General features: G+C 42.7%; 1 protein-coding gene across 1 annotated transcript; it reads right to left on the bottom strand.

Moving 5' to 3' along the window:
* Positions 1 to 24,798: 24,798 nt before the first annotated feature.
* Positions 24,799 to 62,302, bottom strand: C11H12orf75 (chromosome 11 C12orf75 homolog). Its single transcript, XM_050748514.1, has 5 exons — positions 62,017 to 62,302; positions 43,225 to 43,249; positions 26,475 to 26,510; positions 25,627 to 25,706; positions 24,799 to 24,837 (listed from the first exon to the last, which is right to left on the bottom strand). Exons 1-5 carry the CDS (start codon positions 62,060 to 62,062, stop codon positions 24,833 to 24,835), a joined length of 192 nt encoding a protein of 63 aa, XP_050604471.1. The 5' UTR covers positions 62,063 to 62,302; the 3' UTR covers positions 24,799 to 24,832.
* Positions 62,303 to 72,089: the final 9,787 nt, after the last annotated feature.

The raw sequence follows: 72,089 nt of genomic DNA, 5'->3' as shown, positions 1-72,089 counted from the left end.
TGGCAGGTCTTTGGGTTATGGCGGCAGATACCTCGTGAATGGCTTGGTGCCATCTCCTGGCAATAGTGAGTGAGCAAGCTCTGGCGAGATCTGGTACTTTCAAAGTGTGTGGCACCTGCCTACCCTCTCTCTTGCTTCTGCTCTCATCATGTGACCTGCTCCCACCTTGTCTTCCGCCATGGTTGTAAGCTTTCTGAGGTCACGCCAGAAGCAGGTACTGGAGCCATCCTGGTAGAGCCTGCAGAACCATCGGCCTATTAAACCTCTTTTCTTTATAAATTACCTAGTCTCAGCTACTTCTTTAGAGCAACACAAAGAACAGCCTAATACGGTGCTATTGTGCTGAGTACTTGATACACTCCTGAGAAACAATTTGACTCTTCACCAAAGCCTTTGAAGCTGGAACAGGTGTATGTTGCTGTCACATAAAATTCCAGATTGTTTGTTATTGTTATTGTTTTTAGAGACAAGGTCTCACTCTGTTGGCCAGGCTGGAGTGCAATAGCTAGATCATAGCTCACTGCAGCCTGGAACTCCCAGGCTTAAGCAATCCTCCCACCTCAGCCTCCTGAATAGCTGGGACCACAGGTGCACACCACAATGCCCAGCTAAGTTTTACATTTTTGTAGAGACAGGGTCTCACTATATTGCCACAAGGCTGGTCTCGAACTCTTGGGCCCACTTGATCCTTCTGCCTCAGTCTCCCAAAGTGCTGGGATTACAGGTGTGAGCCACTGCACTTGGCCTCTACGTTGTTTTTAAAAGGGATTTGTCTGGCTGGGCACCAGGGCTTGCACCTGTAATCCCAGCACTTTGAGAGGCCAAGGCAGAAGGATGACTTGAGCCCAGGAGTTTGAGACCAGCCTGGGCAACAGGGTGAGACCCTGTCTGCACAAAAGTTTAAAAATTAGCTGGGCATGGTGGTGCATGCCTGTGGTCCCAGCAACTCGGGAGGCTGAGGTGGGAGGATTGCTTGAGACTGGAAGTTCGAGGCTCCAGTGATCATGCCACTGCACTCCAGCTGGGCAACAGAATGAGACCCTGTCTCTAAATAAATAAACAAAAGTGATTCTTCTTCACTGAGGCATGAACAAGAAAAAATGGAAATAATAGCAACCAGCACTAGGGCCTGAAGGAAGAGCAAAAAAGAATGGGCAGGAGACCCACTGGGGAGTTCCTGCAGAGGGGTAGCACGTTGCTTCTGGGGCTCCATGAGAGTCCACGTGTGTCTCTGTGATGATTCCATCTTGGCTTCTGCGGGGCCGGGGAAGGCCTCCCGGAAAAGGTGGCAGCTGAGCCTGAGGATGCCTCCACCGTAGCGGGGTCAGCTGAGCATCCCAGGCAAAGAGAGAGGATTGTTTAAAGGCTTGGTGACAAGAAATTGCATGGCCTCCAAGTCACTCACAATGACTGAAGCATTGTGGAGGGAAAGGCCAAGTGGTGAGAAGTGGGATTTGGAAAGGGCAGTGGACGTGTGTCATGTTGCGACCATCCCTCTTATACTGGAGAAAGTACCGCGTTATGAGTCCCTCCCTCCTCCCCAGGGGAGGGGGTCAGAACTCCACCTGGCAGCCACCCTTGCAGCTGGAGTCAGCCATGTGACATAGACTCCATCAATTAGATGCATGTATTCCAAGCACACAAAGTGAGGATGGGGTGCTGGAAGGAGTGGGGCATTGGTGCAGATGGCACAGCCTCGGGTGTGCAATTCCAGAATCATGAGTAGGAAAAGCAGGGTCTGTGCTGAGCGCAGCAGCAGCAGCAGCAACAACAACAGTGGGGTCTTCACTGGGGCACCCCTGTGGGATGGGTTGGGTCTTGCTTCTGGCTGCAATAGCCTCAGAGCCTGACACTCTCTGCCTTCCTTCTCCCTCACCCCCGAGATTCTTGTACTTTCTAATATCCTTTCATACATGCATTTTCTGCGAAAATTAGTTAAAGTGGATTCTGCTATTTCAACAAGAGCCCTGTTACAGTCATCAGTATCAGAAGTGGTCTGAAGCAGCCAAACACTCAAGGAAACGAAAATCAAGGATGAATTTTCTGGCATGCTTGGATCTGAAGTCAAGAGAATACAGCTAAAAATAGAGAACCAGGCTCTGACAGTGCATGTTCTTAGGTGCGTAAATCCAACCTCTGCACTATCACTGTGCTCTCTGGAAACAAAATGTCCCTGGAAGGTAAAGCTTTGGGGAACCCCATAGCCATCGTTTTCAACAGTGTGAAGAGCATGCAGAATTCAAGGAGCATGGGCAGTAGTGGTCAGAGGACGATGGTCTCCACTTCTTCATGCCTCTCCAAAAGGAGTATGCATCCTTGTCACAAAGGGATCACGCATGCCTCCTGAGCCTGCAGCTTCCCAGTGCTTCCCAGTAGGGTAAGCGACTTCATCACCTTTATCCCATTAATGGTCTGACTCAAACAAAACATTTAAAAACAGAAGGTGGGCCAGGCACAGTGGCTCACGCCTATAATCCCAGCACTTTAGGAAGCTGCAGCAGGCAGATCACGAGGTCAGGAGTTCAAGACCAGCCTGACTAACATGGTGAAACCCCGCCTCTACTAAAAATACAAAAGAATTAGCTGGGCTTGATGGTGCGCACCTGTAATCCCAGTTGCTCAGGAGGCTGAGGCAGGAGAATTGCTTGAACCCTGGAGGCAGAGGTTGCAGTGAACCAAGATGGCACCACTGCACCCCAGCCTGGGCAACAGAGAGAGACTCTGTCTCAAAAAAAGAAAAAAAAAACAAACAAAAAACAGAAGGTGTAGACAACCTTTTGAGGAGTTTTGCTGTAAAGGGAAACAGAGCACAGAGCCCTGCCTGGAGGGGTCATTCTCATGGCCTTGGTCTTGAGAATCACCAAGAAAGATGAAACTTCACCTGGAGGAAGACGGTGGTGACGCTAACTCTTCTTCTCAGCTCCTGACATTCCTTCCATATGGAAGGAGCTCCACCCTTTTTCCATCCCTCTCATTCATTTGTTTGCTGGGGAAGAAGAAAGATCTCTGGTTGGAAATTTTGGCAGCAGTTAGTGGTGTGCTGGTAAATGTTCACCAATTGGTTCTCTGGGGCCAAAGCTTTAATTTGCAGCATTTGATAACTTCTGTAGTATAAAGATACCCATTTCTGTAGTGTAAAGATACCATCCGCAGGGCTGATGCCCAGCTACCAGAAAGGACTCACCGAACCTGGAGCTGAGAAGAGATATGCACAAGCCGGTGCTAGCCAACTCTGCTGAGAGCAGGCACCGCACCAGGGTAGCCCAGCCCCTTTTCCTCCCTTTCTCCTTGGGAGCTGACTGCCTGCAGAAAATACACATTCTCCTCTCCACGCCCTATCACCACACACACACACTGAGGGTCTTCCGGGGATCGTCCTGTGTGTGCAGAGGCCCAGGGTGGCCCCACCCTGCTGGTGGCTGGGCATTTCTAACTCTGGGGCTCGGTAGTAGGAAATCTGCTTACCCACAGAAAAAAAAAAAAAGGCACAATCTCCAAAAATCAGCTTTATCAGCAACAAAGGTGATTATCTTGCTCTTCCATTTGCCTTACTCTTTTGTCCTATTTCAGAACTTGGCAAGGAAGAGTAATATTTTCTTGGGCCTCTTCACATTCCAACAGAAGGAAGAGAAAGGAAGGTATTCCTATAGGTGCAAGGGCATTAAAATCACTTTGTCTCCAAATTAAATTCTCTAGCAATAAACAGGCATACACGGAAAATCCCAAACCATTGCCTAGAAGGTTAACCTTGTTATTGTAAAATAATCTCTATAGTTTTAATTTCTCTGTGGCTTTAAAGATTAAATGAGATGCTGTATACGAAGGATCTAACACAGGCCTGGCCTAAATAGTAAGTGCTCTATAAATGTTTGCTGAATTTTCCTCTAAATCTTGCATGATGAATTTTCCTCTAAGTCAACATCTTGCACTGTTCTTTTTCAAGTTGTGGAGGAGAAATTAAGCAACTTGTTTTCTTTTTTTCAAGTTGACATTTCATGTTGTAGCCTTCACTGAATGAGTTACCATTCCTTGGGCCTTTGGGCATTGCTCTCAAAACCAACAAATAACTCAATTAGGCTACACGTGGTGACTCACGCCTATAATCCCAGCACTTTGGGAGGCTGAGACAGGAGGATCACTTGAGCCCAGGACTTTGAGACCAGCCTGGGCAACATGGTGAGAACTTGTCTCTACAAAAGAATAAAAATAGCCAGGTGTGGTTGCATGTGCCTGTAGTCCCAGCTACTTGGGAGCCTGAGACAGGAGGATTACTTGAACCCAGCAGTTGAATACTGCAGTGAGCTATGATCATGCCACTGCATTCCAGCCTGGGTGACAGAGTGAGTCCATGTCAGAAAGAAAGAAAAAGAAAAAAGGAAAGAAAAGAAAAGAAGAGAAGAGAAGAAGAAGAAGGAAGGAAGGAAGGAAGGAAGGAAGGAAGGAAGGAAGGAAGGAAGGAAGGAAGGAGGGAGGGAGGGAGGGAGGGAGGGAGGGGAGGGAAGGGGAGAAAGAAGAAGAGAGAGAAAGAGAGAAAGAGAGAAAGAAAGAAAGAAGAAAGAAAGAAAGAAAGAAAGAAAGAAAAGAGAAAGAAAGAAAAGAAAGAGAAGGAAGGAAGGAAAGAGAGAAAGAAAGAAAGAAGAGAAAGTGAGAAGGAAGGAAGGAAAGGAAAGGAAAAGAAGGAAAGGAAAACAGAAAGAAGGAAAGGAAGGACAGAGAGAGAGAAAGAAAGAGAGAGGGAGGGAGGAAGGAAAGAAGGAAGGAAGGAAGGAAAGAAGAGAAAGTGAGAAGGAAGGAAGGGGAAGGAAAGGAAAGGAAAGGCACACAAAGAGAGAAAGAAAGAAAAAAGAAGGAAGGGAGGGAAAGAGAGAGGGAGAGAGGGAGGAAGGAAGGAAGGAAGGAAGGAAAGGAAGGAAGGAAGGAAGAGAGGGAGGGAAAGAGAGAGAGGGAGGGAGGGAGGAAGGAAGGAAGGGAGGAGGAAAGAAAGGAAGGAGGAGGAAGGGAGGGAGAGAAGAGAGAGGGAGGGAGGGAGGGAGGGAGGAAGGAAGGAAGGAAGGGAAGGAAGGAAAAGGAAGGGAGGGAGGGATGGAGGAAGGAAAGAAGGAAGAGAGAGGGAGAGGAGGGGAGGGAGGGATGGAGGAAGGAAGGAAGGAAGGAAGGAAGGAAGGAAGGAAAGAAGAAGGAAGGGAGGGAGGGAGGGAGGGAGGAGAGAGGGAGGGAGGGAGGAGAGAGGGAGGAGGAAAGAGGAAGGGGGAGGAGGGAGGGAGGAAGGAAGGAAGGAAGGAAGGAAGGAAGGAAGGAAGGAAGGAAGGAAGGAAGGAAGGAAGGAAGGAAGGAAGGAATCTGGGGCTTCTAATGTCATCAGTAAGTTAAATGGGCATGGATGAGATTCCATTCTATGCTCAGCAGAAAGGTGAATGGCAATGAATTACATGACAACCTCCACTGTGCCCTGTGTGCACCTCCACAGCATCAGTGTTAGAGAGAACTGGTACTTTTAGGTGAAGGACACGTGGGGGCAGCTGCCTGTTTTCCGTGAAGCAGCCTGTGCTGTCACTGCATTACTCATCTTCAAATTAGAATCAGCGCCAAGCTCGACTTCCCATGGAGCACCCCATGACCTGGCCATTCCTTGGAAGGTTATCTCATATTTCCTCGGCTTTCTATGCACTGGTTTCTAGGGCTCTATTTGTTTAAAAAAAAAAAATCAATTCCCAAAATGTACTCCCTCTCACCCCCAGTAATTTCCATTCATATTGGACTTGATTATTCAAATTTAATTTGTTAGAAGTTCAATATTTAATTTTGCATGATTAGCCTTTTAATCAAGTTGTGAGAGTTCAAAAATATTCACACCATTGCATTTCTTTTTTTGTTGTTTTTTTTTTTTTTTGGGGGGGGTTTTTTGTTTTTTTTTTTTGCTTTTTGGGGGTTTGTTTGTTTGTTTGAGAGAGGGTCTCCCTCTGTCACCCAGGCTGCAGTGCAATGGTTCAATCTTGGCTCATTAAGCCTCGACCTCCCAGACTCAGGTGATCCTTCCACTTCAGCCTCCCTGGTAGCTGGGACTACAGGTGCATACCACCACACCTGGCTAATTTTTCGCCATGTTGCCCAGGCTGGTCTTAAATTCCCTGGGCAACCCACCTGCCTCAGTTTCCCAGAGTGTTGAGATTACAGGCGTGAGCCACCACACCCAGCCTATTGCATTTCTTAACACAATACCTGTATTTTATTTTTTTAAATGCAATGTTGTCCTACTCCTTTCAGGCTGCTGTAACACAGTATCATAGACTGGGTGGTTTATAAATAACAAAACAACTTATTTCTTACAGTCCTGGAGCCTGGTTCAAGATCAAGGCACTGGCAGATTCAATGTCTGGTGAGGGCCCCCTTCCGGGTTCACAGAGGACAATTTCTTGCTGTGTCCTCACTTGGTAGAAGGGATGATCAAGTTCCCTCAGGCCTCTTTCCTAAGGGACTGAATCCCTACGACCTAATTAATTCCCAAAGGCCCACCTCTGAATACCATCGAGTTGGTAGTTAGGATTTCAACACATGAATTGGGGTTGCAGGGAGCATACAAGCATTCAGACCATAGCAAATGTAAAGAATTTGTCTACAAGAAAATCCACACATTGGTCATGTTCTCATCTTCATCTGCGTCCCTGATTCTTTCATTTCTTTTGGCATCAGAAGCAGCATGATGGACTCTGTAAGGAAGCACTGAGCAAGAGGCCAGCACTTCAAATGGTGCAAGACACTTAGGGGCTCAGGCCACAGATGCACGAGGAAATGAGCAACTTAACAAGCTACATGGATAGCTGTGAGTGCCAGCCCAGTTCCTCCATCCCCACTGCTCATGCTCAGACCTGGGAAAATGTGGGGAAAATATATGGGGACCCCCTTTACTTCTAGACAGCTGCATCCTGATATACTTAATCTGCCCATTCACTCTTCCTTCCCTCTCCCAGAATCTCCCCAGTACACTCAAGAGTGAAATGGGCTGACCTTCTATTAGCCTCTGGAGAAATGAAGACTTATATCCTGACTTAAGAAGTGTCTAGAAAACTCTGAATATATAAGCATAGCTCATTGTTTGATATAGTGTATATTTTGTCATGTGAATGATTGATGCGTGTTGAAAATGAGAGTAGCTCAAGTGTAAACAAGGATCCACATGGCCCATGGCAATGTTGTCATCACAGAACCAATCCTATAACACTAACACTGACGATGATGTCAGGGGACACGCGCTATGTGCCAGGCCCTCTCTAACCATCCTCCCTGTATTAATTCATGTGATTCTCACACTTCTCTAAGAAGTAGGAATGATTTTTCTCCAGTTCTTGATTCCCTTATTTGTAAAATGGAAAGAACGTTTGTTTCCATTTTATTTATTCATTTATTTATTTATTTTCTGAGACAGGGTCTCACTCCGTCCAGCAGGCTGGAGTGCAGTGGCACGATCACAGCTCACCGCAGCCTCGACCTCCTTGGACGCCCATCTCAGCCTCCCAAGTAGCTGGGACTACAGGCGTGCGCCGCCATGCCCGGCTAATGTTTTTGTATTTTTGGAAATGGGGTTTCACCATGTTGCTCAGGCTATTTGTTCCCATTTTATAGGACATTTTAAATCTTATGTAATAGGATTTTTGTAGAAATTTAATGAGTTAATACATGCCATGTAGTATTCGTTTTTAATATTTTATTATTGATACTGTCTCCATTTTACAGGTTAAGAAACCAAGACGCAGAGAAGTTAAGTAAATTGCCCAAGTTACACAGCTAGTAAGTGGGAAAGCCAGAACATAAACTTCCTGCTATTATGAAGGCACTGCTGAATCCTGCAATCCATGAATATCTGTATCAAGGAAATGAGAGATGGATTACTCCTGCCAATGATAAAGGGGGGAAAACCAAGCTGCTATTAGAAGATGAGTCCACCAGGGGGAAGTAGATGCATGCATTATTTAGGCATGACGCTAGCCTGGGGAATTTATTTTTAAAATGTTAAAAGTTTAATCACCAATTTTACGCCAATGGTGAAGGAAGAAATTGATTCAAATTATTTTCCTATTACCTGAAAGTGTAGAGGATTAAAAATGACCACACACGTAAAATTGACAGGTAAACTGTCAAGTAAATGAAAGGGCTTCCCCCCAACACTCCGGAGATAAATGGTGGTTGTTCACTCCCACGAGCCTGACCCTGTGCTAGTGCTGGGGATCAGGAAGACGGGTGTGAAGTTCACTGAACAGCGAGAGGCAAAGACCCACCACACCACTCCCCCACTCTCCACTCACCCTGATTTTGTGTTAAAAGGTGAACGAGATGGTCTGGACCAAAGAGGGTGCAGCCCAGTGCTGGCAACAGACAGCAAAAGAAGTCAGTGGGCTCAGTGCACATGTGAAGCAAATGAATGAAACTGAATTTGGAAAACAGAGTGACAAGTGTTATCGTGGGGTGGATATGCCACAAAGTATAGGAGCGCAGGAGAGAGAGGGAGCGGTCCTGCCTAGAGATGACATCAGAAACCAGCTTTTACAGATGCGGAACAGCTGGCCGAGCAGATGGAGGGAAGTGGAAAATAGTCCAGAAGAAATACTCTGGACAATGGTTTCGGAACATGGAAGGTCCTCGTGCCTTTGGAGAATAATAAGAAAAAGGACTGACTGTGGAATGAGTCAGAAAGGAGAGATTAGCCCTCCCTGTTCACGCCACCCACCCTGCCCCCAAGTAAGAATACAGTCAAGACAGGCAGTAGAATAATCATTTTCTTTAGGGGAAGGGGGCTTATATACTTCTGATTACAAAAGTCTCATTTTAAACATTTTGGAAAAATACATAAGGAATTTGCATTTCATCACGAACAGAAAGCCAGTATTTCCTGTCTCTCTTATACACTATTTGTGTGTATATATGTACACGTGTATACATATATACACACATTCATATATATCTGGGATAATTCTACACAAAATTTCATATCTTTGCTTTCTGAAATAGACAATGCACATTTTCCCATTAAATGACATATCCTTCAAAAGTATAATTTTGATGACTCTCTTGTATAGCTGATTCATGATTTTAAGCAGTCCTTTATTATTGGACACTATATGGCTTCCAACTCCCCTTTACTATAAGCAACTTTGGTGAACATTCCTTTTGTAAGTCTCTACATCTCATTATTTATTTATATATACATATATATACTTTTTTAGAGACAGGGTCACCCAGGCCGGAGTGCAGTGATGCGAGCATGGATCACTGCAGCCTTGACCTCGTGGGCTCAAGCAATCCTCCCACCTCAGCCTCCTGAGTAGCTGGAACTACAGATGAGAGCCACTACACCAGGCTACTTTTTGTATTTTTTTGTAGAGACCAGGTATTCCCGTGTTGCCCAGGCTGGTCTCAAATTCCTGGGCTCAAGTGATCCACCCGCCTCGGCCTCTCAAAGTGCTGGGATTACAGGCATGAGCCAACTCACCTGGCCTTAAATGTTCTTGATCAAATTGCCAAACTGCTCTCTACAAAGGTTTTAGTAATTGAACCTTCCAAGCAAAGATGAGAGTGACCATTTGGCCACATTCATGCCAAGGCTGAGAATTATCACATTTAATATCTTGTCACTCAAAAAAATAATTAGGCATTTACTAGGTGGCAGGCTCTGGGCTGGGTGCTGAGATACAGCAGTGAGCAAGACACATAAGGAATTCCTGCTTTCTGGAGCTTCCACTCTTGTGCAGGAGGCTGTCAGTTAAAATAAGGGAAATCAGTAAAGTATGCAGCATGTTCATTGTAAGTGCTAATGAGAAAAATAAATCCATCAATGACAACTGGAAGTCCTGGGTGAAAGGGACATGAATTTTAGATAGGGTGGGCAGAGAAGGGCTTACTGGGGAGATATTTGAGTTAAGTCCTAAATAGGGAGATGGCGTGCAAATATCTGGAGGACAAGATTGCAGACATGAAGGATTGGCAAGCAAGAAGGTGTGAGATGAGAGCCTGGTTGACAAGTTCAAGGTAAAGCAAAATCAGTGTGGCTGGAGAAAGGGAGAGAGAAGAGTAATGTGCATAGGTGAGGTCAAAGGAGTAACCAAAATCAGAAGGGGAGGAGGAGATAGATGTGTTGTGGAGGACCTTGTGGACTTCAACTTTCCCTGAAGAGAAGGGGAGCACTGGAGGGTTTGACCTGGAATTAACAAGATCCCTCTGGCTGCTGTGTCCAGAACAGTCTGTGGTGGGCTGAGGAACGAAGGAGGCTAGTGCCGTCATCTAGGATGGAGATGATGGTGGCAATGGAATAGATGTGATGGGGATGGTGAGAAGAGATTGAAATCTAGAGATGTGAAGGTGGCACATGCAACTACAGGATTTGCTGATTCAGGGATGGGGGAGCGCTAAGAAAGAGTCAGGGTGAGTCCCAGCTTTTTGCCCTTAGCAGCTGGGAGAATGATGTTGCTATTTATTAAGCTGGAGAAGTCTGCAAAGGAACAAAACAGAACAGGGGTGGAGAGTGGAGATCAAGACCTCAGATATGGGCTTATTAAATATGAGATATGGTTTAAGACATCCTAGTAGAGACACCAATGTGGGCGGCAGGCCACCCAGGTGCCGAGGCAAGAGACTGAAGCCCCAAGCTGTTCCAGTATAATAAAGAAAATACTTAAAATAAGAATAGTTATATTAGACATAGAATATAGACATGATTATGTATGAATATTATCAGTCATTAGTTTGTAGCATTACTCTTTATTCCAATATTATAATAATCTCTGCTCTACAATTGTAACCTAGGAAAAATCAGGCCATACAGAGATAGGAGCTGAAGGGACACGATGAGAAGTGACCAGAAGACAAGAGTGTGGGCCCCCTGTCATGCCCGGACAGGGCCACTAGAGGCTCCTTGGTCTAGCGGTAGCGCCAGTGCCTGGGAAGGCACCCGTTACTTAGCAGACCCGGAAAGGGAGTCTGCTCCACCACCTCTTGTGGAAGGCCTGACATCAGTCAAGCCTGCACGCAGCCATCCGGAGGCCTAAACATCTCCCTGTGATGCTATGCTTCAGCAGTCACGCTCCTGGTCCACTTTCATGTTCTGCCCTGTACACCTGGCTCTGCCTTCTAGATAGCAGTAGCAGCATTAGTGAAAGTATTAGTCTTTGATCTCTCCGAGAAATGCACAGAAGAAATAACGACGTAAGCTGTCCCCTCTCTCTCTCCGCCTTGGCTACCAAATAGGGAAGGGCCCCATGTCCAGTGGTCACGTGACTCGCGTGACCTTACCTATCACTGGAGATGACTCACACTCCCTACCCTGTCCCCTTGCCTTGTATACAATAAATAACAGTGCAGACAGGCATTTGAGGCCACTACTGGCCTCCACATCCTGGTGGTAGTAGCCCCCAGGCCCAGCTGTCTTTTCTTCTCTGTCTTGTGTCTTTATTTCTACGATCTCTCATCTCCGCACACGAAGAGAAAAACCCCCAGGCCCAGTAGGGCTGGTGCCTACACACCAAGTAGACTGTGGGATAGAGGACTGAAGCTTAGGGAGAGGTCAAGGCTGAGGGCACACAGGAATTAACAGCACATAGAATGGACAGAAAAGAGAATCTGTCCGAAGATGAAGGCTGTGGGCACGCCTATGTTCAGAGGTTTGGATGCCAGAAGGAATCAGCGAAGGATACTGAGGACGAGCAGAGAGGCAAGAAAACAATCAGGAGAATGCAGTGACCCAGAAGCCAAGTGGAGAAGTCTCAGGGAGGTTGGAGGGATCAGGATTAACATGAAGACTAAGAATTGACCATTAGATTAGCAACAAGGAGGCCACTGGTTCCCATGAGAACCAGTCTTAGTGGAGTGAGAGGAGCAAAGACCTGACTGGAGTAGGTTCAAGAGAGAAAGTGGAGACAGTGGATTATAGACTAATCTTATTAGGAGCTCCGACGCCAAGGGAAGGAGAGAAAGGGGCACTTGGTCGAGAGAGGGTCATTTTTTTAGGACGGGAGAAATAAAATAATGTTTGTATGATGATGGAAATAATCCTGTAGAGGGGGAAGAACTGATTTGAGAATTGCTGGAGAATTGTTGGGGCAAAGTGCTTGGCTGAGTGCAAGAGGATGGGATGCAATACATACGTATAGGGGTGTTCACACCATGTCCCGAGTAATGACGGGAAAGGGAGAGAAGTGGTACCCATCGTGGGGGAAGCTCAATTGTTTCTACATTGTTTTGTTTTGCTGTTAGTGAGATAGGAAGCAAGGGTGAAAGCTGAGAGCGAGGATGAGAGGACGTGTTGGAGTTCTGAGGAAAAGCTAGAAGATATGAAATAGTCATCTAAGGAAAGAAAGAACGAATGGGCTCAGGAAATAGAGGGTGGTGCCCTGGCAGCCTTATGGACCCGCTGGAAGTCCCTGTCCGTGTGGTTGTCTATGCAGCCGTATCACCAGGGCACATGCATGCAGGGCTTCAAACAAGGTTACAGTCAAGCAAGTCATTACAAGAAAAAGAGAGGGGGCAAGGGAGGGATGACACTGAGCGACCTTGGTGTTTAAGCTGAGGAAGGAGGAACAGGAAAAGCTAGCAGTGAACACAGCAATAAGTGGCTCCCGAGGCCAAAAGATGTCTGGAGTGAGAGACGGAAAGAGAGGAGATCGCGGCCGGAGTGTGGGATCTTAGAAACTGCCCTTGAGAGAAGCTGTAGTTATAGATAACAAAGCTGGGTGTCAGGATGGGAGCAGATGTCAGGGGCTGGGTGCAGAACAAGTTCACTGGAGAAGAGAAAGGTCAAAGAGCTGGGAGGCCAGGGCACTGCATGGTTCCTGCACGTGGGTGCGGAAATCATCAAGGAATCATGTCGGTCACAGTGACCAAGAACACAAGTCCTCATGGACCAGCAGCCCCTGCGGTCCAGCTGACAGCCACAGGACGGTGGTGGGCAGCTTCATTTGATGGGTGAAAACTGTCTCTCGTTTTTTATTCCCAATCATTTGACTTTAATGAGGCTCAATTCCCTCCTATGACTCATGGCCATTTATATTCCTTTTACAAACTGTCTTTTTGGTTCCTTTGTTAGTAATTCTCTTAGGCCCTTCATCTAAGAGCTCTTTACAAAGCACATTACCTCTTTGTCTGTGACAAACGTTCCCTTGTTTCCCAGCCATTTGCCTTTCATATGTTTCCAGACTTTATACATATACAAATATATAAAGTCTGGAAACTTTATATATATACATGTATACGTATACATATATAACATATGTATATATGTATACCTATATGTGTGTGTGTATATATATATACACATACGCACACACACACAGATATTCTCATTTTTTTCCATCATCAGGTCTAGCAATATTTTACTTTATAAATTCAGCCACACGTGCCACTCACATAAATCTATTTCCCAATCTCAGGTCAGATAGAACCATTCACCAATATTTTCTTCAGTTTTACGGTTTTATCATTTATGTTATGTTCAAATCCACTCAATTATATTTATAGGATCGTAGGTGATATGTGGCATTTCTCCATGTAACTATTTCCAGCACCATTTAAAAAATAACTTTCTTTACATTCCAATATATGACATCATCATATGCAAAATTTATACTTAGAGTCTATGTATGTGTTTCCTCTTCTGTTCCATCCATTTATCTATTCCTGTCCCAGTCCTCCTGTGGCTATTGTGGGTATATCAAAGCTCTGATATCCAGTAAGGCATGTTCTGCTTGTCACCTCCACCCTCAACTGACATATTTTATGACTGTAACTGCACTAAAGCTCTTATATAGACAGACAATAATTTGCTCCTAAAGGATACAACCTCTTTATATCACTCCCTCACAACAAATACCACCTTTAGGGAGGGAATTAGGAAGCTCAAGTTACAGATTTCATTCTTTGCTCCAAACAGAACCTACATCAGTTATAAAAATATACCTAAGCCAACAATTGTAACAGACCTAAATGGGAGAGGGTTTCTGTTAATAGGCTATCTGCCTAATACAAAATTAATATCCCCAGACTGTCTTCTCTGCCCCATTGGCTCCATTTCTATGGGAACCTGTGTTTGTGTATGATTATTCTACCCATTTGCTAAATACCTCATTCAGCTCTCTTTGCGTGTGCTTTCGAGGAAACCAGACTCTCCTGGTTTACTCTTTCTGCCTCTCTTTTTCTGGCTACTTCAGCACTGACACTTCTTCATCTTCCAGACTCTAAACACTGAGTGGCCAGGACTAGCCCTTCAAACTCTACTCTATCTACTCACTCTGCTGGAGGTCCCAGCAGCCCTATGGCTGCAAATATTCTTTACCTAATTGATAGCCAAATACACACCCATGCATGCACACCAAAAAAACGCATACCTCAGCTCTGACTTCTCTTCTGATATCTTGCCTTCCTAATCTATGCTTCCCCTTTGAAGTCAAAGATGCATCTCAAACTTAACATGTCCAGATCACCTGATTACCCCCCATACCTACTCCTCCCACAGTCTTCACCATCTCAGCAAATAGCAACCCTGTTCTCCTAGCGGTTCAGCCAAAATCTTTGGATTACTTCTTAATTCTTCTTCCACTCTTGCACCCCATAGCTAACACATCAACAAATTCTATCCACTCGATCTTCAAAATCTATCCAGAATCTGACCACTTCCAATACTGTCACCCTGTTCCAAAGTCTTGTCCTCCTTCCTATTCTAACAGCATCCTAAGTGATCCCCCTGCTCCCATTCTCACCTGACACCTGACACAGCAGCCAGGAACTTGGTCTGAGCTTAGATCACATGACTTCTCTGCTCCAAACCATTCAAGGGCTGATTTCCCAAGGTGAAAGTCACCCAGGAAATACACATGATGGTCTACAAGAGATCAGATCTTCCTCCAAATCCCCCTCCCAGCAGCCCTTTGACCTCTCCTATTACTCTCCCATTTGCAATCTTTGCCCAGCCACACTGAATTCTTGGCTCTTCTGCAAATAAGCCAGACACACTCTTGTACAAGACATTTTAACATGTCCTTCTTGGAACATCTTCTGCTGGATAGCTGCAGGGGTGGCTACTTCTCCTTCAGGTCTTTGCCTTCACAGGTCATCTTTCCAGTGAGTAATTCCCTGAGAGTTCGGTGTAAGATGAAAATTGCAACGCCCGCCTTCCCAACTGGTCATTTCCTCTTCTCTGGTATAATTCTAACAATTACATATACATTATTTATTCACTTAATGTGCCTCCCCTCTGTAGAACACAACCCCAGGATGACAGGAACTTTTTTCTGATTTGTTCACTGTTGCATCTCAAATCCCTAAAACAATGCCAGGCATATAACAGATACTCAGGGAAAATTGTTGGTGAAAGAATCAATGAATAAATGAATTCTGCTAACCATCTTAGAATTAGAATTCATTTTATCCCATTGACTGAAAATTTCTGCAGTACGGAAAAGCCAAATAACTTTCCAAAGGCCCTAAAAATAATTCCAAAGACACTGCTGCTCTTAAGAGAGACGACACTGTAGATGACCAAAAGGTCTGTGTCTGGGGAGAAAGTCACAAATTATTTCACTTTTACACAAATACAAGGCCTTTTCTTCATGGTGGGTCCCTGAGGCTTAAATATAAAAATAAAAAAGAATATACAAAGCCCCTGCCTTCTAAGGAGTCTGCAGTATTTTAATATTAAATATTATATAATTGAGTGCTACATTATCTAAGTGTTAGAGACTCCACTAATGGAGAAACAAATTTGTCTTTTTTTTTTTTTTTTTTTTTTTGAGATGGAGTCTCACTCTGTCACCCAGGCTGGAGTGCAATGGCACAGTCTCAGCTTACTGCAACCCCCGCCTCCCGAGTTCAAGTGATTCTCCTGCCTCAGCCTCCCGAGTAGCTGGGACTACAGGCACATGCCACCACACCTGGCTAATTTTTGTATTTTTAGTAGAGACAGGGTTTCGCCATGTTAGCCAGGCTGGTCTTGAACTCCTGACCTCATGATATGCCCGCCTCAGCCTCTCAAAGTGCTGGGATTATAGCCATGAGCCATCGCACCCAGCCAGAAATTTGTCTTAATGGAATACTTCTGTGAAAAAAGACATAGGAAGCCAAGCATAATGGAGTACACCTGTGATCCCAGCTACTTGGGAAGCCGAGGTGGATGGATTGCTTGAAGTCAGGAGTTTGAGACCAGCCTGGCCAACATGGTGAAACTCCGTCTCTACTAAAAATAAAAATAAAAAAATTAGCTGGGCATAGTGGTGAACACCTGTAATCCTAGCTACTTGGGAAGCTGAGGTGGGAGGATTGCTTGAACCAGGGAGGTGGAGGTTGCAGTGAGCCGAGATCACGCCACTGCACTTCAGCCTGGGCAACAGAATAAGACTCTGTCTCAAAAAAAAAAAAAAAAAAAAAAAAAAAAAAGACACGGGAGAAATATGTGAAGCAACAGGATAACCCCAACAAACCTAACTAAGCTGCTGGTGATTATACCTGGTGCTGGGATAGGCATGGCCCTGCCCTAATGGAATGTTCCTGACACATTCATTGCCTGGCTACATCTACCGGCCATGATGTACCTGAAAACTCCAAGTAGTTTGTATAATATTATAGATCAAATGGGAAAGCTTCACCTTCATAAAACACAGAAAGTACTGCAAGTACTTATCATGGCTACTACAGAGACAGACCCACAAACCAGGCACTGGAGGGGAAACTAAGACCAGTCAGGACGGCCCTTAAGCACCTGAGCTCTATGACAGCTTCATTCCCCAGTGGCTTCCCACAGGCTTCAGTTCAAAGGTAACCCTCCAGGCTCCACGCGAGCTCACCTTGCCTGCCTCTCCCATCCCATTACCATCACCTCCCACCCAGCCAGGCTCAACTCCTAGCAGTTCCCAGGTTATGCAAGGGCGTTCCAGGGGTGTCTGCACCTGCGGCTCTCAGCCTGAAGCTGCTTTCTTCCTTGACCTATGCTGGCAAACTCACACCCTCCCTATGGCTCTGCACCAGGGACTGCCCTCTGGGAAGTCTTCCTTCGTCCACCATTCTGACTTAGGTGTCCTGCTCTGTGGTCCCAAAGTAATCTACACCAGCCCCAGCCACTGCTCTAGATGTTCCTTACAGGCTACCCAAGGTATCCACCACTCATCTGAAGAGCCTTGAGTGCATGGATTGGGTCTTTCAGCTGTACCCCAGTAACCATTGTCCATCAGGCGCACAGCAAGAACTCAACTGGTGATGGTTGGGAAACAACTGAAAATCAGAATTAGGTACTGGGACATAACCTATGAAAAGCACCTCATCCTTCTGTACTGCTTGACTTGATCAGTTGCATTAAGAATATGTAAATAAGTAAATAAAATGCAAACTATCTTCCTGGGAATGAGTTCCTTACTTAACTTTTCCACACCAGAAATTCTTCCCACTCTTGGGCATGGATACAGTACAGATACACTAGCTCCCATTTGCAAGACTACACCTGTTTTCTCTCCCTCTTCAAACTCTTAACAATTCAAAAAACCAGAAAGGCAACTCCCCATTGTATTAACTTAGTGCCTTCTAGCATGTTGCCTCTCTCCCCGGAGCCTAGTCCAGATCACTTACCAACAGGCCAGCATTCTTCAATAGCACCCCAGAAGTCAGCCGCGCTTGTCAAAACCAGAGTTTTCCACATTCCAGAGTTCCAAGCAGTTTCTCCGAAACTAAATTACAGCTGTCTTCTTTAACTGAGTCTAGCAATGAGTGCCTTGCAGTTTAGAAGGTTTAAGAAAACCTTTTTTATTCAATCTTATTAATCAGAAAATCTCAGAATCTTCATTGTATTTTTCAATAATAATCTTGCAAAGAAACCATATGCTGTTTGAAAAGGCATTAACTCTAAATTTCAGGCATTTTTAAGGCTTTATCCATCTCACTTTTCTTCTGAAATGTTTTAATGTTATTTATTCTTCTCTGAGTTATTCACTCAAGTTTCTTGCAGTACTTAATAAAAATTATAGTCATTAGCTTTAAGATATAGGTTAAGTGGGTGGCAAGTGAGAATCACAAGGTTCTAAATTTAAAGAATGTCTAGTTGAAGGAAAATGCCAAGACTTATCACAATATGGAAATTACTATTCAGTTATGATGAAATGTGATGAAGTTTTAGGAATGTGTTTTAAACAAACTTTTGAATTGGATTTTTATTTTAGAGGCCTGCTTGTTACTAAAAATCAACCAAAGGTGGAGCAGGTGGAGGTCGCGGGGGAGGATGGGGCATGTCAGAACCAACCTGAAAAAGCTCCCAGAGGCCAAAGCTGGAACAATTTGAGCAACAAAATAGCAAGAGTATTGGATTATAACCTAAAGGAGAAAATAAATATCCAAAAGCCCATACTGATGCAAATGAATTACTGAATAAGTAAGTAAAGGGGGGGAAAAGGGACAAATGTTCCTTAGAGAATAATTTCAAATAACACAGGTAGAGGAACGAGGGAAATAGAAAGTCACATTTTTATGCCACATAACAGATGCTGCCGACAAGACCCAAGGATGAACCTGAAAATTAGTGGCCAAAACTCTAAGGAGAAACAGGGTATTTGCAGGGTCTCAAACTATCTTCTCCAAATGACTTATTAATTACCACAGTGCCTTTAAAAGAGTCCAAAAATTCCCTGATACTCTTTTCTCCAGGCGGTGAAGCTTAATTCCCCTGTCCTTGAGTGTGGTCTCAACTTAGTGGTTCACTTATCACTTATAAGGAACAGGGGATGAAAACGGAAAACTAGAGGCCAGGTGTGGTGGCTCACGCCTGTAATCCCAGCACTTTGGGAGGCCAAGGCAGGAGGACTGCTTGAGGCCAGGAGTTCAAGAATAGCCTGGGCAACAGAGAGAAACCCCACTTCTACAAAAAAAAAAAAAAAAAAAAAATTTAATTAGCTGGGCATGGTGGCATGCACCTCTAGTCCCAGCTACTCAGAAGGCTGAGGTCAGAGGATTGCCTGAGTCAAGGAGTTTGAGGCTATAGTGAGCTGTGATCGTGCCACTGCACTCCAGCCTGGGCAACACAGCAAGCCCATCTCCAAAATTAAAAAAAAAAAAAAGAAAGAAAAAAACTTGAAACTTTATCAAAGAGAAAGCTGCCAGATGTCACCTAGTCAAGTGACGAAGGCTAATAACAGCAGTAATAAGTCATGTTGAGATCATGAGATATAATGATATGATCCAATGAGGGGGCCACTTTACCTCTGTGGTCCTCTTCCCAACAATCTTTGTTCCAGAGACAGGGTCTTGTTCTGTGGCCCAGGATGGAGTGCAGTGGTGCAATCATAGCTCACTGTAGCCTCAAACTCCTGGGCTCATGCAATCCTCCCACCTCAGCCTCCAGAGTAGCTGGGACTGTAGGTGTGTGCCACCACACCTGGCTAATACCTCTTCCTAAAAATCTACAACCCCAGTCCAATCATAAGAGAACAGACAAACTCAAATTAAATGCACTACAAAATATCTAATCAGCAGGCTAAAAAAGTGGCAAGGTCAGGAAAAACAAGGAAAGATGAAGAAAGTACCAGGAAGGGGAGACTAAGGAGACAAATGGAGAATAAGGAGACAGGATGATCAAGTGCAACAGAATGCAATGGAATCTTGGATTTGATCCTGAAACAAACGAAAAGGACATTAGTAGAAAAACTGATGGAATCCAATTAAAGGCTGTAGTTTACCATGTTGTACCTATGTTTAATTTCTTCTGACAAAGGTACTGTGGTCATGTAAGATTAGCATTAGAAGTAGCTGGGTTAAGCGCATACAGAAACTCTTCGTATAATCTTTACGTGCTTCTATGAATCTAAGATTATTTCAAAATTAAAAGTTTTTTAAAAGTCAATATGGCCAGGTGCAGTGATCACACCTATAATCCCGGCACTCTGGGAGGCCGAGGCAGGTGAATCACCTGAGGTCAGGAGTTCAAGACCAGCCTGGCCAACATGGTGAAACCCTGTGCCTACTAAAAATACAAAAAATTAGCCGGGCGTGGTGGTGCACACCTGTAGTCCCAGCTACTTGGGAGGCTAAGGCAGGAGAATCGCTTGAACCCAGGAGGCAGAGGTTGCAGACAGCCGAGATCACACCATGGCACTCCAGCCTGGGCAACAGAGCACGCCTCCATCTAAAAAAAAAAAAAAAAAAAAAAAAAAAGTCAATCTATCTGTTATCCCTAATAGGTCAAACTGCTGATATTCCACCTAAATACCATTATGGACTTACAAACATGAGACAGGAATGTGTGTATCAGGATAATTTCTTACTAATTCTTAGCTTTGATATTTTTTATCAATTTGATGTCCCTGTGGTTGTCATATAGACCAAATATATAAGATAATGTCTTTCTTCCTGTGAAAAACTTGGTTTTTCATAGTAATCTGTTTATACATTATTATCCTTATATATTTATATAATGTATCTCTACATCACAATGCCATGTATGACTTCTAAGTGTTCTTTGAAAAATAATTAAGTAATGTAAGTGAAGAGGGATAAAAATGTTTTAATTGTTGAAATACATTGGGAAATTGAGTAATTTACATTGTAGTACTACGTAGATACACAAATCATTATCAAATTAATTTCCAGATATCCCACTAACCGTCCATCACCAAGTCCTTCAAAACAGCTAGAGAACTAATAATGAAGAGACACCGTGACATAGAATGAGCAACGCAATGGCTATGAAGTATTTGTAGTTGCACATGCCTTTCATGAAAGAAAATAAAAATGTAATCAAAATGTGCATATGGCATGCAAATTTGAGTTTATTTTTAAATATTGCAATGAAATACACATTGTTCCTAAAAAGGAAATTCTGACATTTAAATGAAATTTGAAAACCAAATAGTAAAAAACAGAAAGAGATAGTTGTAAGAATCCATTTACCAATTTTACAGCTAAAAATTAAAGTGAAGTAGAAATAGCGAAAGATAACAGACAAATATATTATTTTAGGTCATTCATTTATAGTGCCTTATCATCTTAAGTTATAAATAGAATAAGGATTTTGTTATATAAAAACTATCAAAAAGTATCAGTGAAAAGACATGACCTCCATGAAATGTGTTGAGTGGCCACGGTGGAAATGTCAAAATGCAGCAGCCCTGGCTAGGCAACAGCAGCCTCCATGACAGTTTGTTAACCTGTCTTTCGTAGGGGGCCACAGAAAGTTCCATAAAGTGTACTGTTTAACCAATTCCCTTCTATTACCACAACAATATGTACCCAGGGTTTTATGTATACACTTAAGATTTGGGGGAATGCAAGAGGGAAGGGTGACTGCTTAGAATTTCCTTGGAAATGTCTGTGCACATTACAATGTCCCACGGAGCCAAATTCCTTCCAAATTGATGAGCATGCTAAGGAGACAACAGAAGAGGAGAAAAGAGTGAGCAAACGGGTACAACTTAGGTTAAAAAATATATTAGCCTTAAGCCTACAAGTTATTTACTGACTTTCTTTTAAGTAAAGCACCTATTTAATATCCACCCAATATTAATTTAAGACTTATGTGGCCAGTGTAGAGCTAAGCACTGATGATAATTATATAAAGAAGCAAAGTTGGGTAGGAAAAGAGACTTACAAACTTACAATTAAAATACATCTTGATAAGCAATGCCCAAACCTAGCTGCATTATATTAACATCATCTGAATTAAAAATAGAGACTGTTCAGCCACAATTCCATCCCTTCCCTACTTGGTCCGAACCTCCGGGGAGAGCCTAGCCCTCCACATTACACGGCGCTCCCCGACAGGATTCTGATGCAGCCAGGCCACCCACTGTCACCTGAGAAGCATCACTTAAGCCCCTCTGTGCTGGAAGTACTCTGCACATCTAAGTGGGTATAACTTTCACCCTAGGGTCATCTGCACAAGAAACTACACATGTGCATCTTGACATAAGTAACATTTTTTTTCTTTTCTTTTTTTTTTTTTGAGACGGAGTCTCGCTCTGTCGCCCAGGCTGGAGTCACCCAAGCTCCGCCTCCTGGGTTTACGCCATTCTCCTGCCTCAGCCTCCCAAGTAGCTGGGACTACAGACGCCCGCCACCTGGCCCAGCTAGTTTTTTGTATTTTTTAGTAGAGATGGGGTTTCACCGTGTTAGCCAGGATGGTCTCCATCTCCTGACCTCGTGATCTGCCCGTCTCGGCCTCCCAAAGTGCTGGGATTACAGGCTTGAGCCACCGTGCCCGGCCATAAGTAACTTTAAGAGATTCTGAAATCATTCCTCAATTTGTTTCAAAATCAACCAAACCAAATCAACTTTGATCACTGAGTGCATTTAGTTCAGAGAGAGTCCACATGTTAGGTAAAAAACAAACAAATAACAACAACAACAAAAGTGTCTCCAATTCTCTCCATGAAACATCTCTTTTCTGAAGTCTTCTCATCGGGGTTTCTGCCCAACAACTAAGGCCTAGAAAGCCATGAGTTCAGGCATGTCACAGATAAGGACCACAATGGATGCTTAGCATCTAAGGAAAATGGGCAGCTTATCAACTTAGAAAACTTTTCAGATAATACAAAGGAGGCTACAGAAAGACCAGGATCAAACTAATTGTTTAGAGACAGAGTTAACCACCACATTTCCTCACTCATAAGTGGGAGTTGAACAATGAGAACACACAGGGAGGGGAACATCACACACCTGGGCCTGTTGGGGGTGGGGGACAAGGGGAGGGACAGCATTAGGACAAACACCTAATGCATGCAGGGCTTGAAACCTAGATGACAGGTTGATAGGTACAGCAAACCACCACAGTACATGTATACCTATGTAACAAGCCTGCACGTTCAGCACATGTATCCCAGAACTTGAAGTAAAATAAAAATAAAAAATAAGTAAATAAATAAAATGTAAGGGTAATAGAAAAAAAAAAAGGAAGAGTTAAAGAACGGGGAAAATTGAGATAAGAGAGGGGTGGCAATAAAATACTATATATTTACAGCCATGAAAAGGAAGAAATGTTTTAGCTAGCTGCCTAAAGTGATATGAGCTTGCTCACCAGGATTATTGCTGAAGTGTTACCAGCGAACTTCAGATCCACCCACGAGGGTGAGCAATCATCGTGTCTAACACTCCCATGAGAAAACTGTGGTTGAGACAAGCTGAGGGAAGTTAAGGGACTCATCTTAGGTCTGTGTTGGTAGCAGAGCTGCCCAGTCTCCTCATAGCTATCTAGGCAGCACCTCTTTCCTCTCTATTCCCTTGCTTTTTGAAACACATTCTGTTTCCAGGAGGGTAAACAGCAGTATATTCTTGGTTTCGACTTACCTTTTCTATTTGATACAAATAATAAAAGTACTTCTGCACAGGAGAAAACTAGCAGGGAACTCAGAAATCTATATGGAGGGCTAGAACTATGTTAAAAATACTAGAAATAGAAACTCTCCAGTGACTTCCCAAAAAGAAACCGAACACCCTGTGTTCATGGGTACGAGGGGATAAACCTCCATAATGTTGCCTTGATGAGAAAATCTTCAAAGATGTAGCTACCCAAAGATTGTTCTAAGTTCTTGTCAGGAAGAAACGGGTTACAGTTTCTATGTCTCCTTTCTCTAGCAGGAAAGCTTGTTTGTCTCCACCTGTGAAATTAGTCTGTAATCCCACCTCATCCCAAATAGCAAATCTAGTACTGGCCCTGGGCGAGAAGTTGGTTCAGTATCAAATCAGTCTTGCTTTTGGTCTGCCAATGGTTAGACTTTGGTTATTAAAAAAATTAATAGTATGGTGGTGATGACAATGATGATAGCAGACGCTACCATTTATTTCATATTTAATCCGATCAACAACTCTTCAGTTTAAGTATTGGCTCCATTTTTCAGATAAAAAAACTGAGGTCATAAAGGGGAAGGAACTTGCCCAGTTAGTCAATGAGAGCCTGAATTCAAAACCAAGGCTGCCTGACTTCCAGAAGAGAATGGGCTATCTCAGGAGATAGGACATTCCTAATCACTGGAGGCTTCAAAAGAGGTTGCGTGCCATTCAGCAAGAGTGAAATACAGTGGGGAGCCCAGCATGGAATGTGTTGTTGGACCCTTGTTGGACCCAGTGAACGAAGATTCTTTGTCTGTATGGAAATGCTGCTCCACGTCTTTTAGAGACTGGTATGCAGGGCAGTTAATAAATGAAAGCTATTTTTCTCTTGTCCTTATTCTTGTTTGTCTTATTATAATTCCAACTCCTCGCTCTTCGTCGTCTCCATACTGAATGTGTTTTGTAAAACCAATCTGTTAACTTATACTCTGATTCTTACTATTCCTTCCTGCATAATTACATCTCTGTTCAGTTAGATTAGAATCAGTATTAAGTGTTTGGGACTTAATTGATCGATTGCCCATCTCTACTGGAGTTTTGGTACTGACACATCTCCTCTCTGTGTATTAACCACTGGCTAATACCACTTAAAATCGATTCTAATCTAATTCCCAGTTCTAGCCTCTCTGGTCTCTCCCTGCCATTTCTCAAGTCCTAGGCCCTCAAAGATTTTTGCAGTGAAGAAGGGTGAGATCTGAACGTTTTAGGTAGACACTTAGCTTGCTCTTACTAAATAAATTAAGTTTCATTTTTAACAAAATGAAATGGAAAAAAAGTAGATGAAAGAAAATTGATCTGATTATTCACCTCTTTGCAATAAAACACACTCAATTCTATAGGATGAAACCCCTTCTTTAAATTGTGAGGTTCAGTTCAGGATTTCTTAGAAAGATAGAGCAAATAATATCTACAGTCCATTCATCAACAAGTCTAAATATATAGAATTATTTAGAAAAATACACACTACCTCTTGATTCTTGAGTCATGATGTTATTTTCTTCTAATCTTAAAGAGAAAATTAAGAAAAGTTGAATGTTCAGATTATAAATAACATATTCTAATTTTCTATAGAACTGTAAACAGTAATGACATATAAGTATTTGCTAGTCTAAATCACAAAGTATGGGAAGAACAATGAGGAACAAATATAGTATGTTAAAAATAATGTAATATAGCCTTGAGTATAAAGCGAACATATTAATAGTCATTTAAAACTATATATCAGACAATACCTTGTACAGTGGTTTTGTAAATCAGCGTTGTTTACCATAAGCCTCACTTAAAAACTGCCTTGAGCAAGAAGCTATCTATCAATCAAAAGGTGCCTATCAAAAGGACTTCATTGGCCCCATAATTGCTATCTATTAAAACTCAGAAAATGGAGCCTCATTTCATTTAATTATGCAATAGGCAATTACTTTTCCTTTAAACAGCAGATTGCTTATCAGTCAGTCATCTTATATTACAGAAATTTACCTTTCTGTTCTATGAAAATGCCATAAACTTACATAAATATTAGCTTTCATTTTCACACTGATCATCACTAAAATTAACAAGAAATTAAAAATATGGAGCATAACCACAAATAAAAGCTAAATTATGCTCTGGAATTCTTCTTACCATGTGGGTAGCCATTTCAACCAATGACTGCAATGAACAGACAGTACTTATACATGGTTCACTATGGCCAATACATAGATTGAGTCAAGCAAGCCGAAATACAAATTTCATGCTTTTTCATAAAACACAAAAATAAATAAGAACGGAAAATCAGTAGCACATGATTTCACTTACTTTTCCGAACTGTCTTTGTTTGACTGGACACCATATTGACAGCTTCAGATGGTAGGCCAACATATACTCCTCCATAGTTTCTTGATAAAAAGAAATCAAACCAATTTAAATGGTACTCTCTATTTACAGTAAGCAACAGAAGCATGGAGTACTCCAAACAATTACATAATTATTAAAATAGCTCATGGTTTTTCAAAAGTAGAATCTAGAATATTATGGCCCTTGGGAATATAATTGGTTTCCTAGGTTAAAAAGAAGCTATTTTAAAAAAAAAGAAAGATGTATTGCATTAGAATTTTTAGATATTTTACTTGTAATGAGAAAGAAGAAAATAATTTGGGATGTTACAATTTAGTATAGTATTAAATATTATACAGTGACATGTTACAGTTAACATTTATCAAGAATTCAGAGTGGTCAACGTGGTATGACAATAGGCATTATGGATACACAAAGATATCTTACTAATAGGGAGATACAAAATGAGGGCAGAGAGAGCAAGAGAGAAATGAGGGTGGAGTGCAGTTAATCAGAGAAGTAGCAGGACAGGGAAGGCTGAGAGAATGAAGGGAAGCCGTCCAGTTAGGGAGAAGAGCACACCCAAACGTCGTAGGATGAAAATTAGCACATGCCACATGCATAGAACAAAAACCAAGTTTGCTTGGAAGGAGGAAAGATGATGAATCCTGGGCAAGTTCTTTTTCAGACCATATGCCCCTACCTGTATTCTCTGTGCCAATAGTTTTCCTGGAGGAATCTGTGTTATTGGGAATGTACTACAGTGTGTTAAATCCATGAGGTATGGCCAAAACCATTCAAACTAAAGCCAGCTGCAACACCAAACATACCTCCTCTTGTCATCTTCTGTTATGGATTCTTCTGTTCTAAAAGGTCAGAAACATTTGCTATGAGACAGTTGGTTACATAGTCGGGGACTTCATTTTTGGTTGTGAGAAAAAGGGACTACTGAGTTAAAGTCAATTTTATTTCAAGTGTTTCCATCAGACTTAAGCAGAGGAGCAAAACTATCCATCAAGTGTTTCTGTGACAATATTCTGCCTTCACCTCAATCGTTCATACATTAAAACTTGGTAATTTCCTACAAACCAAAATGTGTGAATACAGCAAATGCCAAAATGCACAACTGCCAAATGAAATGGAAAACTGAGGGCAGCTGAAATTGGAAAGAAGCCTGAGTTATCGTCGTGTGTGTACCACCTACTCCCTGTGTGACAGACAGGCTGTGGGCGAGCTGCCAGCCTGTGTCTCATTTGTAAAATAAGCTGGTTGACCAGATGACCCCTCAGGTCTCTTCCAGACCTAATACATGATTTTAGATCTCTTCTGACACTTCAGTGGCACAACTATAGGCACTGAAAGATTTCTTCAGTGCAAAAAGAGTTAATGCCTATTTGATTTATTTTTATCTAAAAACATGAGCCATTTCATACATGATATACTGCAAAGACAGGGAAAATGTTTAAAAGGACACATTTAGAGGGGATCACTACTTTAAAATGCACAGATTCTCTCCTTGCATTAAGATGAATGCAGGCCAGGTGTGGTGGCTCATGCCTGTAATCCCAGCACTTCGGGAGGCCGATACGGGTGGATCACTTGAGGTCAGGAGTTCGAGACCAGCTTGGCCAACATGGTGAAACCCCATCACTACTAAAAATACAAAAATTAGCCACTCATGGTGATGTCTGTAGTCCCAGCTACTCAGGAGGCTGAGGCACAGGAATCTTTGAACCCGGAAGGCGGAGGTTGCAGTGAGCAGAGATCACGCCATTACACTCCAGCTTGGGTAACAGAGGGATACCTGGTCTCAAAAAAAAAAAAAAAAAAAAAAGAAAAAAAAAAAAGGAGTCCATATTCTACCAGAATTCCTTGGCATATTTCTAAGAGAATCAGGACACTTTCCTTGAAGCACTAGTTGGCACACATAAGTTGCTTTTCTGAAAGAAAAAAAATTCAACAAGATTCCAATGCATCTGGCTGAATTCAAATTGTAATGTTAAGGGGCTTCAGTTGAGAAAAAAGCAGACTGCAAACATCTAAACGTCATTGACTCTTCTGATTCAGAGACTGTCTTAACTCTGATTTTACCCACTTAAAAGTTGTGATATTTCAAATGTGACTATACATGTGCATGAGATTTTTGCTTTATTGGAACAGCAAGTCCAAGTCTATAAAGAAGGAAAGTGCAGATTTAACAATTATCTGGTGAACGCTGGCCGTGAACTCTCTAATACTGCAAGAGAGTACAAAATCCATCTTGAGACCGAATTCACCCAAACTGAGCATATAACCTAAATGCACCAGATGGTTATCAGCTTCATTCACCTCTTGTTCATGCTGGATCGTTTTTTAATTCGAAAGTGTCAAAGTTGTACTAATGGTGTTATGCTTATTGATGTGGTATAAGAAAGTGTTGTTCACTACTTTTAATTAAAATGGATTTATAATCCTTTAGTATAGATCATGGAGAAATGATGAGGACAAACTTGTTCAAGATAAGTTCTGATAAGAACTGTTAACTTTGCTCCTGAGTGATTAACTTTCTCATGAGATCACATGAACCTGTGTGTAACTGGTCGTTTATGCCACACATTTCCTGCCACAACTATTCTTTTCACATCCATTTACAAATTTGTTTATTTTAATTCTTTCCCCTTTTGCTTAACTGTGCTTAAGGATATATTCAAGGTTTTAAAATATATTTTCACTTTCCCAAATGTAGGAAAATAGTCATTTACTTTCTCCTGTGAAATTATTCAATATCTTAAAACTCAATCTGTGTTCTCCGTTATAAAATTAATCAACAACCTTACACGTATAACTGGCAGGAAAGGATAATGTAGTTGCCACATTTATTTGACAATAAATTAAGCTTCAGATATAGCACCAAATCTTAAAAAATACCACCTATAAAGCCTTATAAGATATCCACTCTTTTTTTATTTTTATTTTTTTGAGATGGAGTCTCGCTCTGTCGCCAGGCTGGAGTGCAGTGGTGCAATCTTGGCTCACTGCAACCTCTGACTCCCTGGTTCAAGCGATTTTCCTCCCTCAGCCTCCCAAGTAGCTGGAATTCCAGGCACGTGCCACCACACCCAGCTAATTTTTGTATTTTTAGTAGAGACAGGGTTTCACCATGTTGGCCAGGCTGGTCTTGACTCCTGACCTCGTGATCTGTGCACCTTGGCCTCCCAAAGTGCTGGGAATACCAGCATGAGCCACCGCGCCCGGCCAGACGTCTACTCTTTTAAACCTTCCACTGAGTTGTAAAGCCTGCCTTTGCATACACACTTCCATGTATAAGACTGTCACTTCATCCATTCCTTCCACAAACAGTTATTCTACAACACTAGGACTAGAGACCAGGACTCCATGGGTACAATGATGTCATTCATGAGTCCCTCCTGTGTGTCAGGCACAGTGCAGGGCACTGCACGTGCATCCATGCTATTCCTCACAACAGCTCTGAGAGCCTGGGCCTGAGGAACCAGGTACAGAAAGCCATGTAATTCATAAACATACAAGACTAACAAGTATGACCAACATCCATACCCCATCCACCTGGCACCAAAGCCATGCTCCATATTCTGATTCACCACTCTCCTTCTCAGGTAGAAAGATGGAAAAGTCAAAAACACTTCCTGTGAAAGACGAACATAGTGGCTTCTCCTAAAGTGGGCAATTCACCTCCATACTGCTTTTGCAAAAGCTTTGACCATCACTCCATCTCTCAACCTGATTGTGTAACTATACTTGGCACTTTGCTAATTCTATTATATTAGTTCATTTAATCCTCATACAATCTTGCAAGGCCAGTACTGCTCACATTTTAAAAATGAAAAACTGAGTAGCATGATCGAAGTTACGAAGCTAAGTCATAGAGCCAGAATTCAAACCCAGATTTGTGTGATCCTAATTCCTGCTTCATGCACTGTGGGCCCATGCTAATTTGCATTAGAGAAACATGCACCTTCCTGTAGCTGGAGCTCTCCAATTTGTATCATCCCACTCAAGAAAAGTCGGAAATGAGATGGTAGAAGACTCCTAGCCTGTTTCATCAGCATGAGAAACAACCTCTGACAGCTGCCAGGGACCATCAATCTTTGCAGATCTTGTCAAATTGCCACATAAGTCACTTTTATGCAGGTACAAAGGTTGTCCTGACGAGCAGTTACATTAGAATCTATTCAACTGGACAACCAGGTCCAGACTAAGGTTAAATCAGAAAGTGGTGGTTGGTCTAAACCAACTCTTCTTGTGGAAGGATAGGTCCAAGCCATTGTGTTGAGCTGCCTGGAGAGAGAACCAAATGCTGTCCAGCCAGTGTTCAAGGGGACACGGGCATCCTACCTGCTGGGGTGGCGTGGTCCTGCCCCAACTGCACAAGCTTTAGCGTAAGGGAAAAAATGGGTCAATACACAGCAACAAAGACGCCGGGTAAAAGGAAAGCCCGGACATGTTAAGCCAAACTCCTGACAGGCCAATGCAATTGCCTCAGGTTATTAGGCTTTTAGGCTCCATAGTCTAAAAAGTCTAAAAAGCACACCTTCTGGTGTGGGGGACTCATTTCAATAAGGTCATTTCTTGGTAAGAGAAGTGGACATTATCCTCTGGCCATTCAAAATTGGGATGCTAAATTTATTTTATCACTCAACACTTTTACAAGAAACTTAAAGTCTTTGGGATTTGAATCCTTGTTCTCAAGTTCTCAAGTTTTGAATAATACCCTGGCTATCCAAACATAGGGGGTGCCCCATATGGAAACCATTTTAAGAAATCAACATACCTTTTTCCCCTCCACAAAACTCCTTATTTTGAAAGATTTTACCTGCCTTAATAATTTCAGCCTGGGCAACATGGCAAGACCTCGTCTCTACTAAGAACACAGAAAATAAAATAAAATTAGCCAGGTGTGGTGGTATGCGCCTGTGGTCCCAGCTATAGGAGGTGGCGGTGGAAGGATCACAAGAGCCTCCCTCTTGTGAGTGAAAAAGGTACATTGATTTCTTAAAATGATCTACAGGGCAGGTGCAGTGGCTCACACCTTTAATCCCAGCACTTTGGGAGGCTGAGGCGGGCGGATCACCTGAGGTCAGGAGTTCGAGACCAGCTTGGCCAACATGGTGAAACCCCGTCTCTACCAAAAATACAAAAATTAATTGGGCATGGTGACGTGTGCCTGTAATTTTAGCTACTCGGGAGGCTGAGACAGGAGAATCACTTGAACCTGGGAGCCAGAGGTTGCAGTGAGCCTAGATTGCGCCATTGCACTCCAGGCTGGGCGATAGAGAGAGACTCAGTCTCAAAAAAAATAAATAAATAAATAAAGATCTATCTAAGATGAGGCAGCCCAGATATTCACCTGAGCATGGGAGACAGTGGTTGCAGTGAGCTGAGATCATGCTACTGCACTCCAGCCCGGGTGAAAGAACAAGGCCCCATCTCAAAAAATAGTAATTATAATAATTCACTTGTCAATATTTTCTTAGACACTTAAGTGCCAAAAGGAGCTTCTGATGGGCATGGGATAACTGAGGTGCCCACAGGTAGCTTATGTCATTCAAATCAAAGGCAAATACATTTTACATTTACAGGTACACATCACTGTAGGCACACGTAGATTTCTGTTAGGTTTCAGAAGTTATAAAAATAGTGTCTGCTCCTTCCTCAGCTCTGAGGATCCAGAATGTCTTGCTGGAAATGGTCACACTCAGGCCAGAACATCCACAGCCACGTAAGCTCCTGGATGAGCCACTCCGTTCTTCACCAAGGATGCGATTATTTTCTTTTCTGGTCACTAAGTTGACCAGAAACTCCAGTTGTAGGGCAGTAACCACTGCATGGTCTACAGCTGTGATTGCTGATGGACTACAAAATTTGTCCCCCAAACCAGAGAAAGAAACGGGGAGGGAGAGCAGAACACAAAGCCACACCCTCCCCAGCCTTGTGAAAACAGCAGCCACGGATAGGGCCCAGAAGGTCCTCAGAAGGAGGCAGCAAGGCCCTAGTCTCTGCAGTCAGTCCTAATGCAGATCAGTAAGAGCAAGGAATGAGATGACTTCACCCTCTAGAATCTTCCCTCAGAGAGCAGGGCCTGGAGATTGAATTATTCTGTGCTGGAGGAGATAAGCAAAGTGAAGACGAGGCCAGTCCACGGTGGCTGAAACTAGAAAAGAGGTCAAGCTATGCTGCTGCACTCGATCACACTCTTTGGGAGTTAATTGGTCCAAATATCTCTACAAACTCAGTTTAAACATAATCTTTCTCCCTCAGAAAAGGAGCAAGTGGACAAACAGCAACCAGGATAAATCGCTCATGGTATGATCGTAATTTTTTTTTTTTTCTGGAGAAGGAGTCTAGCTCTGTTGCCCCGACAGGAGTGCAGTGGCGCGATCTTAGCTCACGGCAACCTCTGCCTCCCAGGTTCAAGTGATTCTCCTACCTCAGCCTCCCAAGTACCTGGGACTATTGGCACACACCACCACGCCCGACTGATTTTTGTATTTTTAGTAGAGATGGGGTCTCACCATGTTGGCCAGGCTGGTCTTGAACTCCTCACCTCAAGAGATCCACCCGCCTTGGCCTCCCAAAGTGCTGAGATTACAGGTGTGAGCCACTGCACCCAGCCAGTAGTAATCCACTTCTAAATAATAGCCTCCTGGGGTGGACGGCATAATTCAGGAAGCAATGCCCAGACACCCACAAGCCAATGCACTAAACACTGGAAAATGAGAGAGAGGCAACTTGGGGACAACAAGAGTACCCCTTTAATCTGGTCAACTTAGTGACCAGAAATGGGGAAGAAACCTTGAAAATAAGGCTTATACCAAGAGAACCAAAATGCAGAATTAGAGGAGATAAGGGATCAGGTGCCATAAACCAAATCACCTAAAAACAAAAAGTAAAAGGTGAATTCTACCAGTTTCCCTCCCACTTCTTCTGGCCTGGCCCCAAGAATTGAGGCTTCTCAGGACTTCTCCAATTTCACAACCATGGAGTCAAACGTTGGTGCCAATGCAGGGGAAGAGAAACTAGCCCAAAGTACCAAGGGATCAAGGGTAATCTGGAAACAAGCACATGACACATCAAGACAAATACTGCTCTTGCTAGGGGACCTGTGCTAGACATTAAGTCCATTAGAGAAGTGAAAGGGGAAGGAAGACCCAAGGGAAGGGACTGGAACCAAGGGCTGGGGTTTGGTCGAAACAACATCTGCTTTACATCTGTGCCCAGAGCCAATCTTAGAAGGAAGACTGACTTCTGGAGTCCAAAGAGTGCTGGAGGAAGCCAGTACTAAAGGATTTACATTAATTTACTGAGCAGTGATTCCATGTTCTAGTTACACACGAGCCACTACTCTGAAGAATAAACTTGTATAGTAAGCTCGTTTTTCCAGGGTAAGCATGACTGAAAACCTATTGGTAAATTGCTTTCTCTGGTGTCAAGACAATGTTGTTTCTCATCATCTGTATCATTTGAAAAATTTGTGGAAAGCAATGCAACATTTGAAAAAACATAAGAGTGAAATACTTTTTAATCATAACCTCAAATACCATCTTATCAGGAAAACCCTGTATTTATTTATTTATTATTATTGTTTTGTTCTTTTCTGAGACAGGGTCTTGCTCTGTAGCCTAGGCTGGATAGCAGTGGCACAATCACAGCTCACTGCAGCCTCAACCTCTCAGGCTCAAGCAATGCTCCCACCTCAGCCTCCCTAGTAGCTGGGACCACGGGCGCACACCCCGCACCTGGCTAACGTATATTTTCTTGTACTATGTTGCCTACACTGGTCTCGAATTCCTCAGCTCAAGTGATTCTCCCACCTTAGCCTCCTGAGTGGCCGGGACTACAAGCACGCGCCACCACGCCTAGCTATAAGACCTTTTAAACCATGAGAACGTTCCCTAAGAACCACAGAACCATGTATTCACCAATTTGGACCAGGTTTAATAAATTCACTGAGCCCAGCACAGTGGCTTACATCTGTAATCTCAGCACTTCAGGCAGCCGAGGCAGACAGATATCTTGAGCCCAGGAGTTCAAGATCAGCTGGGGCAAAAAAGGGAGACCCTGTCTCTTCAAAAAATACAAAATAAAGTAGCCAGGCATGCTGGCTTGCACCTGTAGTCCCAGCTACTCAGGAGGCTGAAATGGGAAGACTGCCTGAGCCCGGGAGGTAGAAGTTACAGTGAGTCATGATCGCACCACTGCACTCCAGCCTGGGCAACAGAGCAAGTCTCTCTCTCTTTCTCTTTCTCTCTCTCTCTCTCTCTCTCTCTCTCTCTCTTTCTCCCCTTTTCTCTCTCTCTCTCTCCCCTTTCCTCTCTCTCTCTCTCTCTCCCCTTTTCTCTCTCTCTCTCTCCCCTTTTCTCTCTCTCCCTCTCTTTCTCCCCTTTTCTCTCTCTCTCTCTCCCCTTTTCTCTCTCTCTCTCTCTCTCTCTCACACACACAGAAAATACATTGGGCATTCAATTAAAATCAGGTCTTTTGTTAGCAAAAAATGTAGCTTCTTTTATCAAAGAACAGGTGATCAAGGAGAAAGAATGAGTCGAGGATCAAGCCACCCGTTGAGTATCATAATCATCTCCTAGCCTAAGGTCACACACTTACAGGGCTCTGATTCAGACTTTCACCCACAGCGTTAATAAAATTGTTTGCAGAAACAAGTGTTATTCAAGGTGGACCCCGTAACTCATATTCTCCCCACTTTCAATGTCTTTTGGGATTGTTGAAAAGATAAATCCTCAGTTGATGGTTTAAATACGACTCACTCTTGTAGAGTAAGATACTGTTTAGTCATATGTACCTTAGCAAAGTTGGCTTGACACTTGGCATGCAAGAAAAAGAAAGAAGAAAAGAAATAAAAGCAATTGACCAAAGGCAAGCACTGCAACTCAGATTACAGATGGATAGCTTTGGGTTTCCTCTGTCTGACAGTTTCTATTAATTCCACTTCTAGCTCACTTACTGTGAACTTGCTAAAACCAGGCCGGTGCTCTTCTTACCCTTCTCAGGGTGAATAGCAGTGCTGATCCAGATTCTCTGGGTAGTTATGCACCCTTCTGTTTTACACTAAGGTCACAGACTTTTTCTGAACGAACCAGACACTGAATGTCTCTCTAATGATAAATAAGCTCCACCTTCCTGCAGGCCGGGGTTCTGGAAGGTGGGCTGCCTCCAAAATGACCGTGTCTCTGTGGCTGCTCTTTGGGGTGGGTGGGCTTTCACCTACCTGTCCTTTTTTTTTAATTAATGTATTTTTTGCATGCCTATTTAAACCAAATATGTGTATGGAACACCCAAACCTTACAATCATTTTACATTACTATGATTTATCTTATCAATAACTATCACTTTCATTAAGGGAAACCTTATCCAAAGTTAATATATAAAATAGGAATCTCTATCTTTTTCTTAGTAATATGTGGCAGTCAAAATTTTTCATCATTATATTTACGTAGTTTCTGGGTTGTATAAAACAGCTATCCTAAGTGACCTAAAGATTTTAACAGTGAAATAATGGACCCATGTCATGATCAAGGACAAATACAGATGACAAATATTAGGTAGCAGCCAGCCACTCGAAACAGTATCTCCCAAGTCATCCTTGCTACAACTTGCCTGAAAATTCAGAAAGTTCTTACTTCCCTTAGGCTTCTGGAATTAACAAAGTCATGTGGCAAAGAAATGATTTATTTTTTACTTACTCATCAAGAAAAATGTTCTAAATATGTAGCTATTCTTATTAGAGCTGATCTAAAAAGCAAAAAATAAAAGGCCTGTAGTCTTTTCTTTTTCCATATTTGCAGTGTCACTAAACAGGCTAAACTCATTTTGATTCGTAAACAGTAAAAATTGAATATGGAAACCCTGGAGACCATGGTTTTCCCAATCTGTTTCCAGTTACCATTCATGATAACCTTCTGGAAGAGGTTTATTAATTGATTGTGTTTACTTCCATCTACACTACAATTCTCCAGATAAAATAAAATTATTTAATTTTCTTTATAACATGTTTTTCATGCTGGTTCCTGCCCCTTGGGGTGGTTTCAATCCATTCTAGCAAACCCTTAATTACACAATGAATTCTGTTTTACCATTGGCTGTTTTGGCCTGTGTTTAATATCATTCATTTCTTCCCAATTTTAAAACTTCTTTGGACAGTTTTCTTTTGATCTCTCTCCCTGGATGAGCCCACTGGCCAATATTAGTCCCTTTCTTTCTTCCAGCGTGTATGGCTGGAGAACATGAGTAACATTCACTTCAAAGGAATGCTTTCAACTTCTCTTTGTCCAGAAGCAAGGGATCAAGAGCTGGACTGCAAATTCCCTGTCCTCTCCGGCTCTCCTCCTCGTTATTCTCTTACTAAGGGGCACACAGTGTTAGGAATTATTTCATAATTGGTTGTAAAAGCATCATTTGCTATAAGGCAAGGGTGCACGCTTCATCTCCTTACATTAAGAAATTTTGCTTTTCCTTGCTGGCACCACTTTTCTCAAAACCTCAAGAATATGCATCTTGTTCTCACCTATCCCAGCTTCACCTAACAGGAGATGGAGCCAGCATGCTCCTCATCTCCCCACACAGCTCTTACAGGTGGGACCACTTCATTTTCACCCAGAACCTCTCCTCTCTGGAGCCTAAACCCTGCCACAACTGTCCCCAGTGCACCAAAGATTTTGACCCTGACCCAAAGATTTTCCTTCTGAGCACCATTATCTAGGTCAATTTTAAAATCCATGAAAACAGCCAGGCACGGTGGCTCACACGTGTAATCCCAGCACTTTGGGAGGCCGAGGTGGGCGGATCACAAGGTCAGGAGTTCGGGACCAGCCTGGCCAATATGGCAAAATCCTGTCTCTACTAAAAATACAAAAATTAGCCAGGCATGGTGGCACACGCCTGTAGTCCCAGCTACTTGGGAGGCTGAGGCAGGAGACTCACTTGAACCCAGGAGGCGGAGGTTGCAGTGAGCTGAGATAGTGCCACTGCACTCCAGCCTGGGTGACAGAGCAAGACTCTGCCTAAAAAAAAAAAAAATTCATGAAAATCACCCATCCAACCTCTCACCTCACATTTTGCTGACTTCCTCTATCCCAACAGCTTCTGTGCTGCTCTGCTAACATACTCCCATGGCTGCTCCATGGAGCTTAGTTCTTCGAACTATTTTACCACATTTTAGAGTAGAAAATCCCACTCCCTAGGGAGAAAAAAAAAATCTTCCTTTCGACAGTCCCGTCATTCCCAAGAAGCCTGCTTTCTTATTGCATCATCAGTTCCAGTTCATCCATCCCTCCCCATCCTCCCCATTCATCAGCCCCTTGTGCTTCCCTTTTCCTCTCTCCCTAGCATGCGTCTTGCAGTCAAATATTTCTGCAGCACTTGCTGTTCACCACCTATTCCTCTCCATCCCTGGATGAATCTGTCCATCTGCTTTCTCTCTTCCTGCTCCTATTTCACAGAGTCCTACCTGGGGAAAATCTCATCATGGCTACCAATGGGAATATATGATTTCTAACCACAGCAAGGCCCTCAATATGCTGGGTCTTCTGCCATCAAGTATTTATGTCACAAGCCCTGCCAATGTTTTTCAACAACATTTTAAACTAATAATTCTAGCTGTCATTCACCAGGGGCAACAAGCATGATGCCAAGTATTTTCCTAGGATATTAAATATGCTGTATTTGTAATCTGTCCCTCGAGCAGTTACTTCAGCCCTCTGTGCTCCCCATCTCCTCACCTGTAAAATGAAACATCATTATTCTGTCCATCAGATTATCATGGGTATGGAAGGAGATAATGTACAGAAAATGCCAGAAATCAGTGTATGGTGCACAGTCCTCAGTAAAGATTAGCTACTACTGTAAGAATGATGATGATGAAGATGATTACCCTGCACAATTATTACATTATCCCAATTTCACAGATAATTATACTAAGGACACGATGTAACACACCTAGTAAATGGTGAAGGGAATTTTAAACACAGGTCTCTCTGCTTCCAAAATGCGGGCTTTTCCAATGCTACTTCAACCCCATCCTCTTCACCCTCAGAAGACAGCCTCCCCTCCTAGTACATGGATGAGAAAAGATTCCATCAGACACCCTCAGGTCTGTATCTATGAGGGGCAGAGAGGGCCCAGCTGACATTGGTGCATTAGACATGGGAAATTTATAAAGGATCCCAAGAAACTCAACATAAGAGATTCATCATTTCTTTTTTCCAAACGCAAAAACAAAAACAAATTGCCAATGGGTTTTATGTTATTTCATTCCAAAATATTTTTCTTTATATTTGCTACCTTCCATAAAAATAAAATAGCTTTGCCAAGGAAAGAATCTCAATAAAATTCACTGTACATGTTTTAAGTGAAAGAAGTATTTGAATTACATTGTTTACATTGAGTGGCTATAGTTTTTTATTTTCAACAGCAAATATTATATTTGAGTCAACTTATTTAATACTGTTTCTTATTTGAAACATAGTCATAATATTCTTATAAATATTGCTTAAACTTTAAATCAAGACTTTTTTAAGAACACGAAAATTGATCTACAAAGAAAAAATGTTTTCAATTAAATTCCAATTGTTTCTGCTGGCCCACTTACAATTTCTCCCCTTTTTTTGGTAACGGCATCCCAATTTTTCTGTAGGGAATTACCCCCGCTCTTTGGCCATCCGGTTAGGTGGGGGCTAATGATACTGATTGGCTCCAATGGTGAGCACATGACCGCAGCCTGGCCAATGAGAACCCCACATTCTCCTGGCCCACTGACTGATTCAGAGATAGGAACACGACCCCAACGGGCCAGGAAAGCCCAGCCCTAGGACTTTTCATCAAACTACAAGGAAAAAGAAGTTGTTTTTTCCACAGGAATTACTAAGCTGATAAGATATAAACTGGTCCTGTTTGTCACCACTTGAGGAAAGCTGCCTAAGAATGAAGACGAAAGCAGAGAAGAGAGTTTCTTCCTGTCGTTTGATCACCTGGATCCAGCTGTGACTACAGCCAAGTCCCTGGAGCTTTTCCACACCACATGCCAATAAATTCCTTTGTGTTTGTTTGTTTAGGCCAGTTTAAACTGGGCTTCTACCATTTCCTACCAAAAATATCCCAACGCAGCCTATTGGTGCCAAATAGCTGAGAATCTGCCACACTAAAATAAGAACATGGTTGATGTTCGCAGGTTTGTGAAAGCAGCCGAATGTCATTACCTTGAATTCACTTCTTTTTTTGTTTTGTTCAGTGTGTTACTGCACTGTGATTTAATTTGAAAGAGACAGAAAGAGAGGAAAAGAAAGGCTTGTTTTCTGATACACATGTAGGCTTTTCTTATGATGATTAAGTTTCTAGACATTGTCAACCACGCTTTCAAGTTCTGAAGGTGAACCTAGCTAGGTTTTGAGTTCTCTAGCCTGTTGTAGGACCTATGTACATCGTTATTCTCTCCACCACCAGAGAAAAACCCACTCCCCAAACTACCATCAGTTTTTTCTTACTCTCCTGGTTCCTGCCTTTTAGCCTACAGCAATATCCATGCCTCCTCCATGCCAAAAAATAATTTTTAAAAAAAGACAAAAGGAAAAACAAACTTCAATACACAAAATCAACCACACTCACAACTGGGCAGAAACAAATAACCAAAAAACACTTGAAGAAAAGTGTAAAATGTTCATAATGATTGTCTCTGGTATTCTAACTGAATTTTTCTCTTAAAAAATACTTTCCTGTACTTTCCAAATTTCCTTGGTATTCTTTTTATAACACAGTATATTTTGAAAATTTGCCTCCTCTTAAAGCCACCAACATCCCTCCATTCCTTACTGTCAAGCAGCATAAAACCAAAGACCCACATCACTCTCTCCACTTCCTCGCACCTGGTTCACTTCCACTTCGACTTGGTTATCATTCACACTGCTCAACTGAAACTACAGTCCCCAGGGTGACCAATGTGGCCATCATGCCACACGCAATGACTTCCCTTCCTCCTTCAGCCCCCATGACCTCTTTGGACTATCAGCCATCTCTTCCCTTGGCTCAAGTTTGACTGCAGCATTATCCTCAGATATGGTAGTTTTTTTTTTTTCCTTTCCTTCCCCATTAAGTCATTAAACAAATCTTATCAATTGCATTTTCTAATGCACCTTGTTTGCATCATCTCTTCTTTCCCTCTGCCATTTGACCCTCTTGTAGCCTCACTTCCATTATTCCTCTGTGCCTGCACCCTCCCTCATCCTATGTGTCACACTGCTTTGGGTGTTACTGCCCTAAAACTCAAACATAATCATTTAATTCCTCCACCTTAAAATCTCTATCAGCTCTTGAATGCATAAAAAAAACCAAGCACAATTATTGGCCTTGCACCCAAGGCCCTTCACAAGGCAGGCCTGCCCATCAACCTCATCTTTCACTTCTGCCCAGACTGTACCACAGGCTCCAGGGGATACCACCTGGTTGGCTGTTCTCAGACCTACTGTTTTCTTGCACTCCCATGCCTTTTTTCATGCTTGTCCTCTGCCCTGGGTTGCCATTTTTCCCCTTTTCTGCATGAACTCTTGTTCATTCTTCAATTCCAAGACTAGCATTAAATTCTGAATATTGGAATAATTAGCACTTACCACACTGTATTTTGGTCCCTAGTAGACAGTGACCTACTTCAGGACAGATACATCATTTTATTTGTTATTATATACTGACTTCTCACCTATGGAAAGCAGCAAATAAATAAGAAAAAGGAGTAGTAGTAAAAATTGCAGACCTTTCCTAGAGAATTGATTTTTTAAATATATAGTATTTCTGGCTTCCAAAAATAACTACCATTTTCCCACAAAGACTTTTCTGTGGTCTGCATAATATTGTGTTTCCCCTTTTCAAAATTCTTTACTCTCAATACTTATTCTATTACTTTGGCCAGTTCTTCTGGTTTGGGATCAGTCTGTTTAGATTTTTAAAAAATTTAATGTGCATAACAAAAAAATTAAGTCATCTTAATTTCTTAGCTTGTCATTCATTCATGGCATCACCTAATACTATAGTCAAGATTTATAAATCTATAGCTTCCAGTTAAAAAATTGAACATGTTTGAATATACCTTTTGTGTAAGGAAAAATAATATTATAATGTTCTTTAACTTTTTCCAGTTAAATTGACTGCATTTGTTTTTAAAAGGTCATTTATTTAATAAATTATTTTATTTTAAAGTTATAGGACATAGAATGAGGTACAGTCATAGAAAACCTAAATCTGAAGAATTTAGGATTTTAAATAGTGAAATAGTTAAGTAGTTACATGGCATCTCACATCCTGGAACAGTTAATTCTGTTGACAAAATCATCACTAAATTTTATTAGAAAAAGAAAGATGTCATGAAATCACTCCGCCCTTGAAGAGCAATGATGGAACTGATTCAACAACTATTTATTCAACACAAACTATGATCAAAGCATGACATGAATAACTCTAGAGCACAATAAAATAAGGCATTTCCCCACTCTCAATCCCCAAGGGAGAAAAGACAAGAATGTGAAGAACTACGATATAAACGCAACACAATGCCTCACAAGAAAGGTCCAAAATGCTGTGAAGGTTCTGAGGAGAAAGACATGCTATGCAGCTGAGAGAGCCAGGAAATACTTCTCACGAAGGATAACACACAATCCCTGCAGAACAGATGGCATTTCTATAAACAGAAAGGGAAAGGGCCATTCCAGGCAGTGGGCACGGTAAAACAAAACACAATGACAGGAGCAAGAAGCATGAGGTCGCAGGAGCCCCTGAGAACAGTGGCCTGGAGCAGCTCTGCACAGCCCTCCTGGCCCTGGGCTCTGCTCGCTCCCCACTGCAGGATCTCCTCCCACACCATGCGAGCCAGTCAGTTTGAGGCTAAAACATAAATGCTCTTCCTATTCCTAATAAATCCTGGGTTCAGTCCAGAGGACGATGGGAATAATTGAAAGGTTTTGAGCAGAGGTCCTACACAAGTGCAGGGCAGTGCTTGAGGAAAATTAATGTGGCCACACATATAGAAACTAAAGGGAGAGACTGAAGGAGAGACCGAAATATTGCAATAATAGGAATACGGTCAGGGTGCAGAACTCGCTGTTGCTAAATGTTTGGGTAATAAACTCCAACACGGCAACCAGGAGCTAGAAGCCATCGACTACTGCTTCCTTTGTATCTAAAGTCCTAATTTTAAAAATGCATATTCAAATATTTAATTCCCAGAAAGCTTTACAATCCCATTCTCATCTTCTCTAAATTCTTTGTAGTAAGAAATAAAGTCTGACTCTTTTTTTTTCTTTTTTCTGAGACAGAGTCTGGCTCTGTCACCCAGCCTGGAGTACAGTGGTGTGATCTCGGCTGATTGCAACCTCCACCTTCCCAGTTCAAGCAATTCTCCTGCCTCAGCCTCCCAAGTAGCTGGGATTACAGGGGCCCGCCACCCCGCCTGGCTAATTTTTTGTATTTTTAGTAGAGATAGTAGAGACAGGGTTTCACCATGTTGGCCAGGCTGGTCTTGAACTCCTGACCTCAAGTGATCCACCCACCTCGGCCTCCCAAAGTGCTCAGATTACAGGTGTGCACCACTGCACCTGGCCCTATCTTTGATATTTGACCATGGACAGCTTTTGAGCCCCACCACTCCCCTTTTGCCCCACATCGATGTAAGCCAATAAGAAAGTGGGGGCAATTCTTCCCTGTGCCAGCAGGAAGATCAAACCTCTGCCCATTCATAAGTAGCCTCAGCCCAGCCCATTCTCCAACCAAAATAAAAACCAGACCCATTTGGATGGCTGCCCTGCTCTCCCCAGAAAGCCTCATGTGAATAATACACCTTTCTGTACCCTCCTGAGATGTGGTGAATCAGTCTTGACATCCAACCCAGTTTTGGGTGGAACCGTTGATCCCACCCTTCACTGGGTAACCAGAAATCGTCTTAAAGAGTGAACTGCTGCAGTGTCCTTGCTATAGCTAGATTAGAGACAGGAGGATGCAGAGAGAGGGGGCATGGAAATCCCGAATGCTCCTGACCTCCCGATCTCTCCACAGGGAGATGCCCATTATTAAATGTACGGTGCTCTAAAGATAGCTCAATGGTGACTATGTTGAACGGCCCTATATATTCATTTGAATATCTAGTTATCAACTTTAAAAAAATTCAATGTGTACTTGGTAACTGTTTGGCCCCAGTCTTTCCTCCCCAGCTAACTCTAAAACACTGCATAGTCATAGGAGCTACATGCTTGTTTCTCCTATAATCACTTGCTTTTAACTAAAAAAAAAAAAAAAAAAAAAAAAAAAAAAACTCTACACAAGTTGGGATGGAAACACAATTCAACATTTCCCCTTCTTAAGATCCTGAGTTAAAGTGCCCGGCTATGAAAAGCATAAAGAATGTTCTCCAAATAGCACTTTAGTTACAACCAAATGATCATCCTGACATGTGCGTTATATACAAAGTATTTCCATGTCTTTTCAGCCATACTCACAAAGATCTAAATGTCATAATCATGAAAAACAGCAACTTCCTCAGAAAGACAGCTTATAAAATCATTAATATTCAATACTTACACATCTTTGGCTGCTCCTGCAGGGCCTAGAGAAAAAAGAAGATAGGTTTGTATTGGTGTGATAGTATTGCTACAAAAATGTTGTCTAATACCTAACCAAAATACAGTAATATTCCTGAAGAGACAAGAAAATGGGTTTAAAAATTTTTTCAAAAACAGAGAAAGGAGGGCAGAAAATCATAAAATCTTTTCTTTTTTTTCCCAGACACAGTCTCACTTTGTTGCCCAGGCTGGAGTACAGTGATGTAATCTCGGCTCACTGCAACCTCTGCCTCCTGGGCTCAAGTGATCCTCGCATCTCAGCCTCCTGGGTAGCTCGGAATACAGGTGCATACCACCATGCCTGATTAATTTTTGTATTTTTTCTTGAGATGGGGTTTCACCATGTTGCCCAGGCTGCTCTTCAACTCCTGGGCTCAAGCAATCCTCCCACCTTGATTGCCCAAAGTGCTAGGATTACAGGCATGAGCCACTGCACCCGGCCTCAAATTCCAATCTTAAATCTCAAATTTAGTTTAAGTTTCAAATCTTAGCTTTGGAATCTATTCCATCCATCTTTAAGAATTCCTGCAAATTACATGGTGCCAGTTCTCAAAAAGATTTTACAGATCATGTTAACCCAGCTTCCCATTTTATGTATTTCAAAACTGGCAGACTTCGAGAAACATTTTTTTTTCTAAGCCACACACCTTCTACGTTGATGTCTGCATGGCATGGTTAAGTCAAACTGCACCAATGCAAGCAATGAGCTAAATGAATTAGGAAGCCTCAAAGACACGAGCTTAGTTCCAAAAAGAGTCACATGTGTCTCTTAAGTCTGCTCCCATTGGCTTCCCACCTGTGATGGTTAATACTGAATGTCTACTTGATTGAACTGAAGAATGCAAAGTATTGTTCCTGGGTGTGTCTGTGAGGATGTTGCCAAAAAAGATTAACATTTGAGTTAGTGGACTAGGAGAGGCAGACCCACTGTTAATCTGGGTGTGCACCATCTAATCAGCTGCCAGCACAGCTAGAATAAAGCAGGCAGGAGAAAGTGCAAAGAGCAGACTTGCTGAGTCTTAGAGCCTTCATCTGTTTCCCATACTGGCTGCCTCCTGCCCTCGAACATCGGACTCCATGTCCTTCAGCTTTTGGACTCTTGGACTTAGACCAGTAGTTTGCCAGGGGCTCATGGGCCTTCAGCTATAGACTGAAGACTGCACTGGTGGCTTCCCTACTTTTGAGGTTCTGGGACTTGGACTGGCTTCCTTGCTCCTCAGCTTGCAGACGGCCTATTGTGGAACTTCACCTAATGATCATGTGAGTCAATACTCCTTAATAAACTCTCCTGCGTATATATATATCTATCTGTCCTATTAGTTCTGTCCCTCTGGAGAACCCTAATACACCACCCATGTGAAAAAGACAGCCCATCTCTTCCGGTGCCCATCCCCATTACTTCTCACAGATTCTCTGCCCACATTTACTCCTCTCAATATCTTTATCCGGGAGGCACAGTACTGGGTTCCAACTCTTACAAGATATACGGTATTTAACATCCTTTAACCTCTTAAGTCAAATGATAACCCTTATGTCAAATAACCCTTATGTCAAATGAGGGTAAGAGAGTATCTTTCTCAAAGGTTATTGTGAAGATTTAAAAAGACAATGTGTAAAAAGACAATGTAAACACTTAACACAAAGCTGGCACATAAAAATAGCACACTAAGTTATTAGACGTCACACTTAATATTTCAATTTTGATATATATTAAATAGAAATTAAAATAATTCCTGCACAGTCACAGAGGTATAAGAATAAAGGAAGATGCGCTACAAAGTAAGTAAATAAGTCTGTGGGGGAATTACTGCCAAATTGCAAAAACAATCCAACAGTGATATTCATTTTGCATCTGTAATACTGCAAATTAAAAGCTGATCCTAAAGATAATTGAGGCTATGTCTCAAACAAATTCTTTCAAGGCTTTGACTAAACCTAAACTTTGCAATAAATTCAGTTCCTTTCTTCAGGGAAAAACATTTCTGTGGCACCATTACTGTTAAAATTATATAAACTGCTTTAGAATCAGAGATTATTAAACCAAAAAATCCTAAACTTAAAAAAAAAGTCTTAACATAGGAAAAACTGCCAACATAGTGTTTTTGATAGAAAAAAAAATAAACAAAAGATTAGTGCCACCATAAACCCATGAAAATGAATGTTTTATTTCAGAGTCAAGCATGAGAATCTATAAGAAAATCTATGTAAATCAAAAAATATTGAGATAGGTCTCAATCAATTCAGTTTATTTTGCCAAGGTTTAGGAAAGCCTGTGACACAGCCTCAGAAGGTCTGGAGAACATGTGTCGAAGGTGCTCAGGCTACAGCTTGGTTTCATATGTTGTGGGGAGACACAAGACGCCAATCGATATCTAGACCATGTACACTGGTTTGGTCCAGGACAACTCAAAGGTGGTGGGGGCATGGGGGGAGGGTTGTTTCCGGGTCACAGGTGGATGCCAAGATTTCCTGGCTGGCAACTGGTTGCAAGAGTTTATTTAAAGATCTGGAATCAATTGATTCCTGGAATTGTCTGAATTTAGAGATTGCGGAGATCAAGGTTTTATTTTGCCAATGAAGCTCCTTTAAATGTTTCTTATCAGACTTAAAAAGGTGCCAGGCTGGCACCATATGAAGCTCCTTTAAATGTTTCTTATCAGACTTTAAAAGGTGGCAGGCCAGCACCTTGGGTCATGCCTGTAATTCCAGCACTTTGGGAGGCTGAGGTAGGCAGATCACCTGAGGTCAGGAGTTCAAGACCAGCCTGGCCAACATGGTGAAACCCTGTCTCTACTAAAAAGAAAATACAAAAATTACCTAGGCATGGTGGTGGGCACCTATAATCCCAGCTACTTGGGAGGCTGAGGCAGGAGAATTGCTTGAACCCGGAAGGCAAAGGTTGCATTGAGTTGAGATTGCACCACTGCACTCCAGCCTGGGCAACAGAGCAAGTCTCTGTCTCAAAACAAAAACAAAACAAAACCAAAAAACCAAAAAACAAAAAAAAACTGCCAGACACTAATTCTCTCCTAGATCAGGAAAAAGACCTGGAAAGGAAAGAGAATTTCTCTACAGAATATAGATTTTCCTCTCAAGTGACAACTTTGCTTAGCCATTTCAAAATACGTCAAAGAAATATATTTTGGGATAAAATACTTTGATTTTTTTTTTTTTCTTTTCTTTTGTTTTTGGAGTCTCATGCTGTCACCCAGGCTGGAGTGTAGTGGTGCCATCTCGGCTCACTGCAACCTCCGCCTCTTGGGTTCAAGCTATTTTCTTGCCTCGGCCTCACGAGTAGCTGGGATTACAAGAGTGCACCACCACACCTGGCTTATCTTTGTATTTTTTAATAGAGACAGGGTTTCACCATGTTGCCCGGGCTGGTCTCAAACTCCTGAGCACAGGCAGTTCAATTGCCTCAGCTTCCCAAAGTGTTAGGATTACAGGCATGAGCCACCACACCCGGCCTGACTTCTTTTAGAGCCTGCTGTCATGTTGATATCTTATTGCCACAAAGAGTCTGCTTTGTCAGTCTTATTAAGGTCTGTTTTAATGTTAAATGCTGATCGGTTGTGCCTGAATTTCAAAGGGAAGAGGGTATAATGAGGCATGTCCAATCCCCACTTCCATCAAGGCCTGAACTGGTTTTTCAGGTTAACTTAGGAATGACCTTGGCCAAGAGGAGGGGTCCATTTAATCAGTTGGGGGAGCTTAGAATTTTCAGTTTACATCTAAAAAGAAAATATTATCTTTTTAGCTTTTCTTTTTTATTTTTGTGGAAAAGGATAAAGAATGTGTTTGGGTTTTGCTGTAGTCAGGGGAACGGAGAGCCAGAGGTGAGCCTTTGATTCTGCAAGTCTTACAGAGGAAGAAAACAATGATCATAATGTGGACCATGAGGCCTCGATATTTTTTTTTTTTGAGACAGAGTCTTACTCTGTTGCCCAGGCTGGAGGGCAGTGGCACAATCTCGGCTCACCACAACCTCTGCTTCCTGGGTTCAAGCTATTCTCCTGCCTCAGCCTCCTGAGTAGCTGGGATTACAGGCACCTGTTACAACACCCAGCTAATTTTTTTTGTATTTTTAGTAGAGACAGGGTTTCTCCATGTTGGCTATGCTGGTCTTGAACTCCTGACCTCAAGTGATCCACCCGCCTTGGCCTCCCCAAGTGTTGGGATTACAGACATGAGCCACCACACCCGGGTGAGTCCTCAACATTTAAAGATGAGGGACGATCCAGTACAATCCACAGGAAGAAGAGAGTGGCCAAGGCTGCCCTGCTACATCTCAGGAATGGCAGCAGGGGGATGGGGTAAGAACCGCATGGAATCGGAAGGCAGATGACAGGAGTCGGGTCCCTGCTCCAATGTCTGTCTGACAGTCACTAAATCACTTTGTTTCAGCATCTAGTAAATGAGGACCTACTGGGTCAACAAATGCAGCTAGGAAGGCAAAGCACAGTAATGTGTGTGAAATGAGAAATGAGTTTACAAATGGCCACATGTTGTACATTCAGTGCTTATTTTAATCAGCATCAAGAACTCTCCATCCACTTCACCTTGATTACACCAAGCTATGGGCACCATCAAGGGCCTCTTCGCTGCTGGGCTCACCATTTAACATCCCAGCAGACCCAAGAGAGATGCGTGGTGTCACCATTTAAAACAAAGTCAACAGACCATTCCCTCTGTTCTAAAACAGCCCTCATTTGAAAGGGCATCATCAACAGAATAACTGCAATGGTAGGGGTGGGGCAAAGAAGTCAGAAACACTACATGAAGAGTGTGCGTGCGTGTGTGTGTGTGTGTGTGTGTGTGTATGATTGTAAAATGTGCTCCATTTTTTAATAGGGGAGAAAATGTGCATCTTAGAAGCAAGGTAACATGGTGGTTATTGAGAAGCCTGTAACCAGGGTAATGAGAATATGACTCCCTAACACACAACTTCCCAAAAGAAAAAAAAAAAAAAAAGGTTGCAAATGTTGGAAACCCTGAACAAAACTATCAGAGTACCTCAGTATGTAAAATGCAAAGCATAAGTTTATTTGTCCTGCAAAAGTATAAAATCATAGAATGATCAGAAATAAAATTACCCTCACTGCAACCTTTTAATCATACTTCACTTATATATTTATTGTAATTAACCAAATGGCAAACCCTAATCGAAGTAATTATGCAAAAAGTACTTTGATCAAAATTAGATAGTGGCAAGATCTCATTTGCTTTAAACTGTATCTGTGGTTCGTGTGCTTTATCATTTATTAAACAAATATGTATAATGTTACATCTATTTTTTTCCAGACCACAAGGATACAGCATTCATCCTAATACCACTTCATGTCCTGCCAAACTGTCTCCTTACTGTTTAAACATAACCTTGGTGGGTTAATACAATGGGCCTAGGCCTCAGGAGAAGTAGAAATGAAAAAAAAAGGTAACAGTGTTTCTTGTGGGGAAAAAAACACACCAAAAAATAGAGAGAGACTATTATAATTTGGGGAGAGGGGGTCAAAAGATTTAATGACTATTTCCCAAAACTGTAGAAATGATAATCATAATTTTAAATATCTTCCTAAAAATGGAGAGGGGAAAGGTTTGTTCTCAGGAAAGTATTATATGCAGTTTCAGTAACAAACAGTGATTGTAAATAGAATGTAAGGAAGGACATTTCCATCACTGTTGGTTGTTTACAGTATCACTTCTCACCTTGGCTGTGTTTAGCTTTTACTTTCTACACTTTTGAAGATTTTAACATTTTATTCATGAGTCTCAATGACAGAAGTCTCAATTAATTAAAAATGCATAGCAAACCCAATCCATTCAAACATTCAAAAAACTTAATCTAGTATTGTGGTTTCATCATAAGATATTTGGTCTTTGTCCCTGGTTCCTGGCACAGAGCTCCTAAAACCCCTGGAATTTCCTGAATGATGAGTGACAGAAGCCTCTCTGTGAGGCTTCTAATGAGATGACTCTTGGCCAAGCCCTATATGGCTTCAGGATGGGGGCTGTTTGCTAGAAAGACCAAGCCTTGATTAGAAGCTTGGAACATTGAGCTCCACCCTGCCACCTGCAGAGAGAGAAGAGAGGCTGGAGATTGAGTTAATTACCAGTGGCCAAGGATTTAACCAGTCATGCTTGCGTCTTGGTCCTTTTTTGTGTTGCTGTTACAGAATACCACAGACCAGATAATTTATAAAGAAAATAACATTTATTTATTATAGTCTATAGGCTGGGAAGTCCAAGATTGAGGGGCCCACATCTGGTGAGGACCTTTATGCTGCTTCATCCCACATAGGAAGGCAGAAGGGCAAGACAGCAAGAGAGCAAGAAGGGGCCAAACTTGCTTTTATAACAACCCACTCTCTCAGTAACCAACCTACTCTCTCAAACACCAACCCACTCTCAATAACCAACCCACTCCATTCGTCCCCCAGTTTACTGATGATTAAACACATTAATCCATTCATGAGAGCAGAGCCCTCAAGCCCTAATCACTTCTTATTAGGCCCTATCTCCCAACCCTACTGCATTGGGGATTAAATTTCCAGCACATGCTGGGGAACACATTCAAACCACAGCTCCTACGAAAACCTCAAAATAACTGGATGTATTAGTCTGTTCTCACGCTGCTAATAAAGACATACCCTAGACTGGGTAATTTATAAAGGAAACAGGTTTAATTGACTCACAGTTCCACATGGCTGCGGAGGCCTCACAGTCATGGTGGAAGACAAAGGAGGAGCAATGTCACATCTTACATGGCAGCAGGCAAGAGAGCTTGTGCAGGGCAACTCCCATTTATAAAACCATCAGATCTCATGAGACTTATTCACTACCATGAGAACAGAATGTGGGAACCACCCCCATGATTCAGTTATCTCCATCTGGCCCAGCCCTTGACATGTGGGGATTATTACAATTCAAGGTGAGATTTGGGTGGAGACACAGCCAAACCATATTACTGGATTCAGTGAGCTTCCAGGTTAGTGAAGATATCTATGCACCAGGACTGTGGCATAGCCCAACTCCACTGGGGTCAGAGGCTTCTGCACTTGGGATACTTCCAGACTTCCCCAAGTACCTCTTCCACTGGCTGTTCATTCAGACCCTTTATGATCAAACAATAAACATGGGGAAAGTATCCTCCTGAGTCCTGTAAGCTATTCTAGCAAATCATTGAGCCTGAGATGATTTGTGAAGACAACCAGATCTATAGCCAAGTTGACAGAAGTGTGGCAACCTGGAAGCCCAATATTTGCAACTAGTGTCTGAAGGGAGGGCAGTCTTGTGGGACCGACCCATTAAACCTGTGGAGGCTGACGCTAACTCCAGGTAGTGTTAGAACTGAATTGAATTGCAGGACACTTGGTGTCGAAGAATTAGGTGTCAGGAAGGGAAAAAAAAAACTTCTCAGACATTCTTTACGTTTCATATAAAAATTGTATTTGTCCTAGTAGTGGCTAAGATTCTGAACAGTCTTGAAGGGCTTTATGAATCACACCGAGATTGCATCATGCTGTATTTATTTCAGCAAAGAATTATTCATACTCCAGGTATAAAGTTTAATGCATTTTATTATATTCTAATTTTGTCTCATTCCTGAACTACTGAAGAAAAATACTGTCTTGGTTTCCCATGACTGCTGTAACAAATTACCATAAACTGGGTGATTTAAACAACAGAAATCTATTCACTCATAGATCTGGAAGCCAGAAGTACAAAATCAAGGTGTCAGCAGATCCACACTCCTTCCAGAGGCCTTAGGGAAGCATCCATTCCATGCCTCTCCTGGCTTCTGGTGCAGCAAGCATTCCTTGGCATTCTTTGGCTTGTGGCCCCATCACTGTCTGCTCCACCTCCATTTTCACATCACCTTCCCTTCTATGTCTGTCTTCTCCTCGTGTCTCTCATAAACACCCTTCTCATTGGATTTAGAGCCTACTCAGATAATCTAGTATAATTTCCTCATCTCAAAATCCATTATTTATTACCTTTGCAAAGATCCTTTATCCAAGTAAGGTTGCATTCACTCACCGCAGAGATGAGAGCATGGACATTGAAGGGGTGGCCTGCCCCTCCACACCTGTGGGTGTTTCTTATTAGGTGGAACGAGGGACTTGAGAAAAGAAATGAGACACAGAGACAAAGTATAGAGAAAGAAAAAGTGGGCCCAGGGGACCGGCGCTCAGCATAGAGAGGACCCACGCCAGCACCGGTCTCTGAGTTCCCTTAGTATTTATTGATAATTATCTTTACCATCTAAGAAAAAAGGAAGTAGCGGGATAATAGGATCATCGTAGGGAGAAGGTCAGCAGTAAGACATATGAATAAAGATCTCTGTGACATAAGTTTAAGGAAAAGTGCTGTGCCTTGATATGCATATGCAAACATCTCCATAAACCTTTTGGTGCATAAAGAGCAGCATTGCGCTAGCAAGTCCCACCTTTCGCCCTAAGGCGGTTTTCTCCTTTCTCAGTAAACAGAACATACAATCGGGTTTTATACCGAGATGTTCCATTGCCCAGCGACAAGCAGGAGACAGATGCTTTTCTCTATCTCAACTGCCAAGAGGCCTTCTTTCCTCTTGTACTAGTCCTCCTCAGCACAGACCCTTCACGGGTGTCAGGCTGGGGGACGATCAGGTCTTTCCCTTCCCTCGAGGCCATATTTCAGACCATCACATGGGGAGAAACCTTGGACAATACCTGGCTTTCCTAGGCAGAGGTCCCTACGACCTTTGGCAGTGTACGTGCCCCTGGGTACTTGAGATTAAGAGAATGGTTATGACTTTTAACCAGCAAGCTGCCTTCAGGCACTTGTTTAACAAAGCACACTCTGCACAGCCCAAAATCCTTTAAACTTTGAGTCACCACAGCACATGTCTCTTGCAAGGACAAGGTTGGGGGTAGGGTCACAGATTAACAGCATCTCAAATACAGAACAAAATGGAGTCTCTTATGTCTGCTTCTTTCTATACAGACACAGTAACAGTCTGATCTCTCTTTCTTTTCCCCACAGACATATCTTTTTGGGGGCTACCATTCAACCCACTACACTTTATCTTTGTCCTTCCCTGCCTCCAAAAAATATTATCTTTTAAAATACACAGCAAAATTAATATCTGGAGGGAAACTAAATTTAATATATATATATATCATGCACAACACAAACAGAATTTTATTCCTCGTCCACAAGCCAGCTACAAGATACTGCATCAAGTACATTTCTTTTTTTTTTTTTTTTTTTTTTTTTTTTGAGACGGAGTCTCGCTCTGCTGCCCAAGCTGGATTGCAGTGGCTCAATCTCGGCTCACTGCAACCTCCGCCTCCCAGGTTCAAGCGATTCTCCTGCCTCAGCCTCCCAAGTAGCTATGACTTCAGGCGCATGCCACCACACCCAGCTAATTTTTCATATTTTTAGTAGAGACGGGGTTTCACCATGTTAGCCAAGATGGTCTTGATCTCCTGACCTCATGATCCACCCACCTCTGCCTCCCAAAGTGCTGGGATTACAGGTGTGAGCCACCACGCCCAGCCTGCATTGAGTAATTTTAAGTAGATGGATACAATATCTTGGTTCCTACAGACAGATGGTCCTTCGAGAGCTAATCAGCCTGTCATGTACATTAAAAACTGTGAGTCATACTGTCCAGCCCTTCAGTATTATACAGATTTAAACATCTATTGATGTGAGAGTCTCCTCCCACATGCCAAACTCTATTATGAAGAACATACTTCTATCTTTTAAAAGAAAGAAGGGCCGGGCATGGTGGCTTACACCTGTAATCCTAGCACTTTGGGAGGCCGAGGCGGGCAGATCACGAGGTCAGAAGATCGAGACCATCCTGGCTAACACAGTGGAACTCCGTCTCTACTAAAAATACAAAAACTTAGCCAGGCGAGGTGGTGGGTGCCTGTAGTTCCAGCTACTCGGGAGGCTGAGGCAGGAGAATGGCATGAACCCGGGAGGCGGAGCTTGCAGTGAGCCGAGATCTCACCACTGCGCCCACCTAGCCTGGGCAACAGAGCGAGACTCCATCTCAGGGAAAAAAAAAAAGAAAAGGTCATATACATTTTAGTCTATTAACACCTTTTATGATCACTACACTATATACTCTATAGACTTTATAAAATATACTAGAAATATTCACAAGTACGTGAATTGCTAAGTTACATATTAAGTTATATTCTTCAAACCAAGTGGTGATAATTCACACACACACACTCAAAATTATGTATGTGAAGAATTTATAAAAAAAAAAAATACTGAAGATTTAAAAAGCACTCTTCTTTCAGCATAAATGATCAGAAATATAAATGCCTATGGCTCTTATGGGAAATAATAATAACATGCAGGAATGTTTTACTCCTTATTTGTTTTAGAAAAGAAACAGTCCCCCTGAGAACTATATAAATATAACTGCAGAAAAATAAACAAAATTCTCTTTAATTTTGACAGCTTGCTATGGCTCTTCTGACCCATAATAGTTATAAAACTATGTCATAGTCTTGGTTTGGCCAAAAGAAATGGAACAACTTCTCACTACTTCATCCAAAGCAATGCTTGTTTTTCAGAGTACAATACAAAAAATACAGATTCATAAGTGATTTCTTCAAATAATGGAGGAAAGAAATTCAGGTCAATGTGTCCTAGAAATACAAAATTATGTCAATGAAAATGGAAGCTCTTATAGAAAATCTCGTTTTTATAGGTCGCCCTTGTTGAGTAGTGCTAGAGTTTGGTTTATTTGTCCTCTCCAAATCTCATGGGGGTGGGGTCTAATGGGAGGTGTCTGGGCCATAGCAGCAGATCCTTCATGAATGGCTGGTGGTAAAGAGTGAGCTCTAACTGTATTATTTTCCATGAGAGCTGGTTGGTCGTTAGCAAGAGCCTGGCACCTCCCTCTCTTCTCTCTACTGCTTCCACTCTTGCCATGTGATCTCTGCACACTATGGCTCCCTTTTACGTTCTGCTATGAATGATAGCAGCCTGAAGCCCTCAGCAGAAGCAGACGCTGGTGCCATGCTTCTTGTACAGGCTGCAGAACCATGAGTCAAATACACCTCTTTTCTTTATCAATTACCCTGTCTCAGGTATTCCTTTATAGCAACACAAAAATGAACTAAGACAAGTAGCTCTACTTGAGGCAAGTAAAAACCAAAAAATGGCCAGGTGCAGTGACCCACACCTGTAATCCCAGCACTCTGGGAGGCCAAGGCGGGTGGATCACCTGAGGTCAGGAATTTGTGACCAGTTTGGCCAACATAATGAAATCCCATCTCCACTAAAAATATAAAACTAGCCGGGTGTGGTGGTGTGTGCCTGTAATCCCAGCCACTCAGGAGGCCGAGGAAGGAAAATCTCTCGAACCTGGGAGGTGGAGGTTGCATTGAGCTGAGATCACACCACTGCACTCCATCCTGGGCGACATAGCAAGACTCTGTCTCAAAAATAAATAAATAAACCAAAAATAAATGCAGCCATATTAAAAAGTACAGGCATAAGTTAGTGCACTGACATTTAGCTGATATACTAAAATTTAAGTCATGTCTATATGGAGCTGTAAAGGCTCATGGTAAACTGCCTTTGCTGAATTATAAATAATGAGAGAAATTTAATATAACTGATTCTATTTTGCTTTGCTTTTAAATAGGTTTTTTTCCTGTTCTGACATGGAAGCCAAGATAACTACAAGAGGAATTTAGTTTATAGTTACACTTTGAAGCAAGGAAAACTGACCCCCACCCCCCACACCCCCATCCTTGTTCAAAGATCAAAGCTGCATTCATATGGCAAGGTTAAAATTATGGTAGGGGCTTAAGCTTTACTAAAAAATAGGCATAAACAATGACCCCGCTATTGTTTAGCACGCTTTCCTATAAGTTGCCTACTGCCCTAGAGTCATGTAACCAGGGGTTACAAGATTTCCAACTTCCCCAAATACTCCTATAGATAACATCAGTATCGTGAAACCTAAAGACCTGGTCTTTCAGATATTTTTCAGATTTCACATATTAGTAGATCAAGAGATGCCACCTGGTTCTGAGAACCAGCCTTTTCCTGGGAACTGACTTTACTGCCCAAAGATGTTGTAGATGCCCCTATAACCTCATCCCTAGCCAACCAGTTATTCCAATTCCCCAGTAACCCCCTGCCTATCAAAGTCCCCTTAAGAAACCCTAGCCTCCGAATTCTCAGGGAGACAGGTTTGAGAAATTTCTCACTGTTCTCCTCACTTGGTCAGCCCTGCAATTATTAAACTCTTTCTTTGCCACAAAAACTGCTGCTCTCATTGTTTATTTGTTTTTTTTTGTTTGCTTGTTTCTTTTTTTTCTCTTGAGAAGGGATCTTGCTCTGTCACCCAAGCTGCTCACTGCAGCCTTGCTTGCAACCCTCCTGGGTTCAAGCATTTGTCCCACTTCAGCCTCCCAAGTAGCTGGGATTACAGGCGCGCGCCACCACACCTGGCTAATTTTTGTATTTATAGTAGAGATGGGGTTTCGCCATGTTGGCCAGGCTGATCTCAAACTCCTGACCTCAGGTGATCCGCCTGCCTCAGCCTCCCAAAGTGCTGGGATTACAGGTGTGAGCCATCACGCCCAGCCCTCATTGGTTTTGTTTGGGGCAGTGGGCAAAAAGAAGCTACTGGCTGTGACAATGGCAGAAACGAATGACTCACTTTGGATGCCTTTATGAACCATTCACATGGTTGTACCATCAATTCTGGGGAGACAGAGCAAGTGAATGATGCACAGAGCTTCTTGGTTCTGTCTCACCAGTGACGACTACCTGAGCAGAGGGGTCTCCAAACCCCTCTTTATTCATCATCACTTCAAACATGCTACAGTCAAGTATGCTGACCACCTGTCCCTTACTATCTTACTTGTAGAGTGAGTAGCAGCCTCCTTCCAGTTACCCAAGCTCTAACAGTTTAATTTTTACTTCTCCCTCTTCCTTCATCCCACATCTGCAGGCTCTCTTTAGCTCAACTGTCTTCCCCGTCTCTGTGACCTCAACGCTTCTGCCCCTCCAGGGCCCACAGTCATGATCCAGGCCCTCAGCACTTCTCTGAGCACAGACAGCAGCTGTGAATGATGCCACTTCTGTATGTACACGCCTTCAGTGGCTCACGCCTTCCTTCTACACCAGCTGTGTACTGGTACTTACACAGTACCAGTGTGAGTACTTACAATATACGAGTCACTGGTCTAAACACTTTACACACATTAACTCACTGAATCTACAGTAGGCTCTCTTATTACACCCCCATTTTATGGTCAAGAAACCTAAGGAACAGACAGCCTCAGCAAGTTGCCCAAGGTCATACAAATGATGAATGGCAAATGTGGTATTTGTACTTGGCCTTTTTGCCTGCAGAGCCCACTCTCAACTCTGTGGCCTCAGTGCCTCTCTGTCTTCCTCGTCCCGTATCCTAACCATTCCTTCTTCCCAATACCCTGCAACCAATGTGAACGACTACATCCAATCAGGCTAGACTTCTTATTACCCTGAAATGCGCCAAGCCCATTTCTGTCTCTAGGACTTCCTACAGCACTAAAAATGACCTGCCTTCCATTTTCTGCTATCCAAATCTTACCTATTCTTCAAAGCCAAATAAAGTTCCACTTCCTCCACACAGGTTTCCCTGACTTCTTGAGGTTTTATTTTCTTCCCTCAATTGCTACATCAGTACAGTGTGCCCACACCAACTCAGGACTTCATTTTGTATCTTTTTTGTTTCTCAAATATGCTCATTCATTCAACAAATATATTTCAAGAAAGAAAAAATCCATTAAAAATGTAGACACTGGTCTAGAGGCTGAGGATACAGCTGTAAACAAAATGTATAGGCTTTCATGAGGCCTCCATTTGGGGGAGGGGAAAGGAGACAAGAAATAAACATAGTATCAGCTCTCCAGCAAAAAAAAGCGTTTCACACAGAGAAAACAAGAGTGAGTTCAGCATGTTTAAATAGAAAGAAGGATGGTACACAGTTGTGGGGAAAGGGGAGTAGTGCAAGATAAAAATGTTTGATGATATCAACAAAATTTTATATTATTTTTATATTATTTCCCCCACAAATCTTGGACTAAAGGTAAACACAGTTGTATCATTTCAATACTACCAAACCATTTACAGATGTTAATTAAGGCTGGACCAATACAGCTACCTCAAAAGAATGCAATTATCTAGCTAATTGAGGACAAGGACATAACTAATCTAAATAATTGGACCCAAAAGGATTGTATTAACTCCCTGGGGTACACTGACAAAATAGGGTAAATAATTATCAAGCTCCTTCCCCTCTGACTATTGTTACATAAACAGCAGGAAAACTATTATGGAAACATTCTCACAATAAATTGCCTGCAAAGTTAAGATCAGTTGCCAGTTACATATCTCTGGCAGAAAAAACTCAACTAACCAATTTAACCAAATATCATGAGCTGAATATGTCTGAGATAACTCCCACTGCAAATAATATCTACAGCTTTTAGCCTGCATTAAAATAGGCTACTGTAGATATGGGGAACTATCAAACTTTTAAGGGATTTTCTGGTTTACATAAGAAGGAATTTCTGATTTATATTACAAAGACTTGCTTCATAGTCTGTATGTATGTGACCATATAAAAGGGAATGACTGACCTGCTGTGCATCATTAACTCAGAATGCAAGGTTGGTCATTTCTCTGCCTAGTCAGGAGATATGCTCGGGGGAAAAACAAGCGAGTAGAGAATCTGACTGCAGAGAAAGAGCGAGAGTGAGCGAGAGTGCAAAAGCTCCCTGCCTTATAACAAATGTGACTTTAAAATGAACTATTAAATCCAGATGTTTCTCTATAATTTGGAGTCTAGACTCCAGACTATGCAGAAAAAAACTGCTGCATTCTTTATGTAGTTGTACGTTGGGAAAAATCAAATTCCTACCTTGAGAGAGTGATCAGATCAAAATGTGAAAGTAGAGAGCTTTTGTGTACTCAAAATGCCTCTCACAATTCCATCTAGGTCGACAGCTCAACTCCTCTAGGAGGACTTCTCTGATTAAACTGTGTCATTCAACATCTCCTGAAAACTTGGAGGTCCAGATTATATTCTATTATCCACTGCTTTGCAGTGATTCTCAATTGCTTAATCTTCCTACCTAGACTACCAATTTCTCAAGAGCAACAAAGTTTGACTTCATTCTACAAACATCCACTGCTGACCACCCCAGCGTTGCCCTAGAAGTTCCCAGCAGAGGAGGTCCCACGTACAGGTGGACGATGTGTAAGCTTACAGTTATTAATAGAAACATACTCTAGGGGCAAGTCTACCCAGAATTATCAAGGGGCCGATCCATCTCACTTCTCCTTATGGCCACTTGACCCTTTTACTCCATACCAGTTTCTCCACGCATCAGGCATACGGAACCCACTTTACTCAAGTACGTTACTGCATATCGATCTGTCATGTTAACCAAGTCCCTCAGACAAAAGCCAAGAGAGGCAGCTGTCCTGCTATCTCAGGGAAAGGGGAAACAATTATCTGGTTTACCTGAATAACTCAAGAAGTAAAACAGGGCTTAGAATGGAGATTTCAGATTTAGGGGTATTTATAATAATATATTAATGCATGAAAAAAGATGTGCCATGTTCTCATAGAAAAATATTCAAGGAAAACCACTTTGCCTTCAAAATGGTGATAATAATAATATTATTACATAGTAATAATTACAGTTTACAGAGTGCTTTCACATTATTTTTGAGTTTCACATAACACTTATGAAACAAGATACACCCAATTATTCCCATTATATAAACAAAGAAACCAAAGTTTAAAAAAAGTAACCTGAAACACCCACAATAATGCAATCAGCCCAGCACCAAACCTAAGCTAAGCTCACTGTCCAGACTCTTAAGTTCAGCACTCTTTCCACAATCTCTTTGGACATTTTTTTTTTCTGAAAAGTTGAAGTATGGCTACTGAATTCTAAGACTCCTAGGACATATCAGAAGTTGTGCACTGTAAATAGCTAGAAGAGAAGGACAACATCTCTTTAACATGTTTCGTATTGCTAAGGTTCAGGCCTCCAAGTGTGCAGCTTGGTCAACAGTGTAATTGACACGATGCCCAAGCTCAGGACTGGAAGAGATTTTTAGTACCTTTGCATGGTGGTTTATTTTTCTTTACATCTCTCATCCTGATATATTTCCTCTCTGAACCTAAACTCCTACCACCAACTGACAACATTTCAAAATAACAATGACCAAATCCCAAAGTCGGCTAGGTGGACTCACAGGCAGGGAAATGTTTGGGAATGGCTTCTCCAAGACAACAGCAGATCCATCAAAGAGGTGATGCAATAACTCCCTGCTCATCATGTTGTCTCCTGCATGATTTGAGTCTGCATTCACTATCCTTCTCTCCTCTGAACAAAAAGTAATTTTTGGCCAAGAGCACGCTGGAGGAGAGAATAGCATGCTCTCACATGCACTGTCCCTCACAAACAAAAGTGAGACTGCTCCTCAAACTACTCTTTCAGTAGTTTTTTTTTTTTCAATATGACTTCCCTTTAGGTGATAAGGGATGTGCTCCCAGGGGGAAACAAAAGTCAATCAAATATTCACAAAGAGAATCGTATTTCCCCAAGAAATCGTATTTTCCCCCCCAAATTTGATTTTCACATTAACATTTTAGAGCTAGCTCATCATACCTTACTATCTTTCTATTATTATTATTATTATTTTAGATGGAGCAGAGTTTCACTCTTGTTGCCCAGGCTGGAGTGCAATGGTGTGATCTGGGATCACTGCAACCTCCACCTCCCAGGTTCAAGCAATTCTCGTGCCTCAGCCTCCCAAGTAGCTGGGATTACAGGCAGGCGCCACCACACCCGGCTAATTTTGTATTTTTAGTAGAGACTGGGTTTCACCATGTTGGTCAGGCTGGTCTCGAATTCCTGACCTCAGGTGATCCACCCACCCCGGCCTCCCAAAGTGCTGGGATTACAGGCATGAGTCACTGCGCCTGGTCCATCATTCTGATTTTCATTTGGCAATGGTAGCCCCTCTCCATCCCTAAAACTGACAAGCAGTTCATTAATAAATCAAAATGTACATGCATGAAACTAGCCTCGTTTTAAGGGAAATCTGTTACAAATCCTTCCTACAATTTTTTTTAATGTGGATAATTTTTCTTAACCTTTTTTAAAGTAGGCTGTACATGCAGTGGATGGCATAGGGCCACAGTACCTAGTGGACTGAGACACAATTTGAGTGCAGGGTGTAGCCTTGACACTGTTTCATACACGCAGAGCTTTCTGGCCACAGGCAGGTTTGAAGCCAGTCTGCCCTCATTAGCATAAGGCGCTAAGCTAACCTTCCCCACTGTTACATGTATCTAAAAAATTCGCTCTCCTGTGGCTCTCTGCATTATCACCAGGACAGGATTTAATTCAAGATGGTAACGGTTAACTCTAAGTCATAAACTTTTCAACAAATCGCTACCTGGGTTCATTCACATCTCTAGGACTAGAATTGCACATATGGTTAGCCCTTTCTCTTGAAGCGGAATATTCCCGGTGTGTGGCAACAACGGCAGCCAAGGAGGAAACACAAACTTGGCCAAGTACTGAGCAGATTGCCACATCCGATTTCATTATGTGAAAGTCAAAATAAACTGTAAAATAAATAAATAAGTCTTGAGTCTAAAACTACATTTTTTACCGGCGTCTGGGTTAAGGGATGCGACAGGCCCAAGGTTACAAAGCCATTGCCAGGGCCTCCACAGCCGCCTAGGAAATACTGCAGCCTCCGACTGCTGTTTGCATTTGCTGGTTAGGCTAGGATGTGGCATCAGATTTATTTCAATTGGAGGAGATAGGAGCTCTTTATCCAAAAGGACACTGAAATAGGTCAGCAGCTATTACTCAAAACAGATCCAGGCTACCTTAAATCCGGAGACAAAAGCAGGGTGAAATAGAAGGGTGAGTTTTGGAAAAAGTCACTTGACACAAAGCCTCGCTGGGCCGGGGAAGCTAGAAGACCTTGCCTGCCAATCAACAAAATGAAGTGGTATAAAAAGAAGTTTCGATTTGTGTGTGTGTTTGTCTGTGAGTTTTTAATGAAAAGTATATTTAATCTGTTAATAATAAAGCTCTGTCTCACATATGTAAAACATCCTTACTGCTGCAGCTTCTCAGAGGAATCCTAAGAGCAGCCCAGCCGGTCTTAGGCATCGCGGCAGACACGGATGCGTTTTTGCAGCTCTGTTTCCAGTTCTCCCTAACCCCACTCCCACTCCCCGCTTTCTGCCCCACCACCACTGCCCGAAAAGTCCTGTCTTGCTCTGCTGCACTTTTCCAGGTGCAGCGCCTGGGTTCCGAGGAGCTGGGGAGAGGCCTGGAGGAGCAAGTGTGGGAAGTGGGGGAGCGGCCGGGGGCCACGTCCGGGAATCCTCTCCCCCAGGAGGGCGCCGAGCCCCACCGGCTGCAGGGGAGCCCCGGCGGCTGCAAAGGAGCCCCCGACAGTCCTCCCCGCGCTCCCTCGGCAGAGATGCCCCGCAGGCTCGTCTGCTCTAGGCGCGACCGCCCCCGCGTGGGGGACTTGCCACGCTTTCGGTCTTTCCAGAAACGGGAGGTCTGCTCCTGTCCCGAAAATGGGGACGGGAACAGGGGGGCTGCGCGCCCCCCACCCAAGATCCCTGCACCCTTCCTTCCCGCCGCCTCTCCAGCCCGCCCCCGCCGGCCCCCGCTCCCGCCGTGCTCACCTCTGCCCGCGCCCGCGCTTGTGGCGGTGGAGTTCCCGCAGCCCATCGCGCAGCCGGCCGGGGAAGCCGCGCTCCCGGGCTTGCGGCCGCGGGTCTTGGGGGCGGAGACCCAGACGAAAGGCGGCGCGCCCCGAGCGGGAGGCTGACGGGGCAGGGAACCGAGTGGAGGCCGCCCCCTCCCACAGCCGAGGGACGCGGCCCGTGGCGCGGCGGGCTGCGGGCTGCAGGGCGGAAACCACCCGGCACCCCTCGCCCCCGCCCCGCCCCGCCAGGGGACCCGCCGGACCCACCCATCGCCCCGGCAACCGCGCACTGGCCAATCCCCAGCCTCCTGCTCGTTTCGCGGTCGGACATTGGTCGTCGTTACGAGGGGCGGGAGTTTAAAGTGGGTTCTGGGGCGAGGGCGCGGCAAGGGGCGTGGCCGGTGCGGCGGGGCGGGAGTGCCCACCTGCCCACCCTCAGCATCCTCCTTGCCTTGTTTTTGCTTTTCTTTCCTCACTTCCCCTCCCTGCCCCAGGATGTGGGGAGGAGAGGAAGTAGCAGGGGGCATCTGTTTTCCTCACAGTGGACGCCCAATAAATGCTATTGACTGAATGATGTTCAGGTCTGAAGCCAAAACCGAAATCCCCAGCTGCTTTAACAGAAGGCCAACGCAGCTCTGTTCCCCATACGCACCGCCTGGCAAAAGACGTAAGTTCTTTCCCACATTGGTCATATTGACCTATTCCTCTTTAAAACAAATGTCTGCAACGATTTCGATAACTTGGATTCAGGACCTCCTCTCTGATAAATGAGAGAACTGTGGATGGGCATGGTGCTGTACGTTTCAACCTAGTAGTTGGGCCAGCGTTATTGGAGTCAGACTATCTGAATTACAGTCTTCGTTCTGCCCCGTGATAGCTGTGTGACCTCAGGAAAGTAACTTAACCCACTGGGTACATCCATTGTTTCACCTATAAAATGACAATAACTCAGGTACATACAAAGTACCTAACAAAGTTCCCTATCTTCAGTAAATATCAAATATTATCATTATTATTATTATTAACTCTAATAGAAGTGAATACAAATTCCTTAAAGGGAAAGATTATCTGATTTTTCATAGCGTCCTCCAGGCTCGTAATACAGACTCACTAAATGTTTTGTGAGGTGACTTCAAGCCAGGAATTAAAGCTCCATTTTAAATTCACTTAATATTTGTAAGGAGCCTAGCCTGTGCCAAGTCCTTTGTTAAGTTCCAGGGTTACAAACATGTGGGAGACAGTCTAACCAGGCAGATAGATTATAACAAATTAATTACGATATAGCAGGAATGTTAACAGAGGAATACAGCTGCCACAGAGTCCCAGAGGATGCTGAGACGCTGGTTAAAAGACTTGCCTAAGGCCAGGCACGGTGGCTTACACCTGTAAACCCAGCACTTTGGGAGGCCGAGGCAGGCAGATCATGAGGTCAGGAGTTCGAGACCAGCCTAACATGGTGAAACCCTGTCTCTACTAAAAATACAAAGATTAGCCAGGTGTGGTGGCACATGCCTGTAATCCCAGCTAATCAAGAGATTGAGGCAGGAGAGTCGCTTGAACCTGGGAGGTGGAGGTTGCAGTGGGCCGAGATGGCGCCACTGCACTCCAGCCTGGGTGATAGAGCGAGACTCTGTCTCAAAAAAACAAGCAAACAAACAAACAAACAAACAGGCTTTCCTAAAACCATACTGTTGTGTTTACATAAAAATTTGAACCAGAATCAAGGACTTGGCAGATTTTTGAACATGACCTTTGAGGCAATGGTGGGTTCTATCATTCAGGATGCAAAATATACAGCATTCTCCATTTGAAAATTAACTATGTTAGCCATGTGCTGAGAGGTTAATTAATTCTTGGATAAATAAAGGCATTTTTAGTTGCCTTCTAGAAGTACTGCTTCTCTACCTTGGCCTGTGCTGTCTTGGTTCAGTGTCCATCCAATACAAATCCAGAATTGGGGAAAGGGGACTATCAAGTAGCCAAAAGATATACTCCTGCTTATTTCTGTGCTGACACTAGACTCCAGCCTTAGGACACTTGTAAGAGACAGAGAACGGACCTTGACACCTAGAAACTGGCCTAGAAGCTGTGATACTCAATAGCTGGACCTTTGCATTCTCCTGTTAAACACAGCTGTATAGAACACCAATATCGCACAAGGCCACTCTATGAATTATGAAATGAGACCAAAAACCAAGGCCATTCAGTAATCATGTCTAAGTGCTGACAAAAACAAGGTCATTGTGCAAACCCCCAAAACACCAAACATCTCCCCATCCTGCCTGATATGATTGTCTGCTGCTGCTTTACCAGTTATGGTTTTAGCCCTGTTCTAGTCTTCCTGCCTAGAGATGAGGTTCATTAAGAATCTCTAATCATAGAATTATCCCTGCTTTCTGACAATATCCAATGTAGAAAACAAACAAACAAAAAAAAGTCCTGCTTCCTTAAATCCCAACCAAAATTACCTATTATGAACCTAAATCCTATAAATTCTTTTCTAACACTCACTTACTGAGATACCTCATGGTTCCTCGTGGTGTGCATTCTGCGTTACAATGTTACAGATTATGTGATCTATCGATTATTTCAACAAGCACTATTGAGTATCACCTTAAGAGCTCCAGCCATGAGAAATTACCTGTTGGGTACCATGTACACTGTTTGGGTGACGGTTACACTAAAAGCCCAGACTTCACCACAACCCAATATACCTGTGTAGCAAAAATGCACTTGTACCCCCAATCTATTTATAAGTGCCAGCCACTCTTCTAAATGTTTGAGAGACAGCAGTGAACAAGACAGAGAGGAAAAATCAAGTGGGAGGAGATACATCAAAACAAATACAATGAGATAATTTTAGATACAAGTGCAACGGGAAAAAAATAAGTCACTGGAATAGGAGACTGGGGTAGAGGGAGAGGTGCTATTCTAGATACAAGGTTGGTGCAAATGTAATCACAATTTTTGCAATTACTTTTAATGGCAAAAACTGCAATTACTTTTGCACTAACCTAATAGGATGGTCACAGAAGGCCCTCTGAAGAAAGGATATTTTCGTGGAGGTCTGGTTGATGTAAAGAAATCAGATATTGACCAGGCGCAGTGGCTCACACGTGTAATCCCAGCACTTTGGGAGGCCAAGAATGGCGGACTACAAGGTCAGGAGATCGAGACCATCCTGGCTAACATGGTGAAACCCTGTCTCTACTAAAAATACAAAAAAATTGCCAGGCGTGGTGGCAGGCGCCTGTAGTCCCAGCTACTGCAGAGGCTGAGGCAGGAGAATGGCATGAACCCTGAAGGCGGAGCTTGCAGTGAGCCGAGATTGCGCCACTGCACTCCAGCCTGGGTGAAGAGTGAGACTCTGTCTCAAAAAAAAAAAAAAAAAAAGAAAGAAAGAAAGAAAAAAAAGAAATCAGACATGAGAAGATCCAAGGAAAGAGGATTCCAGGCAAAGAGAATGACAAGAACAGGAGCCCTGAGACAGGAATGTGCTGGGTGTGTCTCATAAACAGGAGGAGAAAATAATAAAGCCAGAATTTAAAGGCCGATCTGTGGAGTAGAGATGGGGAGGGTGTGGATTTCAGAGAGGGAGGTCAGAACATACACCTTGGAAAGGAGTTAAAATTTTATTCAAAGGGCAAGCAAGGTCATTTGGTGAGACAGAGTATGAAAAGTTCCTAGTAAAATGTCAGGCATATAGTAAGTACACAATAAATGTTAGTCCTCTTCCTAATGTGGAATGAAATAGCAAGTCTATGCCCCCTTTTTCCTTTTTAGGAATTTTAGTTTATAGACAACAGTTAATTGCATGTCAATGTTTTTAAAAACAACTAGTCAAAAGAAAATCATTAATACATGCCTCATTTCCTGAGTGGTCAATTTTAGCTTCTTTCCCTGTGTCAGTTAGATCACACCACTTAGCTGTTGTTTTCATTCTTCCAACCAGAACTGATCTGGCGTGAAGGAGAGAGAAGAGGTGTATGAGTAATATTCTTCTGACAAGAAAAAGAAAGCAAGAGGTAGGAGAATATAAACCTGAGTAAGTCCAAGTTTTCATGATTTTTCTTCCTATAAAGGGCTCCCTACAGAAAGTTTGGCAGCCTAGATTTTCTTTTTGCTTTTCTCTTTTTCCTTGTTGACATGCTGCAGGATGGCTGCCTCAGCACCCAGTAGCAAGTTCATACATAACCATACCCACCAACAGAAAAGAGAAAAAAGGCTCTTCCCCACACTGTGTCACTTTAAAAAAAAAAAAAAAACGGAGTTTCACTCTTGTTACCCAGGCAGGCTGGAGTGCAGTGGCGGGATCTTGGCTCACTGCAACCTCTGCCTCCCGGTTTCAAGTGATTCTCCTGCCTCAGCCTCTCCAGTAGCTGGGATTACAGGTACGTGCCACGCCCGGCTAATGTTGTATTTTTAGTAGAGATGGGGTTTCACCATGTTGGCCAGGGTGGTCTTGAACTCCTGACCTCAGGTGATCCACTCGCCTCGGCCTCCCAAAGTGCTGGGATTACAGGCGTCAGCCATTGCGCCCGGCCTATGTCACTTTTAAATCCAGGTGGCACCCAGAACACTTCCTCTCCCATTGCATTAACCAAGATTTCATTGGCCTTTTCTTGATCCAATTACTGGAAATTGGTTTATAATTGGCTCTAGTAAGTTACAGTTTACCCCTGAGTCATGATAGAAGTACAGGATAGACACCTGAAAAAATTGGGGCTCTGCTGGTAAGAAAAGGAGGGTAACGAATAACTGTTTAATCATTAGTTGTGTATCCAAAGTTGTCAGAATCAAAATGGAATCACTTTATTAAAACCCTGACAAATAGAGGCTGGGAAGGCCATGAAGGAAATGTTCCCATGTACATATGGCTGATTACAAAAACAGCTAGAAAATAATGCAAAACTCACAATCTTTTTTTTTTTTTTTTTTTTTTTCTGAGATAGAGTTTCATTCTTCTCGCCCAGGCTGGAGTACAATGGCGCGATCTCACCTCACTGCAACCTCTGCCTCCTGGGTTCAAGAGATTCTCCTGCCTCAGCCTCCCGAGTAGCTGGGATCACAGGCGTGTGCCACCATGCCCAGCTAATTTTTGTATTTTTAGCAGAGACGGGGTTTCGCCATGTTATTCAGGCTGGTCTCCAACTCCTGACCTCAGGTGATCTGCCCGCCTTAGCCTCCCAAAGTGCTGGGATTACAGGCGTGAGCCACTGCACCTGACCAAAACTCACAATCTTGCACAAAGGGTACTGCAGCCTTATACAAAAAAATATATATATATCTTTTTGCAAGGACATTTGCCCAGCAACTGCCTGTCGAACCTGACTGACATAACCCTTGTTATTGATCCTTGTAGCCAAGGATAATTATCTCAAAACAGTTATGTAATCCTCCTTGTTTATTCTTTAAAAACCATTACCTTCTTTTACTTCCCTGAATACACCCACCATATTCCATTGCAATGCTTACTCCCAAATAAATATTATTTTCTTTTAGAGAACCTCTCTTCCCGTTATTTAGGGTTTTTCGGTAGTGATAAAAATTACAAATGTGCCCGAATATCCAGTTCTCCTTTGGGTTAGACTGTCCTAACCCTTTGAAGATGGGCATGGACATGTGGCTAGTTTTGACCAGTGAAATGTGATTAAAGGTGAACCATGACTTCGAGATTCTGGACTGCTGGGAGTTAGGAGGTAGGAATGCAAGTGGTTTATTGGGGGCGATGCCTGAAAGATACAGGGAGTGTGGGGCGGAAGGGAATCAGGAGTAGGCAGGAAAAGCCTTCAGACTGCACTGCACATCTGACACCCTTCAGAGGGAAATCCAAAGATAGGTAAATTAGAAGGAGTGAGCAGAAAGAAGCTTAGACTGTGGTCCAGCTCTGAGAAAGTCTTGGCCAAGGCCAGTGGGAATCTCAAAGGCAGATTGCTTGGAGGGGAGTCCCCTGTTGGGCAGACATTACCAGGCCCTAGTAATTCCACCAGGCTTTGAGCTGCCCAGAGCTCAGCTTCAACACAGCAGCAGATTCCAAAGGTGCCAACAGCTGGAGGCTGTCAGCCAACTTCACTCCTCACAGCACAGCATCTTCAAGGGTGGTAGACAAGAAGTACTTGATTACAAGAGTAATAAAGATTCTCCAGGCCAGAGGCCGTGGCTCATGCCTATAATCCCAGCACTCTGGGAGACTGACGCTGGCAGACCACTTGAAGACAGGAGTTCGAAACCAGCCTGACCAACATGGTAAAACCCCATTTCTACTAAAAATACAAAAATTAGCCAGGCATGGTGGCACATGCCTGTAGTCCCAGCTACTTGGGAGGCTGAGGCAGGAGAATCGTTTGAACCTGGGAGGTGTAGGTTGCAGTGAGCCGAGATCATGCCACTGCAGTCTAGCCTGAGCTACAGAGTAAGACTCTATACCCACACCCCAAAAAAAGATTCTACAGTAAGTAGATTCTAGATTCTCCAGCTGCAATGACCCCAGAAGCACATGTGGAGATGCTGGCTCCTCCATCAGACTGTACCCCTAAGTCACTGCATGGCGTGGGGCGGAGGACCTCACCCACACCCACACTGAACCTGCAACATGAATGAGAAAGAAACATTTGTGATCTGTAAGCCACCTGAGATGTTAGGGTTGTGTTATCAGTAACATACCATATTTTAGCATAGCACAGTATAGTACAGCATAGCACAGCATAGCATAGCATAGCATAGCACAGTATAGCATAGCAGAGCATAGCACAGTATAGCATAGCATAGCATAGCATAGCATAGCATAGCATAGTATAGCATAGCATAGCACAGTATAGTATAGCATAGCACAGCATAGTATAGCATACTACAGTATAGCATAGCATAGCACAGTATAGCATAGCATAGCATAGCATAGCATAGCATAGCATAGCATAGCATAGCATAGCATAGCACAGCACAGTTTGCAGCAACTAACTGTGTCTGCTACAGTATACGTTTCCAAATATATGGGCCTACAACTGATAATAGTGTTTTCTTGTGGCAATTGTACTCCCTTTCGTATCTGTAGATGTGCCCCTTTTGCCTTCCCATAGTGTTTATTTGCACTTTTTCCTTCTTGATTAGTCTTGCTATAGAGTTGTTCATTTTACTGGAGTTTTCAGAGTCCACTTTTTTTTTTTTTTTTTTTCCATTTCCCTCTTTTTTTCTGTTTTGTTTTCAATTTCATTTATTTCCAGTCCTTCCTTTTTTTATTTTCTTCTTTCTGATTTCTTTGGGCTTACCCTGATATTATTTTTTACAGCTCCTTGAGTTAAATACCAAATTCATTTAAGCCTTTTTTTTCTTTGGAATATTGCTTAAATTGCATCCAGATAGTTTGGATACTTATTATTTTCATTGTCCTTCAGTTTTAAATTCCTTATAATTTTCATTGCCTATTAACCCATGAATTATCTAGAACTTTTAAATTTCCAAGTAAATTTATTTTTTAAATGTATTAATAGTTTTACTCTTGATTTTTAAGTTGTCTTGGAAAGAGTTATCATTATGAAAGGGATTCTTTGAAATGCATTGGGACTTCCATTGTCATTCTCCTTATGTTTAATATTTGAAGATGTTTCAAAACACTTTCTTATAGCATATGCTATTTATTCAGTCTATAAGTAACATATTTTTACAGACAGCATTGAATATATATATTTGTATCTGTCTGATTAGACTGTTAGTATCTTGATGATAGAGATAGTGTCCTGCAATTTCCTTACTGCACTAAATAGCACATAAAAGTTCTGTGTGTGAGGGTAAATGTGGAAAGGAAGACAAAGAGAGAAAAGGAGGGAGAAACAAAGGAAGAGAGAGAGAATCGTTGTAAAATACTTTTTTGTTTGTTTGTTTTACCCCAACTGCCATTATTAATCCTGGGGCTGGATTTCAAGACAATTCACATAATCTTTGTGAAAATAATAATAATGAAAATATTTTGAGTACTCACCATGGATCAGGTGCAATGCTAACTACTTTGCATGAATTATCTCATTTAATCCTCATGAAAACCCAAAGGGTAGGTTCTATCATTATAGTCACTTTACAGATAGAGAAGCGGAACCATGGGTTCATTCAGCTTCCTTTTCCTCTTCTGGTCAAGTGAAACTATGTCTTGTTGAGACCTAAATGTCCACTGTCACCCTTATGTCAGATATTTTTCTCATCATTCTGAAGACAGTAGAAAATGTCATTCTTCACTAGAGGCAGAAAATTCTTCCACATTTGTATGAATGAATGCTACATTCACCATTTAATATCATATTGTGGCTTGTTAGCGACATTGTAGGAGTATCTTACACACCATCTTAATACTTAGGAAGCACTATTTGTAAGGCAATGTGCTGGGTGCTACAGAATTTTTAAAGAAGAGTTAGATCGGATGAATGGCTTCAAGGAATCTCTAATCCAGTAAGGGAAAAATGACATGTATGACACAAGCAACCATAAAACAGTCAGTCTGTGATGAATGCATTAAGATGGTATTTTAGCTACTGTTACAATATTGCTAACAATCCATCCCAATATTCGGTAACTTACAACAACAAGCATTTATTCTCATGCTCACAGATCTGCAGGTGGATCAACTGGGGGTCAATTCATCTGGGCTGGGCTCAGCTGGGTGGCTCTGCTTTGGACTGAGGTTGGCTGGGCTTGGATCCTAGCTCTGAGTGGTTTGTTCTGGGGCTGAAGACACAGTGACTACGCAGGGCATGTTCTTCTCGCCCTTGCATGATCTTGCATGTTCAGAATGCAAGATCCAAGCCAAACTGCGACAACATATTTAAGGCTCTTATTACACCTGCTAATGTTTCATTGACCAAAGCAAGTCACTTGGCCAAGCCTAACATCACCGGTTTAGGGAATTGTACTTTGTCCACAGTGGAAGAGGGAAAGGAGTAAATATTGGTTGAACAATAATTCGAATTATCACAGAGGAATACAAAGTGCTTTAAGTGCTTTAGGACAGAGATTAGCAAACTATGGCCTACAGGGAAATTTGACCCACCATTTGTTTTTGAAAACAATGTTTTATTGGAAACCAGCCACATCTGCTCGTTTACATACTATCTATTTCTGCTTCTATATTACAGCAGCAGAGTTGAGTAGCTATAACAGTCCCTATATGACCAACAAAACCAAAAATATTCACTATCTGGCCCTTTACAGAAAAGTTTGCTGATCCTGCTTAAGGAAATACAAGAAGGAAACAGTCTGACAACACAGAGGTTCCATATCCATACCCGTGCACATGCACCCTAAGGACAGCCTACCCCCTGCTACTCTCCAGACCCTCTTCCAACACATTTAGCAGGGGAAATAGACATACAAACATTTATTTTCCTGCTGACATGAACTATGTCATCCTATCTTAAAAGGCAAAAATGACTCTAGCTAGTTTGGGGTTTTAATAACATAAGTGTCCTCCATTATGTATCAGTCAGGATACTTGGGATGCAAACAACAGAAACTGACTCTGTCTGATGTAACCAGGAAAGGGAGTAACTGTAAGGCTGTTGGGTGGTCCACAGACTTGATAGGAAGGTTCGGGAACCAGACCTGGGATGCCATCAAGAAGCCAGGGAGGTTGGGCAAAAGGAACACACAGCTAGCATGCACTGTGCCTGTCCCCCAGTGCCACACTACTGCCACTGCCTCTACCCCACACTGCTGCTGTCACAAACCCAGCCACACCTTCACCTAACCATGCGCCTCTCTCTCGAGGTTCAAAGTCCCAGAAGGAAAGGTCCAAGGTCAAATGCTGTATGGGGTCAGACAGAGTTGCTGTCCTCTCTTTAGTTGAGAGAGGGATGGAGGAACTCTGCCTTCCATTGTGACCTAAACACTAACCCCAACCAATTTTTCCAGTAGTTGCAAGAAACTTCATTTTCTGAATAGTTTTAAAAGGTAGTTATCCAGTCCAATGTGTATAATATTTGATTTAAGAACATTGAATCCAGTGCTTTTACTTGCAAGTGAGGAAAACAGAGGCCCAAAGAGGTCTGGCTCACAGTTCTTTTATGA

The sequence above is a fragment of the Macaca thibetana genome, chromosome 11 (genome assembly GCF_024542745.1).
Source record: "Macaca thibetana thibetana isolate TM-01 chromosome 11, ASM2454274v1, whole genome shotgun sequence".
NCBI lineage: Eukaryota > Metazoa > Chordata > Mammalia > Primates > Cercopithecidae > Macaca > Macaca thibetana.
Note: the sequence above shows the minus strand (reverse complement) of the source record. Positions and strands in the feature narration are given on the sequence as shown.

Bases quoted from the DNA above. Each gene is read 5' to 3' on its own strand.
- C11H12orf75 (XM_050748514.1), bottom strand. From the start codon at position 62,062: ATGGGCTGCGGGAACTCCACCGCCACAAGCGCGGGCGCGGGCAGAG. The intron at 43,250-62,016 runs GTGAGCACGGCG...TTTTTTCTCTAG, and splicing joins AAGCGCGGGCGCGGGCAGAG to GCCCTGCAGGAGCAGCCAAA. The intron at 26,511-43,224 runs GTAAGTATTGAA...CTGACCTTTTAG, and splicing joins GCAGGAGCAGCCAAAGATGT to AACAGAAGAATCCATAACAG.